This window comes from Rhizophagus irregularis, chromosome 22, assembly GCF_026210795.1.
Source record: "Rhizophagus irregularis chromosome 22, complete sequence".
Classification (NCBI taxonomy): Eukaryota; Fungi; Glomeromycota; class Glomeromycetes; order Glomerales; family Glomeraceae; genus Rhizophagus; species Rhizophagus irregularis.
Window position 1 is genome coordinate 2349026 of NC_089450.1, and position 72089 is coordinate 2421114.

At 26.6% G+C, this 72089-nt stretch overlaps 8 protein-coding genes across 8 annotated transcripts in view; 4 read left to right on the forward strand and 4 right to left on the reverse strand.

Moving 5' to 3' along the window:
* Nucleotides 1-1525: 1525 nt before the first annotated feature.
* On the reverse strand, nt 1526-2400 carry OCT59_014726 (uncharacterized protein; the record flags this gene model as incomplete). Its single annotated transcript, XM_066150203.1, has 7 exons — nt 1526-1569; nt 1647-1711; nt 1825-1850; nt 1936-1999; nt 2075-2085; nt 2243-2282; nt 2354-2400. 7 exons carry the CDS (start codon nt 2398-2400, stop codon nt 1526-1528), a joined length of 297 nt encoding a protein of 98 aa, XP_066002392.1.
* Nucleotides 2401-26017: 23617 nt separating this feature from the next.
* Nucleotides 26018-26694, forward strand: OCT59_014727 (uncharacterized protein; the record flags this gene model as incomplete). Its single annotated transcript, XM_066150204.1, has 2 exons — nt 26018-26460; nt 26643-26694. The coding sequence occupies 2 exons, from the start codon at nt 26018-26020 to the stop codon at nt 26692-26694; spliced, it is 495 nt and encodes a 164-aa protein (XP_066002393.1).
* A 3088-nt stretch (nt 26695-29782) lies between these two features.
* On the reverse strand, nt 29783-30151 carry OCT59_014728 (uncharacterized protein; the record flags this gene model as incomplete). The annotated part of the gene is made up of 1 exon (XM_025323704.2): nt 29783-30151. One exon carries the CDS (start codon nt 30149-30151, stop codon nt 29783-29785), a length of 369 nt encoding a protein of 122 aa, XP_025190019.2.
* A 1440-nt stretch (nt 30152-31591) lies between these two features.
* Nucleotides 31592-31951, reverse strand: OCT59_014729 (uncharacterized protein; the record flags this gene model as incomplete). Its single annotated transcript, XM_066150205.1, has 1 exon — nt 31592-31951. The coding sequence occupies one exon, from the start codon at nt 31949-31951 to the stop codon at nt 31592-31594; it is 360 nt and encodes a 119-aa protein (XP_066002394.1).
* A 5504-nt stretch (nt 31952-37455) lies between these two features.
* OCT59_014730 (uncharacterized protein) lies at nt 37456-38107 on the reverse strand (the record flags this gene model as incomplete). The annotated part of the gene is made up of 5 exons (XM_066150206.1): nt 37456-37479; nt 37567-37587; nt 37665-37696; nt 37812-37859; nt 38032-38107. The coding sequence occupies 5 exons, from the start codon at nt 38105-38107 to the stop codon at nt 37456-37458; spliced, it is 201 nt and encodes a 66-aa protein (XP_066002395.1).
* Nucleotides 38108-61881: 23774 nt separating this feature from the next.
* OCT59_014731 (uncharacterized protein) lies at nt 61882-62697 on the forward strand (the record flags this gene model as incomplete). The annotated part of the gene is made up of 1 exon (XM_025309720.1): nt 61882-62697. The coding sequence occupies one exon, from the start codon at nt 61882-61884 to the stop codon at nt 62695-62697; it is 816 nt and encodes a 271-aa protein (XP_025190018.1).
* A 4874-nt stretch (nt 62698-67571) lies between these two features.
* OCT59_014732 (uncharacterized protein) lies at nt 67572-68380 on the forward strand (the record flags this gene model as incomplete). Its single annotated transcript, XM_025323703.1, has 2 exons — nt 67572-68062; nt 68170-68380. 2 exons carry the CDS (start codon nt 67572-67574, stop codon nt 68378-68380), a joined length of 702 nt encoding a protein of 233 aa, XP_025190017.1.
* Nucleotides 68381-70593: 2213 nt separating this feature from the next.
* The window catches only part of OCT59_014733 (uncharacterized protein), a gene marked incomplete at both ends in the record, with an annotated part of 2109 nt that continues 613 nt past the window's right edge, over nt 70594-72089 (forward strand). Inside the window, one exon of the mRNA XM_066150208.1 lies at nt 70594-72089. This exon is cut by the window's right edge and continues 613 nt beyond it. Within this exon, the coding sequence (XP_066002396.1) occupies nt 70594-72089 (1496 nt within the window).

The following is a 72089-nucleotide window of genomic DNA, read 5'->3' on the forward strand; positions in this document are numbered from 1 at the left end:
GGACCCGTTGATCCCAAAATACATATAATGATATGTGGATGATAATTTTTGTTAAACAAAGATTTGTGACAAGCAATATTCAACGCCATAGTAATTTCGCCTTGAGGATTCGTATACATGACGTAAGGATCATTCGGGATGTCTAAAGACAGTCTTCTAAAAAAAATAAAATGTTAGTATACGTTACGTTAAAGAAATATATAGAAACATAAACATTGTCCGATTTCTCACCAAAATCCCACATGTTTGAAGGGTGAAACGAAAATAAAACCTAAAAAAGAAAGTTTAATAGTTTAGTACCAAACAAAAGACGACAAAAAAAACCAACAAACAATAGAAAAAACCCACCTTAATTCCCACAAAAGAGACATTGAAACATAAAAAAGGAAATACCAAAACCTAAAAAGAAAGATAACACTGAAGGGGTCACCAAAACCTAAAAAGAAACCAAATCTACAAAAAAAAGAAAATCAAAAGTTAATGACGAATACGAAGAAATAAAATGGCAAATCTAAAAGAGAAAAATGAACCTTTAATAGAGTTCGTTAAAATAAAGTAATTTATGAAAAAAAATTACCCACCAGAAGAATCCCAATGTTAGAAACTGTTCGTTAAAGGAAACGGTGGTGAATACTTCACTGAAGGAAGGTAGTTCAGAGCTGATATGGAAGGTGCGGAATTACAGAGACTAATAAAGAAATGCAGAGCAATTGTTAAAAAAAATCCCGAATGCCAGTTCCTAAAGGAAAAAAAAGGAACGTTAGTGACGTTCCTATAACAAAAGGACCATATGCTTAACTTACCCTTTCACGAATTCAAGTTTGGGTGACGGTTCCTAAAGTATTTCCGTAAAAAAATAATTTTTTTAATAATTAAAGACTGAACTTTAGTGGTCCAAAAAGAAACGTTAAAATGTTTCTTAATTAATAAACACATCCACACACACCACTCCTCATTTACCTCTATTCCTGATCATCACCGTTTCAAAAGCAGAGACGTTCCTAAAGAATAAGAATAAAGTGAGTAAAGAAAAAAATAAATAAAAAAAATGAAAGTAAACGAAAAATATACTAACCTCCCGTCTATTTTGCATTCTTAGAAATCCACTGAAACTGCCATTCCAAAAGAAGAGATCGTTCCTAAAGAAATAAAAATAAGGTGAGTAAAGAAAAAAATAAATAAAAAAAAAATGAAAATAAATGAAATAAACGAAAATATACTAACCTTCCATCTATCTTGCATTCTTAAAAATCCACTGAAACTGCCATTCCGAAAGAAGAGACCGTTCCTAAAGAAATAAAAATAAGGTGAGTAAAGAAAAAAATAAATAAAAAAAATGAAAGTAAACGAAAAATATACTAACCTTCCCGTCTATCTTGCATTCTTAGAAATCCACTGAAACTGGCGTTCCGAAAGAAGAGACCGTTCCTAAAGAAATAAAAATAAGGTGAGTAAAGAAAAAAAATAAATAAAAAAAATGAAAGTAAACGAAAAATATACTAACCTTCCCGTCTATCTTGCATTCTTAGAAATCCACTGAAACTGCCATTCCGAAAGAAGAGACTGTTCCTAAAGAAATAAAAATAAGGTGAGTAAAGAAAAAAATAAATAAAAAAAAAATGAAAGTAAACGAAAAATATACTAACCTTCCCGTCTATCTGTCATTCTTAGAAATCCACTGAAACTGCCATTCCGAAAGAAGAGACTGTTCCTAAAGAAATAAAAATAAGGTGAGTAAAGAAAAAATAAACAAAAAAAAATGAAAATAAACGAAAAATATACTAACCTCCCGTCTATCTTGCATTCTTAGAAATCCATCAAAACTGCCATTCCGAAAGAAGAGATCGTTCCTAAAGAAATAAAAATAAGGTGAGTAAAGAAAAAAATAAATAAAAAAAAAATGAAAATAAATGAAATAAACGAAAATATACTAACCTTCCATCTATCTTGCATTCTTAAAAATCCACTGAAACTGCCATTCCGAAAGAAGAGATCGTTCCTAAAGAAATAAAAATAAGGTGAGTAAAGAAAAAAATAAATAAAAAAAATGAAAATAAACGAAAAATATACTAACCTCCCGTCTATCTTGCATTCTTAGAAATCCACTGAAACTGCAGTTCTGAAAGAAGAGACCATTCCTAAAGAAATAAGAATAAAGTAAATAAAAGAAAGAAAAAACCGAAAATCATAAAATAAAAAAAAAGAAAAAATATATATATATATAACGAAAAAATATACTAACCTTCCCGTATCTCTTATATTCGTTCCAAAAGAGACAATTCCTAAAGAAATAAATAAAGTAAGCAAAAAAAAATGAAAAAAAAAATGAAAAGAAAAAATGAAATATACTAACCTTCCAGCTTCCGCACCTCTTGCATTCTTAGAAGTCCAAATCGCCATTCTGAAAGAACCCGTTCGGTCCGTTCTTGAAGAAACTGAAGAAAAAAAATTAATTAAAAAAAGATCAGATAATCAAATCTGATCATCCAATCATTTTTTTTCAAGGAAAAAATTTATTGAAGACCGAATGTTAAAGATAATGTGATCATCATGTGATTAGCCGCAATTACGTCAGGGTAATTTAATTAGACATTTTCAAAACTTGCAACCGTGAGAAGTATAAAAAAGTTTATTTATTAAAATATATATATAGAAGCTTATTTATTAACATATATGGGTTTTATATATTAAAGTTTTAAATTTAAATTATTCGCCTAAATAAACTTAAACATATAGACTTTTTCTTATATTAAGTTTAAAAATAAACTTTTATAAACTTTTGTTTCTTGATAATAAAATTAGTAATAAAAAAATAATTTTTTTAAATTTCGTAACTAGTACAGTACTTCCAATTTTATAAAAAAAACATTTTTAAATTATTATTTATTTTTTTTAAAATGACAAGAGTACGAAAAGAACAAAAAACTACCATGCAAAATGAAGCAGAAGTCACAAGTAAATATTTTTTATATAAAATTGCAATATAATATGATTATAATTTTTTATTTAGTACTTTTTAATTTAATTAGAAGGTCGTGGAAAAAATGGTGGTGGACGAGGTCGTGGTTGTGGTCGTGATCATAGTAGTGATATACATCAACCAATTGAATCTTCTGTAAGTTCAACCCAAGTGCTAAAGACTACTGCGGGTAATGTCTTCAGAGTTCAGACTTTTTTTTAAAAAAAATTAGTGATAATTTCTATTTTAGCAATTTTTTCTCAATTTCTGATTTGCATTTACTTTAATTCAGTGATCGTATCCGGGGTAATAAAAAACAAGTGATTAAATGTGATACTCCGATTCAAGAATATGAAGCTGAAGCCGGTAATTAATTTTGAAATTTACCATTATTTTATTTTTGTAAATTTCAAATATTGATTTAATGGATCTAAACCAGACCTTAATGTCATTTCTATTTCTGACGATGAATTAGGACCAGCATTTGATGATACACTCAATGATTTTAGCATTTCTGGGCCTTTCAAATTAGATTATAGTACAATTATGGATAATTCTGAAAAGATTTGTGATGATGATCATGAAATAGAAACAGAACGTGACATACACCCATTTTATATATATTCTTTAACCATGTACATTCTTAAAATTTGAAATAATTGTATTTTATTCTTGAATTCTTTATCGGGTTCCCACCTTGTTATGGTTGTATCACCAGGGGCGCTATGTCAACGGAAATTTAGTACGTAGATCGCTTAAAAATCCGCGGCAATCCAATTATAACAAGAGGAATTAATTTTTACATTAGATAATTTTACTGTATTTGATAATTAAATTTACAATATTTACAATTAAATTTTAGAATATATTTTACAGCAACTTACAATGTTAGAATTAGAAATCACAAAATTAATTTTCTTTTTCTTATAGTTTTAGATTAGAATACATCATATGGGGAGTTATAGGGGGTTACAAATTTTTTTTTGTTTCACTCTATGTATTTTCTTCATGTAGTCAATATATTTTATATATAAATATTACATAATAAAATGCGTTACTGTTTTTTTTAAAAAAAAAGTTATACTACAATTAAAGTCAATAGAAAACGTTAGGTTGTTAGAAAAGTAAATTGTTGTATTAATGTTCCTTATCGCCTCTATAAAGCAGATATGAAGTGAAATGATGGAATCTATAATTCCATGTTTTTTTTTAAAAAAAAATAATCGTATTTTCGTAAATTAAAAAATAATTAAGTTTCATATTACCTCCATGTAGAAAATATAAAGTAGTGAGGTAGAAACTGGACAGTTGAAACAAAAAAAATGCCACTAGCGATCGACCCTATAGTCACGTGATAGCCACATGCCAGCAGCGTTAAAGTTGCTAAATCAGAGGTTTCAGCAAAGTTTGAAGAAGTAGAGAAATATTTAAAACAATATTGTGAGCAGAAAGGTTTTGAATATCGTAAGAGAAGAGTTGAATATGATAATGATAATATTGTACGCAAACGTACTTATGAATGTACTAAAGCAGCTCAATACCAACCAAAAAAAGATAAAGATCCTGAAAAACATCGTCAACGAAGTTCTGGATCAATTGGTTGTCAGTGGCATTTAAATGTAACTTGTCCAAAATCAACAGAAGTTATTAAAATCTCCACAATAGTTGATGAACACAATCATCCTTTAAATCCAAATATTATGATTCATGGAGTTCAATTTCGTCGGTTTTCAGAAGAAATGAAATCTGATATATTAGAGTATCTCACTGCAGTTCCAACTATGGGTGCTCAAACTATATATAGATTATTAACTAAAAAATATCCAGACATTTATATTCATCGCAAAAACTTATATAATGCAATACAAGAAGTTAGAAGATGTAAGTGAATAGAAGAAAAAGATGATGCAGAAAATATGTTGCAAGATTTGTATAACCTTCAAAAGGAAGATCCAGGTTGGGTAATTGAAACACGTATAATTGGGAATGATTTTCATTTAGGAAGTGTTCTATGGATGTCGCCACAACAAGTCCAACTTTGGATGAGATTTCATGATGTGGTTATTACAGATGATACCTATAAAACAAATCGATATGATATGGCATTATCATTATTTATGATAATTGACAACTATAATCGAACTCGTGTTGTAGCGCAAGCTTTGATAGAAGATGAAACTTACTCAACTTTTCAATGGATTCTTGATTGTATATTACGTGCAACTAATTTTTCATTTCCAAGAGTCATTTTTACAGATGGAGATTTGGCAATGGCTGCAGCCATCAAAGCAAAATTGCCTGATACTCACCATTGTATCTGCCTTTTCCATATGAATCAAAATTTTATAAAGCAGTTAAAAGGAAAACTTCATGATGAATTTACTTCTTGCCATCAATTGTTTATTAAAACTCGAAATAGTTCATGTGTTGAAGATTTTGAAAGAAGGTGGCAACGGTTGATAACTAATTACCCTGCTGCTAAATCTTATCTGCAAAATAAGTTATATCCAATACGATTTTCCTGGGCGTATTGTTATACACAAACCCGATTTACAGCTGGTACTACAACGACTCAAAGGGCTGAATCTGAAAATAATACCATTAAATTAGAAGGACTTCATACAGCTTCATTAGTTTATCTTACTCAGCAAATCCATATGAGATTGGAAAAGGAACGACAGTATGCTGAATTTGAAGATCAAAAAACTCGAAATATTATGACTAGCATACCACATATTGATGAGAAATTCTTTGGATCTATTATTCAAATATTAAAAGAATTTCTTACACCAAATATACTAATAATTGCAAAAAAAGAAATTTCTGAAAGTATTTTATATGAAGCAATTCAAATTAGTTTGAATTTAAATTTAGATACTTTGGTAAGTTAAACTAAAAATAATAATAATGCGCAAAGTATGGTAAGGGAGTGTATTATTAGTAGTGAATTAGCGTTGAAAAAGGAGTTATTTAGGGTTAGGGTAAGGGAGTGCGGCATAGTGAATTTGCGTTGAAAAAGGAGTTATTTAGGGTTAGGGTAAGGGAGTGCGGCATAGTGAATTTGCGTTGGAAAAGGAGTTATTTATGGTTAGGGTAAGGGAGTGCATCATAGTGAATTAGCATTGAAAAAGGAGTTATTTAGGGTTAGGGTAAGGGAGTGTGGCATAGTGAATTAGCGTTGAAAAAATAGTTATTTAGGGTTTGGGTAAGGAGTGTGGCATAGTGAATTAGCGTTAAAAATGAGTTATTTAGGATTAGTGTAAGGGAATGCAGCGTAAAATTAACATACTTTGGCGCAGGATATAGATTTGAATGGGATATTTGAATGTTATTAAACTTTATTTATTATTTCTTTTTGTAGGATTTTGAATATACACCTCAAGATGATGCTATTGAAAACAAATATGATTACAAAAAGGCATTACTCAAAGACTTAATGAAAAATATACCAAATTCCTTTATTATTGAAGTATGGCGAGTACAACCATCAATTGGTGCACAACCATGGCTCACACAATACGTTATACTTTTACAAGATGGAAGTCACATATGCACATGCTTAATGTTGATCAATAAAGGAATTATTTGTCATCATTTTATCAGAATTCTTACAAAAAGTGCGTCAGCATTTTTTAATATTTCATTGATTCCGTCAAGGTGGTATAATGATCAAGCTGCACAATTATCTGAAAGTGAAATACGTGCTTCACCATCAATTCAATTATTTAATACTTCTCAAAGTGTACCAACTCATTCAAATCTTAATTTGGAATATTCTTATCCAGATATCGTATGTGGAGGAAATATTTTTACACCAGAACTAAAGGAAAACGTAACTGATCGTCAAAAATATGCAAAAGCTTGTGGATTACAAAAAAAAGCATATAATCTTTCTAAACAATTAGGTCAAGAATTGGAGTATATTAATCTACTTAATAATTTCATACTTTCTATGGAAGTTAATTTGAGTGAAATGAATGATAAGGAAAATACAGATGAGTTTCAAAGAAAAATTTCAAATCCAATCTATGTAAAACCTCGTGGAAGACCACTTCAAAAGAGATATAAAAGTTCTTTGGAACAGCAATGTATTAGTCATACAAATGCTGAACTTCGTACACCTTTAGGAAATGCATGTCAAAATGTTGATTATTCTTTATCTGATAAATTTTCTGAAAGTAGTGGGTCGAATAATTCTAGACAGATGAAAAAATGCGGAAGATGTAAGCAATATGCAATGCACAATAGGCGTACATGTAATGTAGATTTGTCAAATTTACAACAAAATTAATTTTATTCTTTATAGACAAATCATAATGTAAAATATGCTAATTTAATATTTCTTTCAAAAATGTAATAAATGACGCGTAATTTTAATAATACAATATTAAACAAATTTTATATGCATATTTAGTGAGGTTAATATTAACCGGAATTGTTATTTTTATGTATATTTAAATAAGGTTAATATATACCGGATGGGGGTGAGTTTTCACGGGGGGTGAGTTTTAGCAACGCCCTTAAATAATATAAATATACAAAATTCATATTTTTGAATAATATATTCGACCGATTGTTAGCTGGTGTAACATAAATGACGTAGTGCTTTGAAAATGATCAAAGCCACGTTTTTCATTGAATCTCTCTCATAAATGAAGTTATTCATGTGTAATTGTTTTTAAGGAATAATAATTAGCTCTGACGGACTTAAACGTTGATTTTTATCCGATATTTTTTGTTTTATATTATTATAATAACTGATTCTAATTCATTATGTTAATATATTATTATATAATTTATAAAAAAAAATCTCTATATGTTATCAACACAAATATATATTACACTTTTAAACAGACAAGAATAACTTTATAATTTTAAATTTTTTTTTTTGTTATAACCAAAATTCCTTTTAATAAAACTTTTTTGTCATCATGAAACGAACAATCGAAATTTAAACTAATCAATAGCAACGATCAATATGACTTTCTATGGATGACTCATACAGGATAAAATCTCAGAAAGTCACGTTATGTCATTACACAATTAAAATCATACGTTTTACTCTGTAAATATCCAATCTCGAGCCATTCTTTTTTTTTCAGATGTTGGAACCTTAAGACAATTAACCGGTTAAGGCATCATCTTAAAAATCGGTTAACCGGTATAATTTTTTTTTTATTATTACAGTTGGTATTAATTAAATCTTTTAAATCTTCAAAGAATAACACTATTTAATTTCGGCATTATTAATTTCTTTAGGAGGTGAAACGAGTGAAAAGAATATAGAAAATATGACCCTTTTTTTAAATTAAATGCGGAATAAAATTACATATCTGTAGAAATTTGAAAAATTATTTGCAATAAAATATTTAATACAAAGTTGGAACCTTTAGGAATAAACCTGAATAAAAACTTAATGTCATTTGTTTCATTTGAATTTATTAAATCTGAATCAAAGATCAAATGATTAATAATCTTTAGACCATATTATTCATATATTAATATTTGCGAAAATTAAAAATTGATAATCAGAATGATAATTATAGATGAGAAATTAAATATAAAAATTTTATTTTTAATTTATATTTAGGCAATTTCTATTTGTACACGGGGTGTTTAAACACGGGTCATATTAGTAGATTAAAAACAGCATTCAAAACCTCCTTTAATGCCTTAAGTAAACTTGCAGAGCAGGTGAAAATACATATATTTATCTGTAATATAATAAGAATAAAAAGTAAAAGAGTATAATGTCGGTAGCATTCAATTTCAAATTAAAAAACAAAAAATTAGTCTATTAAAAATTATATTTATATGACCCGTGTACAAACACCACGTGTAAACTTAGAAATTTTCTTATATTTATATATATATTTTTAATAAAAGTGAAAAAAATCGTTACTATTTGTCGCTAACTTAGCCAAGTCTTTTAAAAAAACTTGTTGTCCTAACATGATCACCAACGTTGAGGTGCAGCAACATTGATCAGAAAGGGAGAGAGTGAAGGGAAAAGAAAAGGGAGAGGGAGAGGGTAAGGAAAGGGGAAGAATGAGGGAATAAGGGAAAGGGGAAAGGTAAGGAAAAATGGAGAAAGGAAAAGGGAAGAATAAGGGAAAAGGCGAAGGAAGGGAAAAGGAAAGGGAAAGAGAAAAGGAAAAAGGAAAAGCGAGTGAAAGAGGAGAGAGGGAGAGAGGGAGAGGAAAGGGAAAAGGAAAGGAGTGAGAAAATACACAAAAATACACATACTACCCAACTCACACTCCCAACCCACATACCTAAAGGAGGACGAATGTAGGAAAAGGGAACTGAAGAGAAGACCTAATAAAGAAGACCTAAAGAAAAGAGAAGACCTATCAAGCGAAGATATTCTAAGATCATCTGATGAGTTACTTATCGAAGAATGCCATAAGAAATAGTTTATTTGCATGAGTGATTTTTTTCGCATGAGTAACTTTATTCATATGACTGATATGAGTAATTATATTTTAACTTATGACTAGGGGATAGAGGGGGACAACTTGTGGTTACACAAATATATGGATCACGGATTCCATATATAAATTACCATAAGTTTACTATAGATGTGCGAAAAATCTGAAAATCACAATGATCTTATTTAATAAAAAAGTGATAATTACGATATGATACAATCATACCATGACGGCACATTACGAAGCTAAACATGATGTGAATTTTATAGTCTTCGCGTTTCTAGTTCTTAAGATATTTAGTATCAGCTATTTAAAGTACCTCAGATTTATATAAAATTTTATTATATACTTGAAAATAATACACAATAAAGGAAGTAAACACTATTTTTAAATGTTTTAGATAAAAATATTTATAATTTTTTTTTATTGAGATCTTGTAAAAAAAAGTGTAATTATCTAACTTCTATTATCAAGCGGTAAAAATATAGAGCTAACACACACAACCTTAACTTTTAACAATTATGTATGTGTGCTGAGAAAAATAAAAAAACTAAAAATTTTGCGAAATTTAATGTATTTTTTTTGTGTAATCAATTTTATGTGACTTCATTTTGTCTTGTGATCATAAATATGTGTAACCCTGAGTTGTCCCCCCGTTTATTTATCTATCCCCTAACCTAAATATCACATGAGTAATTTTTAGATTTATATTTTTTTTTTTTTTTTTTAATTTTTAGATTTATATTCGCGATAGTATACTTTTAATGTGATAGTTATTGATGATCACTTTCCAAATAAATGTACTTTTTCGCTTAATTTGGTATTTGTTGTGTGATCTTCAAGTATTTTTTCAGAAATTTGGAAGTGTGCAACGCGAACTTTAGAGTTCAAATTTATATATATATAATATGCATATGCATATGCATATTCGCAATTTCAATAGTAATACATTATTTAATGCTAATATTTCAAAAAATATTGCTATATGCAAATATTGCTTCTTTTGACATCATTAGAATAAAATCATAAATTGGGCACTTCTGTGATACTCTTATTGCTTGTTAAGTTTAATTATCAAATAATAAACTTTTGTAAAAAAAAATTTTGTTGATCATCTTTTTTCTTTGATCATCGTCAAAGAGATAAATAAAAAAAAATTAAAAAAAAATTAAAAAATGAAAAAACAATTAAATTTAATTAACATTTAATTAAATAATGAAGTTTTTACTAAAATTTATTAAATAAAAATAATATATTGTATTGTTTTAATTATTTTATCCATTACAATATAATTTTTATATTAAAAATTAAACCAATAATACTAGTGCGTTGATCATTTCAATGATCAAAACATTGAATAATAAAAAAGCTCCGAACAGTTCCAATTTTCAATTCTTTTTTAATTGGTCAGAATCGTTTTCACGTAATAACTCACCATCCAGTGATCGTAGAAAGATGATTAAGAGCTCATTAGAATCCTCTTATTGAGAGCTTTCAAATGATGCCAAAATCATCATTTTAGCATCGATAGATGGCGAGTTATTTTGACACATTATCAAAAAAAATAAAAATTGAAACCATTTGGCCAGGAGCTTTAAACAATACGCAAAATAATATTATGTACTGATTATTGACATTTACTGAACATTATTCACTCAAGAATTGCTCATTGTATTGTTTAATGCTATATTATTTTTTGTAGAATTATTTTACTTTTTATTCAATACTTATCAATTTTTAAACTTTACAAAAAATTTAATACATATTTAATCAAAGGTCATCTGATTTAACTTCAAGAAACTTTCAGTTAGTAAAGTTAACCCAAAATTAAATTTTTCATAAAATTTTATCCATTTAACTTTTATAAACCTAAATTAAATATGTGTTATATGTTCAGATAATCCAAATTTATCAGAAAATAAAAAAATTTTTTTTATTATATTCAAAAACAAAGGTAATAACCAATTCTTTTTTTCAATCACTTTTCAATCACTTTTTTGTTTAAAATAACCACTTTATATATTTATTAATTTTTTTTAACAGTAAGTAAAAAAAAAAATTATTATTCATAAGAAAAAATTATTTTTTATTTGTTTAACTTCAGTTCCCTACTTTTTTTTATATAAAATATTAAAAATATAAGCTATAATATAAGATTTTTTATTTTTTTTAAGTTAATAAGATTCTAAAATTTTTTTTTTGATAAGAAATGATAACTTTATGTCAGTTTATGCAATTAACATTTTTTTTTTGATAAGAAATGATAACTTTATGTCAGTTTATGCAATTAACAAGTTCATTAATATCTTGGCATTCATATATGCTAATCAAATAATTTTAAACTCATTTGAAAGGTAAGAATGTACTTTATTTTAGCATTACTAGGCATGGTGATATCAACAATCAAAGATAAAAATTAAAAAAAATATATTGAATGCATTTGCTCGGCAACCAGTGAATCAATTCATTTGTTTTTGGATTCATTAGATAGGTCTTAATTTTCTCTTTTGGATGAATATAAATTCATCCATTTATCTTACATAGACATCAAGTTATTTGCAATTTTGTTCCAAGAATTTTATAATGATTATTTAAATTTTAATAATGGTGTATTAAAAAAAATATGATTAACAATTTTATTCATAGATTATTATTTTGTGCAACCAGTAATTTGGTAAAGTTTGTTTTTTAGAATCAAAAAGTGCTAATTCCAAAAATTGGCATATATGAACAAATGATATGCTTGGGGGACGAAGTCCCCCTTATTTAAGAAATAAATAAAGTTAAAAAAATTAAAAACGTATAGATGATCATGCAGATCTTGTGATAATCAATTAAAAAAGTGTTAGACGAAATTTTTTTTCAAAAATTTAAAATTTTTTCTTTTTTTATAAAAACATCATAAAATTTTTTTTACATTTTTTTCTATTTGTAAGATTAAATATTTGGATATTACATAATTACAAATTAAAATTATAAGTGTATTTCTTTTAAAAAATACTGTGATATTTCATAAAAAATATTTTTTTTTACTATTTTTATTTTTAAACTACTTGAATTTATAATTAATGAAAGAATTAATTTAAAATTCATGTTATTTCAAATTTTTGTCAACTCAGTTCTTAATTTTTATATTACATTTTTTTTTATATAAAATTTTTTTAAATTAAACTTCTTTTTCCAAACACACTATAATCTCCACTTTGAACAAATGAAATCAACTTCATTTATTAATTGAAAGTTGTTCAGGCGGGTTAAAAGCACTTGAATATTAATTTTCATGAATGTAGATGTAGTGCTTAGAGAAGATTGCATTTTTCTTGATGATATTAACTCTCTTTTCTGTTTTTTTTTTAATTTAGAGCGTAATATCTCCACTTTGGACAAATGAAATCAACTTCATTTATTAATTGAAAGTTGTTCAGGCGGGTTGATTCTACTTGAATATTAATTTTCATGAATATAGGTGTAGTGCTTAGAGAAGATTGCATTTTTCTTGATGATATTAACTCTCTTTTCTGTTTTTTTTAATTTAGAGCGTAATATCTCCACTTTGGACAAATGAAATCAACTTCATTTATTAATTGAAAGTTGTTCAGGTGGGTTGATTCTGCTTGAATATTAATTTTCATGAATATAGGTGTAGTACTTAGAGAAGATTGCATTTTTCTTGATGATATCTCTTTTTTCTGTTTTTTTTTTAATTAGAGCGTAATATCTCCACTTTGGACAAATGAAATCAACTTCATTTATTAATTGAAAGTTGTTCAGGTGGGTTGATTCTGCTTGAATATTAATTTTCACGAACATAGGTGTAGTGCTTAGAGAAGATTGCATTTTTCTTGATGATATTAACTCTCTTTTCTGTTTTTTTTTAATTTAGAGCGTAATATCTCCACTTTGGACAAATGAAATCAACTTCATTTATTAATTGAAAGTTGTTCGGGTGGGTTGATTCTACTTGAATATTAATTTTCATGAATATAGGTGTAGTGCTTAGAGAAGATTGCATTTTTCTTGATGATTAACTCTTTATCTTTTCTGTTTTTTTAATTTAGAGCGTAATATATCCACTTCGGACAAATGAAATCAACTTTATTTATTAATTGAATGTTGTTCAGGTGGGTTGATTCTACTTGAATATTAATTTTTATAAGATTTCATTTTTTTGTAGCTGTATTAACTTTAAAACACTTATTACAACTTGCATCATTATTTTAAATCATAAGAATTAATTTATATTATTGGCTAATTATAATCACATTGATACTAAGGATTTTTTTTATTTTTAATAATTTAATAAAATATTATTAAAATCAAATTCATATAAATGCAACTAATATTAATAATTGTAATTTAAGTAGTAAATTCATTAACCAAATCATGTAAATTCTATGCTTAAAGTATGTAATTTCTGTGATCAAATCAATATAAATTCAGCATAAATTATGGTCAAATCATGCAAATGATGCATTTTGTAATATGGAATTGTGCATTTTCTGTATTCCTATATAGATTAGAAATATTATTTTTAAGAAAAAATTGTATAAAACCTTATTAAAAACATGATTTTTTATAGGATCTAATTATAATAAATTTTATTATTCAGTAATATTTTAGTGATTTTACATACAATTCAATTTATTTATATCAAAGAATTTTTTTAATTATAAATGTTATATTTGGGGGACGAAGTCCCCCGGCAAATCGCATATTCTAGTTATATATATATATAGTATATATACAGATTTGCCATTTTAATAATAAAAAAATATATTATCATGTGATAAATATAAAAGAAAATACTTCCCACCTCGGCATATGGATATTTCCACTTCATATTTTCTATTATGATATTAATAAAAAGGATATAGAAATCATAATTAATTATTTACTTTAATTAGTGGTCAGTTTGGACAGTCCTTTAAAGTTTTGTCATACAATTGTTACAAATTGTCTGGATCATGACTTTTACAATGGCTTATAATAATTGATGAAAACGTCTTTTAGCCTTAATCAATTAAAGATAATTTTTTTTTATTGCAAAACTTAATAAAGTTTATTGTCCAGCGTTTTTTCATCGAATCTACTATTCAATTACATGTGTTAATAATATTATTTCTTGTATAAAAAAAATCGTTTTTTGTAAAAGATTTCTTTTTTTGTTATAGCTGAAATTTCTTCAATAAAAACTTTTTGAAGAGTACTCCTTATCATGGAATAAACAAACGTAATTTAAAACTAGCCAATAACGCCATATGATCTTCTATGAAAGTAAGGTAAAAATATAAGTTCGTTGCATTGTAACACAATGAAATTATAATGACTTCATAAGTACCATTGCATATTTCATAAGCTTCCAATCAGTAATATAAAAAATTCCTAATGAATCTAAGACAACAAATAGAACAAAGTTATAAGAAAATTACTAGTCAATCCTTTTTTGTGTACAAATCAAATCAAGAAATATACAAGTTTTCCATTTACTGTTTAGAGAGCTCTCAATCACTTTTATCTTGAATGGTAAAAGACGAGGCGTAAAACTTTTAATGAACTGAGAAAAATAAGCAAAAGTCTGTAAATGAAATTATTACTTTAGAACATAATAAGTCGTGTAACTTTCGCTGCACCAAAAATTTTTTTTTATTTGCACCAAAAATTTAATTTATCTTGATAAAATTAAAAATGTATTCATGAAAAATAACAATCTAATAATAATTTCGATAAAATTTTTCTCACCTCAGTCATATCATATATACCACGGTTATTTATTAACGAAATAACGAAGTTATCTCATCTTTTATTCTTGAATATGATTGATAGTAGTATTAATTATAAATTGTTTGGTCCTTCTATTGTTCTATTCATTTATTTTACGTAAAGCAGGAGAATTACAATGAGATCCTTCTATTGTTCCGTCTTATCAGTTCAACCTATTAATTTTTTATCATCAAACCACGTGATGTCGAAAACGTATTTACTATTTACGAGAATCCAGATGGTGGATTTTATAGTTAATATTTTAAGAAGGGTTTACTATTCTCGAACTTGATACTCGCAGTCCACAGATCGATTAATTATTTAACTAGAGAAACGGAAACCATTGTAAGTCTGGAGAGAAAAAAGATAAAACAAAATTTGCGATTTCATTGGATGACGTCACGTGAAGGACCAAATTTTCATTAGTAGTGCCATACTGTATATAGTCCTTCGCTTCGTTTCAGACAATAATGTTTTGGGCTGAATCAGAAAAGGAAATTCTTAATAAATAATGAAGTACTTATGATATAATAAAGTCTAACTTTTTTTTGAGATCAAAAAAATTTTATGAATGAAAGAAAAAAAAAATTATTCCCTTATATAAACTTTCATATCAAATACTCACTGAAACACTGAAACAAACTATAAATACTTTAGATATAACGATAAAAAGTAAAAAAAAAGTTTTTAAGATAATTTTAGAAATTCTTTGTATGCGCTTTTACTTTATTTTACGTGGACAACACTCATTAATGGACCTCAAAGTTGATCACCTCTTTATTTGGTTAGCTACGGTAACTTCTAGTATAAATTTAACGAACATGCAAAAAGTACATTTAAAATTTACATTTATATCACGGACGCGTCATAAAGTTTACCCGATCTAATAACAATAGAGCGATGGATTCGATTGTAATAATAAAATTTTTTTGCATTGTACAACAACACATGAATTAAAAATTCAGCGATACATTTAAAATATTCCTTAATATATTTAGTTTTCATCTTCAAATATTATTGGATTGAATATTAACGTCAACGGAACGAACTTATTTCTTCCGTAAAATCTGTATATTTTTTGTTTTTTGCTTTCTACTAATTTAATAAAAAATAGGGGTACAATTTTATTATAACGGAACGAAAACAATTTCATTAGTCATTTTTAATTTCTTGAATATTTCCTTTTTATAACTTCAGTAAATTATTAAATAAAAAGCTGCGTTTATGTAAAAATCTAAAAATAAAGTTCAAATAATGTAAATAGCATGTTTAGATATTTGATGTCATTTCCGGAGCACAAGTGTAACTAAATGAGTCTATCACACGTTGACTCAATTTTTGAGCGTGTGAACGGATGGACATTTTTTGTGAACCCTTTATGAAATCTATCTGTAGAATGAATACAGTCCTTCGTTACATTCTGACTAATTACTGAATCCATTAAAAACATTTACCATGAACAGGCAATAACTAAAATTCAAACATAAATATTAACTAGTAAATAATGACATTTCGAGATAACGATGATGAAAATATTAATATAGGCATTTCTTCAACATAATAACTATCAGCAACTTCCATGTCCAATAGCATCTCAGACAATAATAACATTAATTATCAAAAGTCAATCTACAATGACACTGACACTTCAAATAATAATGTTAATATTTTTCTTAATCGCAGTTATCAGCATTAACGAGAAAGCATACTATATTATGAGCCTGTAAAGTACTATATATTTAAACAAAGTAAATTGACAATATTCTAATAGTGTGCACGTTAAATTTTCTGTGATAAAATTTTTCTCCAAAAAAACACGTAAAGTCACTAAATATAGGAAACTTTTCTTTCAGGAACGTCATTATCAGATTTTAAAAGAATTTAATTTTCGCGAAGTATTAAAATACAAACGGTTAATAATTTTTTTTTTAAAAAAAAATTAAATTGAAATAATAAAAAATAAATATATTTTGAAACCATCTTTGTTGGACATTAATTCTGATCAGATTTATATTACTATATAAACCAATTTTTTTATTTTTAGTATCAATATTAATAAAATATAGTTATATAACCTCTTACAATTAAATATTTAAGTAAAATCAGTACACTTTTCAGCCAAACTTATTCCGCCTAAACTTGACCCTCAGATCGATTAATTTTTGAAGCACCATACATTTTATATAAAGGATTAATGTATAAAATCATTTATTAATTATTACTATGCAATTTATAATTAGAAATAAGTAAATATACACCCTATAATTTATTATTATACAAAGAAAAAATTTATTATTTATTAACGAGAATAAAAAACTGAACTATTTCAAATTGTTTATAGTAAATGAAAAGTTTGATCATAACTAATTTTAAACTAAATAAATGGTAATAGCCTATGTATGTTAGTTGGGATAAAAAAAAACGAATATTGAATTTTTTTTATGAAATAAGAAAAGGGAATTATTTTTCTCAAATCTAATAACGAATAAATTAATAAATTTAAATTACAGAAGTACGAATCATATTTAAAAAATGGAAAACAAAACAAATATAATAGAATAAGAAAAGTTTCTTACCTGTCAATTTGTTTTAGTTATAATCAACGGAAAGAAGAACCGTTAAAAAATTGATTCATCAACAAATCATTTGTATGTTGTCGAGGAAGGTTCGCGATACGCCTTAATGTGTCTTCATTGTTCTGAATGTTTCTTCTGTATATCACTATAGTTTTTTGACTTTTTCGTATTCTTTGAGAAGGCATTATACGGTATTTGTTTTTTGAAGGAGGAATAATTTCAACCGTATTTATATAAAATTTCAAATAAAATAATATAAACCATATTTAACCAATTCAAATCACGCGTAAAGACTAGTCGATAGGTAGTTCATAAGAAAGAATTTGGTTTGTACACATATTATGCAATCATTTGTTTAGTTACCAATCCAGCCAAGTAATAATAATGAACAAATCTTTTTTTTTCCAATAGTAATCATTTGTTCATTGTTTATATTTTCAGGTACTTTATTTACTCGCAAAGAAGCAATCCTATTCGTGGTTGGTTAATCAGTTCCTTTTACATAGTATATTTAAAAGTCCTTTTTGAAAAATAATTAATGACCACATATAGTTTCTTTCAATTAGTAATTATTTTTTTTAAATATACGCATTTTATTTCTTAATTATTTAAACAAGTCGTCGAATTAAATGGAACCATTTTGTTACCATGTGTGAAAGTTACAAAGCTACACTTTCATTATATGTGGCAAATGGCAATGCCCGCGATCGGTATATAAATAACCGGTAGACCGGTAGATGTTGGTAGTTTAATTGAGAAGAGTGGCTTATTATAGCGTAATACTTTTTAGAAATCAAATCATACTATATATTTTTCTTTTAACAATATACAGCATAATCGTTTTTAGTTGACATGACTTTATAACGTTACATTTTTAGTTATTAAGTTATTTATAATAATGTATAGGATAATTAATTACCCATATACTATATTACTAACTATACCCGAACTCAGAAAATTCCATAATAATATAATATCCGGTTTTTATTCTTTTTTCAGAATCAATTCATATTCTTTCCGAGAATTTCGGTGATTTCTTATAATAAATGTACTACTTTATGTTTCAAATATTTATTGAAAAGCAAAGTTAAAATTGACTATTCCTTTTTAAGTTTCCTTATCAGCTTACCCAAAACCTATGATGATTATTTTCTGATAGGTGAACTTTAAATTTTCTCCGTTTTTATTCTCCTTATACATAATTACTCACGAGGTGATAGTTTACAAACAATATAAATCTCCGATTGTAACGACTACGTTTCACGGAACACAGCCACACAATATAAGGTTCCCAATTCACATAATATATGACAAAGATTTAATTGAATACGCGTGAATGCATGATAATGTAAACCGATCAATAAAAAAGAATTATTTGTATACTCTAGAATCTTCCATGGAATGATGAGCCCGTCGTTTTATAATAATAATTTATTATTGCATAACAAAACTACAACAATTAAGTTTACATCTTTATTGTTCGACACCTTTCTTTCAGAAATATAACTTGTATGAGATTCCAAATTAGTCCATTTCACGGAGTGTTATTTATCTAACTTCCGTTATATATTTGCCGATCACATTCATAAACAAACGAGCATTGAATTGTGTGACAAATAAATTATATGTAATCAACACCTGACCTTTATATAATATTTCTGGGTCATCAAAGGAAAAAAAAAATAAATATTTATGTTTGCCATCTAGTAATACTAGATTGAGCCTATATCTTATACGCATGTGTAAACGCAAGATAAAGATGAATATGTAAGATTATCAAACTGAAATTTACAGTATATATCTGAATTAAAAAATTTTTTCCCATGTCATTTGCCCTAAACTTGCAACTTTAATCCGCATAAAAGCAATTATAATTCTTTTTAATGGATATTAATAATTTTTCGATCGTAATAAACTTTTTCTACTAGTGTATATACCGTATTTTGCGGTAAGTGAACACCCCGAAAGTAAGCACCCCTGGTCAGAATTATAGCGATTTTGGCCAAAATTATGAGGATCTTGGCCGGCATCAAGTGCAAAAATGGGGTGTTTATATACCGCAAAATACGGTATATATACTACATTATGAAACTGATACTTAATACCATAAAGTGATCGGCAAATAAAAAAAATATTTCCTGGTTTTTGATTGAATGTATCATGTATGGTAATGGGCTTAAGTAAATATTACGGAAAAAAGAAAATAAGATGAATCTCATCTAATAAAATAAATCAAAATATTTGAACAAATATTGCAGGATAATTTATGTCGAGATATAACCTTTATGACTTTATCATAATCATATCTAAACTTAACTTTTCGTGTAATTTAAGTCATGCACTTCCAAAATATTTATTTATAACAATTTTTGATTTAATTAAAATTTTATTTTTATCATAAAACATCAAAAATTGAATCTAGACTACATTTGATCAAATAAGTTAAACCTTTTTGGGAATCGCCAAATCTTCATTATCATCGGTCATTAAATTTTGTGTAACCCTTGAAAAATTTTCGTCTGAATAGATCTAACTTTTGGTAATGAAGAAATTGGATTTTTACCATTTTTACTCAATAAAAAATAAATGGTATAATTTTCGTGCTTTATTTATATGGCTAAAACAAAATATTTTTTTAAAAAATTAATATAATATCGCGAACATATTAATTGCGCATCATTTGTGCGACACCATTTTAATCTGTTGATCACTTTGTTCTTTTTTTTTGCGGAGATTGAACACCACAATTCATTTTAAACCATTGTTTCTAGTTAATAACCATCAGAATCGGTTGTTACATAAATACGACTATATAATTATTTAACATTTATATATACATGTAAGGCCACACAAATTCAATTTTTCGGTTCACGTAACATTGAAATTTAAAATCGACCCGGGGACCCGGGGTTTATTGTTTATTAGTAAAAAAAGTTTATATATAAAATTGTGACATTTGATTGGTTGACTTTTAAAAGGGAGGAATTTATTTTCGCTCTAGAAGTTCTCAGCCGCGTGATAAACTTACCCGCCAATAAAATTACGTTCTGATCACATGATAAATTTTTTATATATAAACTTTTTTTTATTGAAATTTGAAAAAGTGACCCGGCCGGGTGAAGTGAACCGAAAATTCGAATTTGTGTGGCCTAAGTAAAAAAAATAATTTATTTTGCCGGGCGAGAAGACAGAAGCGCTTTTGAAGGAACTAAAAGTCAAATTTTAATTATCCACTATTAACTATATAAGCATTGTAGTTCTGTATTAAACTAGTTTGCTGAACGTGAATAATTAAGAAATAACATCCAGAACAATCCGTTAGATTTATTAGAAAACCGATTTAACCGGGATACTGCAAATCAAGTATAATGAATATATGGTACCAGATATTCATAGTGATCCTTATGATTTACTTGTACTGTATTTTGTGATCTTTAACTAGTAGAAATGCGTTTATCATCAGGGACTTCTTCCATGGATCTCTAAAAATCACAAGTGGATTATAAATTATTAGATTATAAATTATTAGATAATTATTAACTTAACGTACTTAACGCACGTACAGTGGGGGTGTACAATATTAACGTACATACTGGCCCGAGTTTAGGAGTCATGCACTTACACGTGATAGCGTTGACATTAGTTCGTACGTACACCACTGAAGGAACCCCTAGCTTAATAATTGTTAATATTCAGATTTTATTAAATAAAATTATTTATAAATGAGAATCATTATATAAAAAATTAACAAGTAAATCAAGAAAAGCTCACATGAGTTTCCATAGACGAACGTTACTTTCAATTTAGGCTTTTAATTAGACTGTATCAAGTTTTGTCAACCCGGTGCTGATCTTTATCAGAGCCGGACATTTTGTCCATTGTCAGCACTGAGCTGATCTTTTGTCAGACCCGGACATCAGAACCTTTTTGACCAGCCATATATATCATGTTTTCTACAAAAATTCCGTGTGATAGCGTGATTGCGTGAAACTAATGTAATAAATTTGTTAAACACATTTTTCTTTATGTTTTGTTAAAAATTTAAACACACCATAGTGTCCAACACAATATTTTTTATTTTTATTTTAACGTGATGGTAAATGACTGATCACGTGCCATTTGTAGTCATATCTGATATAGTGTTACGATCCGGATGGATTCGTCATCCGTTTAATCCGGTCCGAATGATCTGGATGACCATCCGAATGAATTTCAATATAAAATCCGGATGACCAATCCGTAAATAACGGATGATCCGGATATCCATCCGAATGGATCCGTTACTAATCAAACGGATGGATAGCAGATGTGAATCATTCGTTGATCCAATCCGGATGGTTTCGAATCGGATAAATTCGCGGATTGGCGGATTGACGGATCAACGGATCGCAACACTAAATCGAAATTGTATAAATTATTTTGGCCAAAATTATTTATACAATTTCGATTCGTGAATAAATCATATCGCGTGATATTATAAATTTGTAATTCTAGCTGGTATCATAAACCTGACCTGAATTAAAATTGTACTCGAACCTGAATATTCAGGGGCCATCACTGGATCGAAATTACTAATTCACATGCTAACGTAGATTTTATAAATTAATAAATTTTATTTTTCTAAAATATAATATAACCATGAGTTCATAACAAAAATAATATTTTGGCAATTAAAGGGATTTTTATTAAATAAATTATTTATTACTTGACTATTAAAAAAATATATATATAAAAAGAATAAAAGTTAAAAATCGTTTATAAGGAAGGAACGTAACGGCATTAATTTCGAACCCAGTAAATGGATTTTAATACTATGAGCAAAACACCTATATTATTGACAGTTATGAGTAATAATTTGATTCGATTCAATAATTCAATATGTTTCCGTTAATAAATTACCTTCTATATGCCCTACTTATTATATTTCGTTGTCTTTATTTTCCATTCTCTCCCACGATCTTTGAAGTCCGCGTTTTCCACGTTATTAAAGAATAGATATACCCGAATCACATCCATTATCTTACGTCGATCTACTTAAACATAATCACTTGGCATGTCATTTGTGAAATGAATCTCTTACGACATACTACATACCTGATTGTCTTGTGTATCTAACAGATAATCATTAATTGGTACAATAACGCACTTATTATTTTCTATGAACATCCGTGTCACATCTCTAAAACGCCTGGAATATGTAAAACGAAATCATTGATTTTAGAGATTTAACAACTTGTTGCATAGTGGGTTGTTTATTTGGATCATCTTCTCAACACTCGACATTCTACCAAAAAAAAGAAGGAAATTAGATAGCCTAAATGATTAGAATGCACAGTAATTTTTCATGAGATCCGAAACTTTGACCGATATTCATCACATCCCTACCCAATAATTAATTATACTTACTGATATTATATTCGATAAGAGTATCTTTGACATCAAATTCCGTCTCTTCGTCCTTTTTTAATATCCGTAATTAATTTTTGTTATACTCTACATTTAATGTAAAGATTTTCAATGCCATCAACATAATACACAGTGAAATTCGATATACCGGAACCTCGATATAACGGATCATAAGTAAAATCTTGATATATTGTAATTGGGTCTGGAACGGATTATCATAACGTATAATTAATTTACCCTTGATATAACGGAATTCTTGATATAACGGATTTTTGACAAATTTTACTAATGGAACGGATGGTTCCATTATATCGAATTTCACTGTGTAATTCTGCCTTATATTATGACGATGAATAAAGTACATTGCGTGATCGCTAAATAAAATAATAATATTTGTTATTTTAGTAATCGTAGGCGGATTAAAGACAAAAAATACTAATATTACCAAGTCACAATAGATAATTACTTCTTTATGCATGTTACAGCATTTACAAGTTAAAAAGCTGATCGATACTTACAGTATTGCTCCACTCGATTTTATCCGCCATCGATATATTTAAACTTGTCTCTAATCTTAAGATTCCATAAAGTCGAACAATAATATTTCATGATAAAGTTCGAGTTTTAGCCGTAAAACTATTACAATTTAAACGAAATTAATTTTGAAGATATTAAAAAAAATTATATTTGATGATAATAATTATATACCTCGTTATCGAACTCTCCAATAGCCGAGTTACAGTATGTGAATATTTTAGAAACTTTTCCATTTTACACGATAAACACTTTCAAAAGAACCATGATGACGACTAATTATAACTCATAATATTCATAATATTTAGAGTATTTTTCAGCAGTTGTTTTTTGACTTAATGTGAGGAACGGAATTATTTTTATTTTTTATTTTTTGATAATAGTTTAGAATAATGAATAGCAACAAGTACAAAAATAACCTAGAAGGTCAAGGCACTTTTCTTTTACTAAACGTAAGCTATACCAAACATCGACACGAAGCCGATGCGAGGAACGGAACTGGGTATTGGCTTTATGATAGTAATATGCAGTACGAGGTCACATGCGTGATTATATGTAGAGAATTTCCCACCCTAAAAATTAATGTCACTGCACTTAATAAGCAAATAGAAAATATTTGTTAAAACAACAAATAATATGACAAAGCATTTTTGAAAACGATAAAAAATTCACGTTTGTTTTATGACTCACTAAAAGATGCACAAAAATGCACGCCTATTATGTGTATACATGTAGGGCGCAACTTTGCATTATGTGAAAATTACGTAAAAGGAATTCTTGTTGTAAACGATTACACGTGTTATCTATTTGATGTGATTTATTTTATTCCCATTTTAAAATTCCTTTAATGATCGTAGAAAATTTCGTTAAAGTTTCAAATTGTTCAAATCCACATTCCTTAATGTACAGATAATCATTTATTTTACTAATTATATATTTAGTATTAAATAATAAAGAATATATTACGTATGTTGTTTATTATAATAAATCAATTAATTTTTTTTTTTAGATTCACTAGATCAAGAGTTTAATTAAAAGAAATAAAAATTAATATTAATCTTAATTTTTCTTTTTTTTTTGTTAATTATAATTAAAATGAATATATTAATTATAAAAAAAAAACTCGCAAGAAAATTTTACTGAAAGAATCAATTTTTTGCAGTTACAGATTTTATTGTACCACAAACACTAATCTTGCGTTATCACACATGAAATACATGTGTATAATGAACAAACTAATTCTTTTTCCATTCAATTCCTTACAGACTAAATAATTTCACATGAAATTTTATTTTAAACATAGATATCATGATTGTACTCCTTGAACGCCGGTATCTGATTACACACCTTCTCTTGTACTACCTTTCAGAAATAACTATTGTTACTAGAATATCATGGTGCAGCTTTGACAGGTAAGTATTTTGTGAAGAACAAGCCCTCCATCTGTGGAATATCAATAAAAAAACCACGGACGAAGATTATGAACCATGTTATAATTATCGTTACAAATATGGGAATAGGATCCCTGTAAAGAAATTTTAACCGTAATTTCTGTAAAAATTCCGTTAATATGATACATTTCGTAATAACACGGAATAAAAAACACGGAATAAATTTTTTATAGGGCGTGTAGTAAAGTGATTTTATTTGAGATTTAACTTGATGGTATTTCATGACTTTAAAAAATATATAAAATCTAACACTAGTAATTATTAATTAGTTTTGCCGTGTGGGGTAATTAACTTTCCAAATGGAAAATAATTAATGAATGAATTTACATTAGTAAGACCGAAAATAATTTTAATAATACGATACTAAAAAAATCACGGAATAATAATTATGAAACATATAAATAATATATTATATTTAAAGTGATTTACTTGTTCATTTATTTGATACTTAGACTTATGATATTAAGTTTCATTCATGTATGACTTTAAAAGTAAATAGATAATATGGGGTATTAACAAAATAAGGCTTTCCAAACGGGGTATGACCGTAAATAATGAAAACTAAATGAATATTTGTTTTAGTATAACCGAAAAATAATTCAATGTGACATATGGACTAACGTTTAATAGACTTTTCCCCATACCATCAGTGAAAAGGACGAATGATATGAACCGATTAAACCTATATTACTATACTAGTGATTTTATTATAATTTGTGATTTCCCCGATTGCTGATTCGATACTTTTTAATTGAAATCTTAATTCATTCTTACATTTACAATATTGGTCGTGATAATTAATAAAATTAAATCAAAATGCATGTATAAAACTTATATAAAATGCCAGTTTTTCCTTGAATTTGGACCTTGTCCCTCAATTAGAATCAAAAAAAAAACAAAATGCTCAACTTAGCATTAACTCATCGAAGCCGGTCCATTATCGAAAAAAATTCTTATACTAAGATTGAATTGCTGCTAGTGTATACGGCGTTGATCAATTCAGGGACCATTCAAAAAGTTCTAAATTCAAGATATTTTAATCAAAATCTCTTGAAGCACTTTAGAAGACATGGTCAAGGTTTGATTTGTCAATTCGAAATTGACAGTTCTCAGAAAATTAAACTACTCACTACAGGTGATTTACCTTCAAAAGAGAATAATATAGAGTTGCTTTTTTATTTTCACTCTGTTAGTCTTCGCCATGTCCCTAGAAATATTGGATATTCGATAAATAAAATTGACATATCTATGCCTAGACAAAAGTTACTTCAATTAAATTTTAGTAGAGAACATCAACTCAAGGTTCGTCACAAAAAAAAATTGTATCAAGGAATTTCCTTAAGGTATGATCAGTTAACTTTGATGTTAAACCTTAATGTCATATTATATTATTTCATCCATTCTAATTTTTCTAAAATATGAAAATTTTAATTCTTTTTAAAACAATGCATGCCTGGTAAATAGACCTTTAATCGTTTTGAATAACTCCATTATTAATGTTGAAACATCACGACGGATTAAACAGAGAAGACGAAATCGATTTACAAGAAAACAATGTGAACACGCAAGATTTATAAATCGGATAATAAATCTTCCTAGACAAACCTCGAGTAATCCATTAAGGAATCAATTTTTTAACGGATTTACGTTTTAAATATTTTTCTTTGGCAGCTAATATTAAATAACCAACGAATTCAACGAATTGGCAAAATTCGACAGATCGAAAAATTAATATTATTTTTTAGATGAATCGTATAACTAAATTGTAATCGTGGCAATTTAGTTCTTTTCTTAACGTATTTTATTTTATAGTGACATTCGTTATTATATTACAAATTTTTATGATTATGCTAACACAAAAAACATGTTTTAAAACAATTTTGGCGTTTTAAAACATGTTTTAAACGTGTTTTAAAACATTAAGCATTTTACAAGTCTTTACTACGTAAAACATATTTGCAATAAAAATTTAAGCACTTTATTATATAATATATATTTACAGTATAGCCGGACTGACCTTGTTTGGAATTTTATTTTGTAATAGCTTAGTGATACTACTATTCGTTAAATAAAATGTGCGCTAACTCTTAAAAAAAAAATTATATAATATATCAATTTTAAATCTTCTAAACGATCAATTAAATCAATAACTAATGTCATTTCCACATTAATTACACACTTTTGACGAGGTGTTTTTCGTAACTTTTCAAAGGGCTTACGGACGTCTTCTGATGATAGTCTTCCACGAAAATAATTTTAAAAAAAGGTTGTTTAAAAATACAAAAAAGGTCATTAAAATAATTACGCAATAATCCGATCAATGTTTTAAAACAAAAAAAAAAAAGTTTTAAAACAATAAGAAACTGATTTAAATTGTTTTAAAACATCTTGTTTTAAATCACGTGCCATCCCTAATACCATGTTAATGAGTATTAAAATAATTTTGGTTAGACTGTTTATTTTTAATTAACTTTACGATATACTATGTATTAAGATTGCAAAATATATTTTACACAGTAATTATATGATTTGTTTATCAAATATTTAATGATCAAATATATCATAATGATTGGTGCTTCCTTTCATTTCTTATCAATTTATCTTTATACATTTTATTTCTACAGTAGATAATATAACGATTTGATATCAAACAAATATCTAATAATAGCAACTTCAATTTCTAATGTCACTGCTGTTGTCTGATATCCTTGAATAGATAGATATATTGAATTATGACGCGATATTTATAAACTAATATGTAATAAATTTTAAAAAGTACTGTTTACTTTATATGTTTCAGGAAATTGTCCATTCAGGATATTACTAATATTTCAAGTTACGCTAATTTTAATTCAATAAAATTTGGTCCGAGTTAACACAAAAGGTTCCATCGCAAAATACTAGTTATTATTTATATAGAATTTAATACTGAAGAGTGACTTTGAAGAACTAAATTTTTCTAGCTATCTGAAATTTGCATAACGCTAGAAATAATTGGATTTTTCCTGCATTATAATTCTCTGATAACCTTTATGTAACAATAATTTGATGCAACAACATGTAATTTTGACCATTTGACTATTTCAACCATTTTGACCATTTTAATTTTGATTTCATGTATAGTTCGGTTTTCTGTAACTTGATAAGAGGCTGTCCTGTTGTTACTGTAAATAAAGTTTATTTAAACTCGTCAGAGATCTACATCACAGTGTTCCATCATTCGCATGTATTGTTTTATTAGAAAAGTAATTCTTTCCATAAAATTTTGGTCAATGATCTAATAATTCTTATCATTTTTTATATTTTTTTATGTATCGCTCTCATTGATTTCCGATGAATGTAAAGTTCCTCTTTGTAAGAAGCGCCCTAAAAGCTTCCTTGCATTTTTAATAAGGCTTTCCCACCAGTAAGGTTTTTTCAATATGTTTATCTGCTTTAATCTGATAGTTCATTGGGTTGCGTCTAAATTCTCATTCCACTTATCAAACTCAAGAATTTTTTCATGGTAGAATATTCCATGCATAATGATGCCAACTGACTTTCTAAGATGGCGTAACCATTAGTGATACTGTAAATATCATCTAGGACTTCTCACTCAATCTAATATATCCGACTATCTTCTGGGATATCATTGAAAAAAAAAATATGCTGATCTTTAGTGAAATCAGATGCCTGAATCGTCTTAGCCGAGATTAATGATGATAAACATTTTTTGGTTGTTTCAGTTTTAGGTTTTTTTCGTTAGAACATTCTTCCCAATGAATAAAACAAATAAAACAAATAAAACAAATAAAATGAAAGAAACATTTTAATAAAAAAAGTAAGCGTGTAATAGATGATTGCGATAGAGTATAATTGTTATCATCCATGAGATGCACCAATCAGGAGCTCTTGTTATACTTATGATATTAAATATATCACGTGGATTACTTGTGTTACATATCAATATAAATTGTTATTGGATAAGTATTGTATCGTGACTTAGTTCACGTGGAATCTAAAAATAAAAAAGTAAGCATAAAAAAAATAATACGTGAGAATATAAAATTAACCAACCCAATCGAATTAATCCGATCGATTGTGTTCTTTATTGTGTTACTAGTGTTACATTTTTATGCATTTCTGCGCCTGCATTTCAATTAATTAAAAATATGATAATAAATAAACAAAAAACATTTTAATTTAGAATTAGCCTTTTTAAAAAAATCATAAGAAATTCAATCAATCATAACTGGAATACCAAATTTTAGGACAAAGTACATCGTATTGAAAAGCGTAAATCCAGGATTTTATTATTAATATATATATATATATATTTCTTTGAAAAAAAAAAGACATTACTGTTCGTACAGCACATAAATATAAGTGCTTTGCAACGCATTGAAAAAGAATTGAAATGTGGTATATAATATATTTAATAAAATAAACGAATAACTTTTCAAGAACAAATTTCTACTTATAAAGAGCATAAGTTAAAGTAGCATTTTATTTAAATATTTATATAACTTTCAGTAAATTTCTGTCTAAAAAAAAAAATAATAAAAACCAATAAAATATGCGAAATAAATTAAGAAATTAAAAAAAATTAATTCCCAAATTATTAAATCTTATGTAACAAGAAAAGTCATCTAAATGATTCATTTGAAAAGTGAGTTCGCAAATATTCTAGGGAGATTTATTCGAATAGGCATGATCTTGTTGAATCAGATTTCGAATATCTGAACTAGTGATAATAATAGTTGCACGAGGAGAATTTATAGTAATTCCAAGTGAATTAAGTAAAGGAAATGCATTACTAGAATTTTGATCACTAGTGATAATAATAGTTGTATGAGGAGAATTTATAGTAATTCCGAGTGAATTAAGTGCATTACTAGAATTTTGATCGTTGTATTGCGGATAAAAATGTGGGGAGGAAACGTTATTGGGCGTAGTTTGATGACCAACTTTATCGTTTGAAGCGTCACAGGAAATTTTTTGCTGATAATGCCCTATAAGAAATATGTATACGGAAAGGATACGTTTTGTATACATTTTATGTACGTTTCTATAGATTCCGTATACAAATTCCGTATATTTAATAAGCAATTCATTTTTGAACATTTTTTAAAAAAACTAATGTATAAGAAATGTATACGGAAAAAATTAATCATACGGAATGTATACGGAATTTTTAAACTTAATATTTTTAGAAAATAATTTTACAAAAATCTCGTATCATAACACGAGATCACGTGATTGTTTATTGTTTTGTTATGATACGTTTTTTGTTTTTATATAAACCCTTACTTTGATGAGTTTGATCTTCCGATCTTCCTTTCTGTCTTTCCTTTTCTTCTCTTTTCTCTTGTCTTATTTTTGTTATTTTTTCTAAATTTTTCTTCTTTTTTCGTCACCCCCCCCTTTTAAAAAAAAATTTTTTTTTTCGTACCTCACTTTAAAAATTTTTCTTTTTTTTCATTACTCTCCTTTAAAAAAAAAATTTTTTTTCGTCACACCCTTAAAAAAAAAAAATTTTTTTGATTTTATTCTTTTATTCCCACTCTTCTAAAAATTTTTCTTCTTTCTATTTCTATTTCCTATTTATAAAAAATTTTTTATTTTTCTAACTTTGACGTCCTCCCTTTAAAAAAAAAATTTTTCTTAACTCTCCTAACTTCGTTACCCTCTTTTTAAAAAAATATTTTTTTTTGATTTATTCTTTATTCCCCTTTCTTTTTTTATTTATATTTATCCCTTTTTTTATTTCATAGGCCAGCAGATTTTTTTTTGTGAGAAGATTCAGTTTTTTTGTAGATCAGTTTGGGAGTCCTTTCCTTTTTGTAGGATTGTTCAGGATTTTTTTCTTTTTTTAGGTCAGTTCAAATTTTCTTTTTTTTTTTTGTAAGTTGGGTTCAGATTCTTTTCTTTTTGTAGGTTGTTTCAGTTTTGTTGCTTCAGAGTCTTCTTTTTTTGTAGGTCAGTTTTGGATTTATTTTGTTGTTTTGGTTTCTTTTTCATCAGATGCTTCATAATTCTTTTCATTTATGTAGGTCAGACATTCTGGAGTTCTCTTTCTTTTTTTGTAGGAATACTGACCTTTGGTGACTTGGACGATTGCAGATACTATATGAAGGGGGGTTTTGTTTCCAATTAAGTTAGACGTTCTTTTTTGTTTTTTTTAGGTTGTTTGACTCCAAATGAACCTGAACTTATAGATAATTTTGGTTGCAATAGGTGGCCTTAATAAGGAGGGAATTTTCATAATGTATTTGTATTTTTATTTTTTTATTTAATTTAATAAAGTAAAATTAGATTTATATAAATATAATTATAGTAAACTGTAATACAAATAATAAATTCAGTGACCAAATCGTATAAATTTCGTGATAAAATCAGTGATCAAATCATGTAAATTCCATATGAATTCCGTGCAAATTCCGTATCCAAACCATATTTTTAGTGATACGGAATTGTGCATTTTTCCGTATCCTATTATGATACGTTATTTCTAAGGAAAAAAAATCGTATAAAAACTTTATAAAAAACGTATCCAATTTTTTTATAGGGATGATTATGGCCAGTAGAAATAATATCGGTATTTGAAGTGCTATGGGACATAGATTGCTGATAATCATTATGGTCAGTGATTATGTTTGTACGTGTAGGAGAAGTATCATTGTTCAACACGGAAATATCATTATTGCAGTTGCAAGAAGGAACATAACGGTTATTATTTGAAAAACGCCCCGCTTGAGTAGCATTTGTTGCAGTCGTTTGCGGAAAATTAGATCCACCGGTAATATTGAATTCGTGAACATTATTATTATTATGATTATTGTGTAAAGGATTCATGAAAAAAAATATATAATATAATAAAGTCTTTTAACTTTTTAAATATGACAACGAAATGTTGAGTTTAAATAAAAAAAATTGATGATCTGATTATCTAAATTACTTATTCTGACCCATTTACATTCATTGATCCGAAGAGGGAAATTTAAAAGTAAAACTAACAGTTAAATGACATCTAAATTTAGATATTTGTATTATCAAATTTGTTCAATTCCGAAGTATAACAAAGAAATATTAATTACTATGCAAAATGATAAAAAGTTACATTGTTGATACATTTTTTTATATTTTTTAGTGAAATATCAAAGTAGTTGGATACTATTTCGAAGCGCATACCGGTAAGCTAGACACGATTGTTTTCTCATACATTTTATAATAAATAATGAACATATAAAGTTTATTGAATGAAGAATTGTTAGAGAATTAAACATTATAATTTAGTACTAAGATAATACTAAAATAAATTTATTAGTTGAAAAAGCTTCAAATCATAACTTTATTTAGTCAATTTACTAAGAATGAGCTATCATGTACTCATTGTTATGTTTCACAATCCTATATGCATAAAAAAAATAGAAATCGATTGATTCAAATAAAAAAAAAAATATTTTTTTCGCTAATAATAATGACAACTGCTTGGTGTTATTGAAGCTATGATAATTATATTCATAAATGTTAAAATGCGTTAAATATTTTTTTTTTTTAGTAAATAATAATTAATTCGTAACTGAAATTCAGGACTCAAATTTGTGAGTACAAACCACAAATACATATGGTATGATAAGGGTCAACCTACTATCGATTACTTCATATTTTAAAACGACTGTTGGATCATAGAAAGATGATCGGCAAAATGCAAAATATTCAACGATCTCATGAGAGGCAAGTTGAACGATATGGAAAGCATGTCATATTTTAGTTACCGTATAAACAGTAATAAAAAAAGAATTTTAATGATTATTGATAATTGTTGTCGGTTAAGTTGCAGTCCTATGCATGTACAGTCGCGTCCGAAAGTGACGCCCGATTTGAAAATGAAGACAAAAGCAAAAATATCTGTATTTTTTCACTAGTGTATACATTAGTAAAATATTCATACCTAGTTTGTTTCTCATACTAAATCAAATTTTCATAATGCCAGGGTGGCAACCTTCTCAAAAACAGAACTATTTAAATTTTTATTTTTTCTTTAATATAGCTTTAAATTCGCCTACAGCTCTTGGGAGAGGGACACACTTCTGGATAATATATTGGTTCATTTTTAAATGTTCTCTACTTGGTTTAAACCAAATAAATTTGTTGGAAAATTAGTAGTTGCAATTTTATTTAATTTTAGCTTATTTTTGGCCTAAAGATAAAGGATATAATCATCTGGAAACCTGTGATTATCTTGGCATCCAGTGATCAGAATTCGATGAACAAAGGCTCATTGGATTCGTCTCGTCAAGATGAGTTGAATGGTGAATGTCTCATATCTCTAGGGTTAATAGATACTAAGGTGTACCTTAAAACATTTTTTTGATGGTTTGGCCTTTATCCTGAGATATAATGATGCTACATGTATGAACTGGCCACCATTCGACGTGTATCAATGAGACAAATCCAATGAGTCTTTGTTTGTCAGAATAGAATCACTGGATAGTGAGATATTCCCAATTTCGTGAAATTTAGAGTTTCGAAAAATTTTCAGGTAAAGAATGTTTTAAGTTATATCTTGGCATCTATTGATCCTAGAGATATAGGCCAACCACCATTCACTTCGTCTTGACGAGATGAATCCAATGAGCCTTTGTTTGTCGAATTCTGATCACTGGATGCCGAGATGATCATAGTGACTTAATAATTATGGCCTTCATCTGTAAGTAATCGGGCAACACTTTCGGACGCGACTGTACAATGTACACAGAATCACAATCATTCCAAACACATAAATCGGAATACGTTAGCATTTCTGACGTCACTATAGTAATAAATGATAAGTATTTGCATAAATTTTAACCAAATTCATACTTCATATATACGATTCTTTATTATGATCACCATAAACCATGCAATAGAATTTATTTAAATCGCTGATTCTTGTTTCATCTGAGATGTAAATATGCGCCAATAAATAATTGTTTTTCAGGTGGGAATTTTCATTAATAAAGAAGGTAATTTTTCAACATAAATGAATCGAATTTTATTGAAATTTTGACGCAAATATGGTACATAAATAAGGTTTAATAAGTGTTTTTTCTGATAATCCCATTTAGATTAACCTCTGTATAAATACGTAACATGGAAACGCAAGATTCTTATTTATTATGGCTAGAATAATTTGGTTGACTATCAAAGTCGTAACTCCGGCTAATGAAATTTTAATGGACACTTTTTTTGGCTAATAGATAGTGCTAACTAGACTTTTTAATCATATTAATCATATTTCATTTTTGGCCACTCCCATCGATGCAATCGGCGCAGCATATCACAATTGCCGCATTTCGGTTGCCTTTTTTTTTATTTTTTTTAAAAAAAATCCTTTTTTTACCGGTTCTTATAGACTGAAATTTTTTCTGAATTTTTTTTTAATATTTTTTTTTTTTTTTTTTCAGTTTAACCCGATAAAAATTTTTTAATCAATTTTTTTTTGGTTTTGATTTTAGTTCAATAATTTTTTTTATTATTATACATTTTGTTGAATTTTTGTTTATTAATAATTAATTAACGCCAATAAAAAAAGACTTTGCCATTATTTTTTTTATAGTTCGCTTTTTATTGTAATTTTTTTGGTTGTCAACATAAAAAATACTTAATTATATTCCATGATACTATCACGCTGTCATACTTCTATTGCAACGCAACATGCTACAGCTAGTATATAAACTAAATTAATACTATGAACGACTGATATTTGAATTATATTAGTTTAAATAAACAATGCAAATGCTTTCGTATTATTTATATTATATTTTATTTATATTTATTTATGTATATGCATTTTTTTTGAAATATTTAGATTTCAATTATGGGTTCTTGTTTGTAAGCAAGGATTTATGTCGAATTACATATGTACATTGCTAACACTTTACTAGAAATGAAAGAAATGAAAGTAAAAAAAAAAAATAATTTGTCCATTTACAAGCATTATTTTATTAAAATATTTCATGAACAATCACATTCAATAATCATTGTTTAAAATAAAATCAAGTATATTCTTTATTCGATTGTCTTTTTTTAGTGATAAAATTCCGGAAAAATCCGGAATTTTTGAAAATCTCGGTGTAAAATTTTTAAGACCGTCTCTAGCATTTGTACCACTACCACGAAATATATTAATATGATTAATAAATGAAGTCATGCACATGTAAACCAACAGATATAAAGAAAAATTTTAGTTTAACCTTTTTTCTTTCATCTTATTATTATGTTATATGTTGATCACGTTGATCTCAATAAGACTATAAAGCTAAAAAAGTGCATTTGTTTCAGTTGAAAGTTTTTTAAGGTAAAACAATACATAAGTATTATGATTCTTAAATTTGATTTTACAATAAGTTTTGATTTTAAAACTTTTAATATTGTACATAAAAATATATCAATTTTTTTTTCGTATAAGATTCAATTTTTATCTAACTTGATATTTTATTAAAATAATCACTTAAATAGATTTTCCTTTCTTCTTTATTGAATTTTTTTATTATGAAAAGCAATTTCATCTTTCTTTTAGTGTGATTTCACTGATATTTTTTTTATTTTTCTGATATATTTTGATATAATCGAGTTTTATCCAATCTAATTTTTCTAAACAAATGATTATCCTTGCTTTAATGATCACTTACCTTCTCATCATGCATGGGACAAACGATCGAAAACATGTGATTTATTGTCTCATGATTTGAATTAACAATTAAAAAATTTCCGAATACATACAGACCAATTGCGATGTTAAGAAAAAGTTATTAAAAATTTTGTAAACTACAATAGTCGATGATCATTGGATTTAAGTTCGGGGTTCTGAGCTGGCTGGCTACATCAAGAGTTGAGAATATTTATATATTTTGTTTAAAATAACACCCAGAGTTTCATATTCATTCTATACAGATAGTGGCATCGGTATCTAGTTTAATTAAAAGTGGGCACAAAATAACGACCAAGAACCCAAATTATCAAAATGCAAAATTTAATACTGGTCCATACTAACGACTCTAACAATGGCTCACCTAACATTGATATCATCATATACACAGGTTCTTAATGTACTATATCAATAATTTCTCAATAATTATCACCTTTAAACAAATAATAATTAAAATTAATATCCATGCTCATATCAACATTATGATCTGAAATTTAATTCAATAAAAAGTTAAAGCCCGCAAGAGAAACTTATACGATGAAACAGCAGACTTTCTCATATATTAGTTGAATCTGGAAGTGCTAACATTACTTTCAACATTAATATACATATAATACGCATGAGACCATAATTCAAGGATACTTGAAATAATTAAGAAAAATAGACAAAACATGATAAATTTCAATTTCTGGATCAAAAATTCCCAATCTTCGTCGGCACTTTCGAATTCAGAAATCGACCAGAACTTCACAAAAAATGGGTTCATACCAATCTAACGAATTCTACAATAAAATCCTGGAGTTACAAAATGAAAACCATGAATTTTTCATTTCTTAGTAATAACTTATTATTACTTTCATTACTTTCCTTTCCCGCAATATATTCTAATCCATCGGATGAGCTACCCTGGTTGTAAAGCCATCTGAGTTACTCCAGATACAATAATATATATATATATATATATATATAAAGGAAATTTCGTACACTTTGCCAGCTGGTGAGAAAGCCTATGATCTCTAACCTCAAACTTCTTTTCTACAAGATCCCTAAACATTTGATTCAGAGACCTAGACCATCTAAAAAAGAGAAAATTGAAATGTTAGTAAAAACATTTCATTGAAATGCATAATTAGAAACAAATCTCACCAAGTTTTCACGCGTTTAAAGAGTCAAAGAACCAACCATCTGAAAAAAGAAAGATGATGAATATTAGTGATCATTCTTTGTTAAAAGAAAAATTAAAGAAAAAAATTGAACTTACGAAATCCATGTTCAAAAATATCGTTGGATACCAAAGAGCAAGTCATCTATAAAAGAAAAAAAAGTCAGTAATCATTTTTTAATGTCAAAGAAAAAAAATATCTTACCGAAATCAGCCTCCAAAGAGCTGAAGACTTATCCAAATAAGAACGAAAATGAAGTTGTTAGGTTAATATTATATTAAAAAAAAAGTTTAAGAATATAAAAAAAAGTACACCATAACCTACGTGTCTAAAGATCCAAATGAAGCCGTCTAAAAAACTGAATTCATTAAAAATAATTTAAAAATCACTTTCCCTTTTTTTAAATTAAAAAAAAAAAGAACTTTAAAAAAAGAATTACCAGAAGTCCATGTGTCAAAAAAATTCACGTTAAAATAAGAGAAAAAACTTAACAAAATTCTGCTTCAAAGATCCAAAGTACCATAAGGCTAGAAAATAAAAAAAAGAAAAATTTCATTAATAAAATTCTTTTAAAATAGGTTTCTCAAAGTCAATTCTGAATTCAAATAGCTTACCAAAGTCTGGAAATACAGAACCTATAAAGATTAAAAAAAGAAGCGTCAGACATTTCTTACAGATAAATGACGAATTCCTCTCAAAAGAAATAACTCACCATCCAAAAGTCTTCCACAGATAAGTCATTACCTACAAAAAAATAAAAAAAAAGGAAATTTAATATGTTCCTCATAATTAATGGCGAAATTCTTTCCCAAAAATTTTACTTACTGTCCAAAAAGTCCCTCCAGAGAACATTACCTACCGAAAAATTGTAAAGTATAATTTTTACTTTTGTTTTCTTCAAGTCCAGCTATCATAGGCTTGGAAATAATTTTATGAAAAATAAAAAGAAAAAAAAAGAAAATTATAGTAAATAACGATAAAACAAAAAAAAAATCAAAAAATGATAAAAATAAAAAAGAAATCACCTAAGAGAGCACTACTTGCAAAAATGTTCAGTTCGTTCTCAGTTGAACCTCAACTTTGAGCCATTGGAGACATTTGTTCATTTCCTTTAATTTTTGTCAGTTGTTCATACCAATAGCTCATTGATGTCATTGTTGTGAAAAAAAAATTAATGAAGGAGAAAGAAGGAAAGGAATTATGGGAAAGAACAAACTTTTTTTTTAAAGAAAGATTATACGTCATTGAACTGCGCCTATCAGTTATTATATCATGTGATACACATGACATTAATTTTTATGTAGATTGTAAAATAGGACTTTAAGGATTGATATAACACATTAAACTATTTTAACTATTTTAACTATTTTTAATCACAAATAAACTATTTTTTTAATTTTCTTTACATTTTCTTTTATACTCTTCAAAGTAATAAACTGCAATTATGGTTTTTGATGCTTGGTACATGTTCAACTTAACCATCACAAAATGACACAAATAGCAAATATAATAATATAACATTAATTATATTTCTCACAAAAATTCTAGATTTTTTAATATAAATTGACTTGAGATTATTAGAGGTCATAAGCTTTCTCACCAGCTGGCAAAGTGTATGAAATTTCTTTTAATTTCACAAAGAAAGCCTTGCTAAAGTCATCTTTAGCAAAGGTCTAGTAATACATTGCCTTAATTGAGCGTGGCTACGAAGTTTATGATTATCTCTTTGCTTTTTTTTGTAATTTTGTAATGATATAAATTTTGTTTTAGTATAGCAAAATTTCAATAATAGTAAGTAAATGGCTTGTTGCAAATTTAATATCATATTTCAAGTAAATTTCAAGCTATTATATGCGTAATAAACATTGATATTAAATTTAATTAAAATTTATTTAGAATTTATACATTATAATTAGCGAATTAGTTTTAAAATCATAAAATTTACAATAAATTTTACCCGTTTCAATCTATAAATTAAATTTGAAGCGTAATTGAGATCAACAAATGTATAAGCTATTTATGGGCAATAAACTTCATGCAAATCATCCCACTTCGACCAGTGCTTGATGAACCAAATAGCCCAAATTCTAGCTTCAGTAAATAGGAAAAAGAAATCATTTAATTTTTTATTTAAGGAATGTTTAAACTGATATTCATTTTTCTTTTATTTTCAAAATACCCGATTCTATAGGTCCCTATAATTTAATGTTACGAAAATGTTTTAAAATGATTGTCTAAAATTTAAATAGATTTCGCGGCAATCTTTAAATAAATCAATATTAATTTTATCATTTAGAATAACACATGTAGCCGGAATTAATTGGTTTAAGTGCATTGTTCAATTAAAATTTATTAATAATTGCTAAAGCTATTAAATTATTACTTTTTAGGGTAAAAATATCGCTTTAAAATTCATATTGTAGATATTTTGCGCGATACTAGTGATGCTGACTTAACTGAAACCAAATGTTAAAATTGTTTCAACATTTATTATTTTTGTTTTAGCTAATTGTTGTAATTGTTAAAGGCTATAATAAAGTTTAAATGATTGTTTGCTAAAATTAACTTTTGTATACAATATGCATTTGATAACAATACTTTCCAGAATTATTTTTATTGTTAAAATTAAATTTTCTGAGCTCATTTTCCTAGAAAAAAAAATCAGACATGTGATCAAATTTCTAAAAAAATTTTTTTATCAGCAACGTTGGTTTTACTTTAATTAAACCACGAATTAAGTCAGAATCACTACACAGTACATTGGGGTATCTAATATCAAGCTAACCACAAACATATTAGTAGCTGCATAATGAAAATCACTATTCATCATGAAATTTCGAAATTTTTTTTACTAATAAATTACTGCTAAAAATTACTTTTGCGAAAAATTTTATTTCTCATGATCTGACAAGTTTTTATTATTTTTAACCTTATTGAATATAATTCTTCGAACGTGTCTTTATTTAATTAGAGAAGCAAATTTTAATAATTTAACTTCGTTAACAATCTGGATATATTTTTGTGTATTATTTAAACTTTAAAGTTTAAGCAAGCTTAAATAAACTTAATAATAAAAGCAATTTAACTTTCTCTTTTAAAAATTTAAAAATGGGTCGAAATAGAAAACGAAAAATACAATTAAAAATATGCGCCAAAGGAAAAACTTTCTAGGTTATTGTCACAAATCAAATTAACTAAGCAATTGAGTGATAACCTTGATAACCTAGACAATAATGACTTTGCTACTATTGCCGAATAAATTGAGGGAATATATGAAGAAAATGAAACAAAACGGAATGAACTTATTACTAAAATTCAAAAATTGCCCGCTAATCAAGTCTCCAGTGCATTTCATTTGTTTCAGACAATGATATACTCAAAAGGAGATCGAAAGGTGAAATTCTTTCACCACACCTTCAAATAAAAGCAGTAGAGTTTCTTAATTCGGGATTATATAAAAAGGAATCTTCAACGCAAGCAAGTGAGGATAAAATTAAAGAACTTGAAAAAGAAAATCTCCAATTGAAAAAGAATTTATAAAATATCGAATTTACAGCATTGTAATCCACCAACAACAACTCGAAGGTTTAAATAATTGCTATGATATTAAAATACACCCGAATATGGGTACAGAACTTCAACAAGCACGAATCCAATTTTCTGGTATTAACAATAGAATTGAGAAAGTAACTCAAGACGAACTTCATCATATTCGGAAAGAAATGAGAAATTCTAATAGAAGAGATAATTCTTTAGAAAGTTCATTTTCTTAGTTTGACGTAAAAAATAAATTTACAAATATTAAATATAACTAAAATTTGCTTCTCTAATTAAGTAAAAACACGTTCAAAGAATTATATTCGGTAAGGTTAAAAGTAACAAAAACTTGTCAGATCATGAGAAATAAAATTTTTCGCAAAAGTAATTTTTAGCAGTAATTTATTAGTAAAAAAAATTTCGAAATTTCATCGCGAAAAATCTTCACTAATAATTTTCATTATGCAACTACTAATATGTTTGTGGTTAGCTTGATATTAGATACCCCAACAGTACATGATTTTAAGCCGGATTGTGTCATACAGAATATTGTATATAATATATTTATCGAGATTTATTTATATTATACTTTTTTAAATACTAATAGTTATTAGATGGGGAACAGAGTGGTCGAAGACCGATATTAATGCTAATAATACTGATTTTAGTATTGGATGTTTAATAAAAATATCAGTCATTAAATTCCTGCATATTGTTACGCAGCAAAATGTCACGCAGCAATCACATGATATAACTGGACCCATGATGCCGATCAATATAGAAGATATCGAATATGTTCGACATGTTCGATATGTTACGTATGTCCGATATGTTCTATATATTGGTATATATAGAACATATAGTATATATAGCATAAATAGTATATATAACATATATAGCATATATAGCATATGTACTAACGTAAATTCAATATATTAGATATTTTTTTATATAGTAAAAATTGTTATAAAAAGGCAGTGTAAATGCGCATTAGAAAAGTAGTTTTAGAACAGTCCTCATAAATATCATTAATAAAATTAATTAATAAAACTCATATACACTTTATTTTTCGTGTTATTTCTTATACACTTTATTTTTTTTATTCATTGTTCATATTTGGTTAGTTTAATCCTTTTACTTGCGTCTGATCGTATAGGCTATTTTGGCTATACCATATTCGCATTTGATCGGATTTATGTTAGATTTACATTGAATTAATTAAATTAGTATAAGATTTACGCCGATCCTGTTAATTTCCGACCCTACCAATCCTTCTGCTTACACTAAATATACGGGTCTGGTTCACATTACCAACAATCATTTACCGACAAAATAATAATTATTTTTAAGTTACAAAAAAAGCAAATTATATAAACTAAATTAAAAAAATTATTAAGAACAATTCTAAGTACAATATATTATGAAGCTGAAATAAATTTTTTAAAAAATAAAATTGATAAAATTAAATATTAAATTCAAGTTATTTTATTAGTATATATAAATATCATAGTATTTTACATTTTGTTTAATTTGTTATATATTAATCAATTTTTTATTTTATATATTATGGTAAATTCTTTTATATTAAATATGTATTTTAATTTTCATGACTGAAGTGGGTAGTGAAATAGTAATAAATACTGTAAGTGTTGATGGTAATATGAGTGTCGGTAAAATGATTGCCGGTAATATGATTGTCGGTAATGTGAACGGGTCCCAAATATACCGCTTATTTTTAAGCACATAAGAACTGACCTATAACAATATTCCTAATCGACTATATAATAATTGATAATAATATTCTAACGTTAAAATTTATACCGAGCTATGATACAGATTATATCAAGTATCTACTATGGGACCACATAATAGGACCCTATTACTAAGATTTTAATACTTTGTAAATGGGATCACCCAAAAATCCTGAATCAAAATCCTGACAGTTACAGAACGCCGATGATCTAAAATCTTGACAGCCAAAATCCTGGCTGAGATTCGATCAGATTAATCAGATTAGTTAATGCAATTGTTTCTAATTTTAGAAGGTAAGGAATAGTTTAGTAATCTAGTAAGTAATATACAGTACCATAATCCTTTTAACCAAGATAGAATTTTTTTCTTTTAATTTTAATTAATTATATTAATTTGCATTTATATTAAACAATTTACATTGGTATTAATAAAATTTACAATAAATTAACCTGTTAAAAAAAAACGGATTTTGATTGTCAAGATTTTTAACTGTCGAAATTTGGGACTATCGGGATTTTATTTCAACGGGATTTGTTATAATAACATAAAAAAATCAATTATAAACTATTAAAAATTAGTACTTATTAATAACAATAATAATGAATTCTTATATATTATCTGGATTTGGGTTTGTCGGGATCTCGGTGTCGGGATTGTAGACTGTCGATTTTATGGTTGTCAGGATTTTGTGGCAAACCCATTTTAACAATTTTTAGAATATGTTTATTGTAACTTTGGTTCTCATATTCTAAACCATGTGTATGTTTTACCATTTTAGCAATTATAAAACAACATTTGTAACAACAAGAAAAGTCGATCAAATCATGGATCTTTCAACTTTCATGATAATATTCACTTGACACTTGAAACAATGTTCCGTTTTATAAATAGGTAACGAGTACTATTAGCTCTAAACGTCAGAGCCAGAGTTACATAATGCCGGCTGGCATTATTATCTAAAAAAGGAAGGATCTACACACTAGTTCAACCTATTTATATCATGGGATCTGCGAAATAACAATTGTAATAAAAAAAAATAGTTAATGACAAATCATTGTTTTATATATATTACATTATTATTATATATATATACATTTTCTTTGTAAAAGAAAAGTAACACAAAATTTACATTCTTGACTAACTAAAAAAAAACTATTTATAATTTTTACTATTTTTCATATCATGTATTAAAATTACTACCCACTTAACAAAATCGGTTAAACCCATTCTGATTGTAATCCTAATTTAATAATAAGAATTGTAGTAATTTGGAACATCCTATTTAGGTAGATTTACGTCTTTGAAAACTTTTCTGAAATGGTAAATAGAAAAAAAAACATAAAATGGAGTGGAAGGTGGTCTATTTACTTAGTATTACTTTTGATTGGCAGTTAAAACATAATAATTGCAATTGTATCAAATAATAACAATTTAAACTCGTAAAATTTAGGGATATTCTAAGAAAAGAATATCAAGATATCCCGATATAATCGGATTAGATTTTTAGTATTATTCTTGATTTTCGTTTGTTTTGAATCATTATAAATATGATTTCGATTTCGCTTTCAAATTTTCTATCAAATAAAAAAATCTCTCAAATAAAAAAAAATTACCTACTTAAACATATAAAAAACTTCACAAAGTCAACTAATTTAAAAACAGACCGAATCAAAATGAATCCAATCGCTAGCACTAAAACAGCTGTTATTGTCGTTTCTGCTGAAGTGACTGAAAAGCCGGCTCAACCTACCAACTCATGCTCTATCATGTAAACGAAAGTTTACTTTGAAAAAGTTTTACTCTACACTTGTTCTTTATAACTTCCGACGGATAACTGACGAACGGAATATTCCTCTTTTACTGGCCTGATGCTTATTATCTCTTAACGATCTACAAGAATGAATCAATATATTTTTCTTAATTTTAATTTATCTTATTATTTATACCAGTCCTAATTTTCTTTTTGAATTAAAGTATTTTCTTTAATATTTATATCACATTTTTCTTATATCTCAATTTTTGTATTTGTAACACGTGATTTACTATTACTATATTTACACAGATCGTTTACCTAGTTGTAAATATAATTTATTTTATTTTAATAATAAAAATTTTGAATCGTAATTTGTTAATTTGTTACAAAATTTAAATATATGTATCGTTTTAAAATGTTTATATTAATGAATTTTCTATGAAATTAAATCTTAGATTTATAATTTACTATATATCATGAAAGAAAGACTGATTATTGGCTTTGAAAAAAAATGAAATGAAAATTGTAATATAAAATCTACTAATTAACTAATTGTAATAATGACAGACTGGATGCGTAAAAGAAAATTTTTCGTACAGGTAATATTTTATTCATATAAAAATCAAACATAAAAAAAAAGAAATTTTTAAAGCCTTTTTAGACATTTCTTTAAAAATTGTCGAAAGAAAATTTATTTTCAAAAACTAATGAGAAAATACTGGATTAAAGAAGAATTTTAAATTATGGTTGATAGATAAAATCTTCAAACAAAATAAAACTTTTTCACAAAAATTAAATGAACATAAATAATAATGAATTTCATATACCTCTTCATAATACCGCTCTTATTATTATAGTGATGCCGACTTAACTGACAGAATTATAATTTTAAAAAGTAAAAAACCAACGTTGTTGATAAAAAATTTTAGAAAATCATGATCATATGTCTGAGTTTTTTTTAGAAAAATGAGCGTTTATCGGAGTTTTTTCAGAAAAATTTTTATAGGGTTTCATATCATGATAAAATTAATAACAAACAATTTAATTTTATTACAAAGAGACTTTTACTTAAAAATTTCTGTATTTTGTCATTAGAGGATTCGGATGTGCGGTGACTTTGACACCGTCAATTAATTGAATTGTTTAAATTGAAATGTATAATATATACAGTATATAATAACGTATATAATAACGTATATAATTACTTTTATTATAATATTTTTTTAATTTTAATATTAGTATAAACTCGTAAAAGAAATATTTAATTTTATTTCATGAGTCAATACGCATCATACGCGTCACACGATACAGTAAATAGTGATAAGATTGATTACAAATAGCGGTTATCGTTAATACCGATTCACTTAGAAGGATAAAAAAAAAAATGGCAAAATTAAATTGTGTTATAATTGGTAATAATATACTAACTACTAAGATTTTAATACTTGTAAATGATCATTTTATTCATTTATTACATGACTTGTTTAATGATTTTGATAGACTGAATTATTCAGGTAAATTTGACGGTGGCAAAATTTGTTCAATGTGATGAATAGTCCAAAAATTTTTTTAGAAACTAGTATTGTAATTCAGTTTGTTAATATTGTTTACAGTATAATTTATAATTACGTTAGACTAATACTCCTTTTTTCTTATTTATGATATTTTTAACAATTTCAGAATGGAACATTAGTTCCCAAATTCTAAATTCTAAACCATGTGTACTATAATTTGACCATTTTAGTAATGTTAGAACAACATTTGCAACAACAAGAAAGGACGATCTCATCATGAACACTTGATACAATATTCCGTTTTATAAATAGGTATATACAAGAGTACTATTAGCTCGCTTCTTCAGTGCCAGAGTTATATAATGCCGGCTGGTATTGTCCAAAAAAGGAAGGATCTACACGTTAGTTTAGATTCATGATAATGATAAATGATTACCATGGGATCTGCAAGAAACGATTATAATAAGTAATAATAGTATTTCACGTTAATTATTCTCATTGTTTTATATGTTTATTACATTATTATACATATATATTTTTTCTTTTTTAAAGAAAGTAACACAAAATTTACACTCTTGACTAAAAAAACTTTTTATAACTTTTTTACTATTTTTTCATATCATGTATTAAAATTACCCACGGCGTGATCCTTAACAAAATCGGTTAAATCCATTTCTGATTGTAATCCTAATTTAATAATAAGAATTGTTGTAATTTGGAATGATATCCTATTTAGGTAGATTTACATCTTTGAAAACTTTTCTGAAATGGTAAATAGAAAAAAAAACCATAAAGTGGAATAGAAAGGGGTCTATTTACTTGGTATTACTTTTGATTGGCAGCTAAAAACATAATAATTGCAATTGCATCAAATGATAACAATTTAAACTCGAAATATTTAGGGGATATTCTAAGAAAAGAATATCAAAATATTCCGATATAATCGGATTAGAATTTTTAGTATTATTCTTGATTTTCGTTTGTTTCGAATCATTATAAATATGACTTCGATTTCGCTTTCAAATTTTCTATCAAATAAAAAATCTCTCAAATAAAAAAAATTACCTATAAAAAAAATTACCTACTCAAACAAACAAAAAAAATCCACAAAGTCAAATAATTTAAAAACAGACCGAATCAAAATGAATCCAATCACTAGCACAGCTGTTATTGTCGTTTCTGCTGAAGTAACTGAAAAACCGGCTCAACCTACCAACTCATGCTCTATCATGTAAACGAAAGTTTACTTTGAAAAAGTTTTACTCTACAATTGTTCTTTTATTACTTCTGACGGATAACTGACGAACGGAATATTCCTCTTTTACTGGCCTGATGCTTATTATCTCTTAACGATCTACAAAAATGAATCAGTATATTTTTCTTAATTTTAATTTATCTTATTATTTATATCAGTCCTAATTTTCTTTTTGAATTAAAGTATTTTCTTTAATATTTATATCACATTTTTCTTATATCCAATTTTTTATATTTGTAACACGTGATTTACAATTACTATATTTACACAGATCGTTTACCTAGTTGTAAATATAATTTATTTTATTTCAATAATAAAAATTTTGAATCGTAATTTGTTAATTTGTTACAAAATTTAAATGTGTGTCGTTTTAAAATGTTTACATTAATGAATTTTCTATGAAATTAAATCTGGGATTTATAATTTACTATATATCATCATAAAAGAAAGATTGATTATTGGCTTTGAAAAAAAATGAATGAAAATTGTAATATAAAGTCTACTAACTAACTAATTGTAATAATAACAGACTGGATGCGTAAAAGAAAATTTTTCGTACAGGTAATATTTATAAAAAAAAAAAGAAATTTTTAAAGCCTTTTAACATTTCTTAAAAAATTGTCGAAAGAAAAATTTATTTTCAAAAATAATGAGAAAATACTGGATTAAAGTAGAATTTTAAATTATGGTTGTTAGATAAAATCTTCAAACAAAATAAAACTTTCACAAAAATCAAATGAACATAAATAATAATGAATTTCATATACCTCTTCATAATGATGCCAACTTAACTGACAGAATTATAATTTTAAAAAGTAAAAAACAGACGTTGTTGATAAAAAATTTTTTAGAGAAATCATGATCACATGTCTGAGTTTTTTTTAGAAAAAAGAGCGTTTATCGGAGTTTCTCAGAAAATTTTTTATGGGGTTTCATATGATAAATTTAATAACAAACAATTACAAAGAGATTTTTACTCTGTATTTTGTTATTATTCTATGACTAGTAGATGATTCGGATGTGCGGTGACTTTGACACCGTCAGTTACTAATTGATTTGTTTAAATTGAAATGTATAATATATACAGTATATAATAACGTATATAATAGCGTATATAATAACTTTTATTATAATATTTTTAATTATAATATTAATATAAACTCGTAAAAAAGAAATATTTGATTTTATTGCATGAATCATACGCATCATATATGCGTCATGCGATACAGTAAATAGTGATAAGATTGATTACAAATACTAGCGGTTATCGTCCACTTAAAAAAAAATGGCAAAACTAAATTGTGTTATAATTGTTAATAACATCATACTAACGTTAAAATTTATACCGAGTTACAGATTATATCGGAATCTTACTACTAAGATTTTAATATTATGTAAATGATCATTTTATTCATTTTATTACTTGACTCGTTTAATGATTTTGATAGTAGATTGGATTCAGGTAAATTTGACGGTGGCAAAATTTGTTCAATGTGATGAATAATCCAAAATTTTTTTTAGTAACTAGTACTGTAATTCAGTTCATTAATATTATTCACAGTAAAATTTATAATTACGTTAGACTAATACTCCTTTTTTCTTATTTACGATATTTTTAACAATTTCAGAATATGTTTATTGGAACATACGTTCTCAAATTCTCAAATTCTAAACCATGTGAATAATTTTACCATTTTAGTAGTGTTAGAACAACATTTGTAACGACAAAGAAAGGACGATCTCATCATGAACACTTGATACAATATTCCGTTTTATAAATAGGTATATACAAGAGTACTATTAGTTCGCCTCTTCAGGGCCAGAGTTGCTTGCATTGTTCAAAAAGGAAGGATCCACACACTAGTTTGGGTTCATTCAACCTATTTATGCAAATAACGATAAGTGATATCATGGGATCTGCGAAATAACAATTGTAATAAGTAATAATAGTTAATGGCAAATCATTGTTTTATATATATATATTACATTATTATATACTGTATATATATACATTTTCTTTGTAAATGAAAAGTAACACAAAATTTATATTCTTGACTAATTAAAAAACTATTTATAATTTTTTACTATTTTTCATATCATGTATTAAAATTACCCACGTAGTGATCCTTAACAAAATCGGTTAAACCAATTCTGATTGTAATCCTAATTTAATAATAAGAATTGTTGTAATTTGGAATGACGCCCCATTTAGGTAGATTTACGTCTTTAAAAACTTTCCTGAAATGGTAAATAGAAAATAAAAACATAAATTGGAGTGGAAGGACTGGAAGGTGGTCTATTTACTTAGTATTACTTTTGATTGGAAGCTAAAAACATAATAATCGCAATTGCATCAAATAATAACAATTTAAACTCGTAACATTTAGGGATTTTCTAAGAAAAAGAATATCAAGATATCCCGATATAATCAGATTAGAATTTCTAGTATTATTCTTGATTTTTGTTTGTCTCGAATTATTATAAATATGACTTCGATTTCTCTTTCAAATTTTCTATCAAATAAAAAAAAATCTCTCAAATAAAAAAAATTAACTACTCAAACAAACAAAAAAACTTCACAAAGTCAACTAATAATTTAAAAACAGACCGAATCAAAATGAATCCAATCGCTAGCACTAAAACAGCTGTTATTATCGTTTCTGCTGAAGTGACTGAAAAGCCGGCTCAACCTACCAACTCATGCTCTATCATGTAAACGCAAGTTTACTTTGGAAAAATTTTACTCTACAATTGTTCTTTTATTACTTCCGACGGATAACTGACGGTCCTCTTTTACTGCCTGATGCTTATTATCTCTTAACAATCTACAAAAATGAATCAATATATTTTCTTAATTTTAATTTATCTTATTATTTATATCAGTCCTAATTTTCTTTTTGAATTAAAGTATTTTCTTTAATATTTATATCACATTTTTCTTATATCACAATTTTTATATTTGTAACACGTGATTTACAATTACTATATTTACACAGATCGTTTACCTAGTTGTAAATATAATTCATTTTATTTTAATAATAAAAATTTTGATTCGTAAATTGTTAATTCGTTACAAAATTTAAATATGTGTATCGTTTTTAAAATGTTTATATTAATGAATTTCTATGAAATTAAATGTTGGATTTATAATTTATATCATGAGAAAGACTGATTATTGGCGTTGAAAAAAAATGAAATGAAAATTGTAATATTAAGTCTACTAACTAACTAATTGTAATAATAATAACAGACTGGATAGTACGCAAAAGAAAATTTTTCGTACAGGTAATATTTTATTCATACAAAAATCAAACTGACAATAATTATCTATAAAAAAAAGAAATTTTTAAAGCCTTTTCGAAAGAAAAATTTATTTCAAAAATAATGAGAAAATACTGGATTAAAGTAGAATTTTAAATTATGGTTGTTAGATAAAATCTTCAAACAAAATAAAACTTTTTCACAAAAATTAAATGAACATAAATAATAATGAATTTCATATACCTCTTCATAAATACCACTATTGATGCCAACTTAATTGACAGAATTATAATTTTAAAAGTAAAAAACAGACGTTGTTGATAGAAAATTTTTTAGAAAAATCATGATCATATACTAATTATCTGAGTATTTTTTTTAGAAAAATGAGCGTTTTTCTCAGAAAATATTTTATGGGTTCATATGATAAATTTAATAACAAACAATTTAATTTTATTACATAGAGATTTTTACTTAAAAATTTCTGTATTTTGTTATTATTCTATAGCTAGTAAGAGGAATCGGATGTGCGGTGACTTTGACACCGTCAGTCAATTGATTTATTTAAATGGAAATGCATAATATATAGTATATACAGTAAACAGTATAATAACGTACTATATAATAATGTATAATAACTTTTATTATTTAATGATAATATTAATATAAACTCGTAAAAAAAGTACTTAATTTTATTGCATGAATCATACGCATCATATGCGTCATATCAAACGATACAGTAAATAGTGATAAGATTGATTACAAATAGCGGTTATCGTTAATACCGATCCACTTAGAAGGACAAAAATAAAATGGCAAAATTAAATTGTGTTATAATTGATAATAATATACTAACGTTAAAATTTATACCGAGCTACAGATTATATCTGAATCCTACTAAGATTTTAATACTTTGTAAATGATCATTTTATTCATTTTATTACTTGACTCGTCAGGTAAATTTGACGGTGGAAAATTTGTTCAATGTGATAAATAGTCAAAATATTTTTTTAGAAACTAGTATTGTAATTCAGTTCATTAATATTGTTTACAGTATAATTTATAATTACGTTAGACTAATACTACTCCTTTTTTCTTATTTATGATATTTTTAACAATTTCAGAATGGAACATTGGTTCTCAAATTCTAAATCCTAAACCATGTGTATAATTTGACCATTTTAGTAACATTTGTAACAACAAGAAAGGACGATCTCATCATGAACACTTGATACAATATTCCGTTTTATAAATAGATATATAAGTATATACAAGTTATATACAAGAGTACTATTAGCTCGCCTCTTCAGGGCCAGAGTTATAATATAATGCCGGCTGGTATTGTCCAAAAAAGGAAGGATCTACACGTTAGTTTAGTTTCATGATAATGATAAATGATTATCATGGGATCTGCAAGAAACGATTATAATAAGTAATAATAGTATTTCACATTAATTATTTTCATTGTTTTGTATGTGTATTACATTATTATACATATATGTTTTTTCTTTTTAAAAGAAAAGTAACACAAAATTTACACCTTTGACTAAAAAAACTTTTTATAACTTTTTTACTATTTTTTCATATCATGCATTAACAGTACTAGTACCCACGGCGTGATCCTTAACGAAATCGGTTAAATTAATTTCTGATTGTAATCCTAATTTAATAATAAGAATTGTTGTAATTTGGAATGACATCCTATTTAGGTAAGTTTACGTCTTTGAAACCTTTCCTGAAATGGTAAATAAAAAATAAAATTATAAATTGGGATGGAAGGTGGTGGTATTACTTTTGATTGACAACTAAAAACACAAGAATTGCAATTTCATCAAATAATAACAATTTAAACTCGAAACATTTAAGGATATTCTAAGAAAAAGAATATCAAGATATTCCGATATAATCGGATTAGAATTTCTAATATTATTCTTAATTTTCGTTTGTTTCGAATTATTATAAATACGACTTCGATTTCGCTTTCAAATTTTCCATCAAATAAAAAATCTTTCAAATAAAAAAAAATTACCTACTCAAACAAAAAAAGAAACTCCACAAAGTCAAATTATTTAAAAACATATCGAATCAAAATGAACCCAATCACTAGCACAACTGTTATTGTCGTTTCTGCTGAAGTAACTGAAAAACCGGCTCAACCTACCAACTCATGCTCTATCATGTAAACGCAAGTTTATTTTGGAAAAGTTTTACTCTACAATTGTTCTTTTATTACTTTCGACGGATAACTGACGAACGGAAAATTCCTCTTTTACTGGCCTGATGCTTATTATCTCTTAACGATCTACAAAAATGAATCAATATATATATTTTTAATTTTAATTTATCTTATTATTTATATCAGTCCTAATTCTCTTTTTGAATTAAAGTATTTTTTTTAATTTTTGTATTTTCAATTTTTTATTTTTGTAACACGTGATTTGCATTTACTATATTTACACAAATCGTTTACCTAGTTGTAAATATATTTTGTTTTATTTTAATAATAAAAATTTTGATTCATAATTTAAATATGTGCATCGTTTTTAAAATGTTTATATTAATGAATTTTCTATGAAATTAAATCTTGGATTCATGATTTATATCATGAAAGAAAGATTAATTATTGACTTTGAAAAATAAAATTATAAAATTTTTTTATTCTATTAATTAAGATGTTTCCATTAATAAAATGTTATAATCCATATTGCAATACTTAATGCGAGTGACTTCTTTAATTTAAGCTATAGTTTTCATGAAAACACATACGAGCACCAGTGATAAAGCTCCTTGAAAAAAAAAGAAAATTGTAATATAAAGTCTAACTAATTGTAATAATAACAGACTGGATACATAAAAGAAAAATTTTCGTATGAAAATCAAACAATGATTGTATCTATAAAAAAAAATGAAAATTTTAAATCCTTTTTAAACATTTCTTTAAAATTGTCGAAAGAAAAATTTATTGTCAAAAAATGAGAAAATACTGGATTAAAGTAGAATTTTAAACTATGGTTGTTAGATAAAATCTTAACATTTTCTTTAAACAAAATAAAACTTTTCACAAAAATTAAACGAGCATAATTAATTACACCTCTTATTATTTATAGTGATGGCGACTTAACTGAGAGAATTATAATTTTGAAAAGTAAAAAAAAAACAAACGTTGTTAAAAAAAATTTTTAGAAAAATGATCACAGCTTTTTTTTAAAAAAATGAGCGTTTATCGGAGTTTGGATTTCATATGATAAATTTAATAATAAACAATTTAACTTTCTGTATTTTGTTATTATTCTATAACTAGAGGATTCTGATGTGACACCGTCAGTTACTTGATTTGTTTAAATTGAAATGTATAATATATACAGTTTATAATTAACGTATATGATAATTATTTTTTTTTAATTATAATAATATTAATATCATAAAACTCAATAAATGTATTTAATTTGACAAGATTGACTACAAATAGCGGTTAAAAATAATGGCAAAACTAAATTGTGTTATAATTGATAATATTATACTAACGTTAAAATTTATACCGAGCTACAGATTATATCAAATATTTTATGGGAATCCTATTACCAAGACTTTAGTACTTTGTAAATGATCATTTTATTCATTTTATTACTTGATGATTTTGATAGATTGAATTCAGATAAATTTGATGGCGGACATCTGTTCAATACGATGGGGGTGGGTAGTTCAGATTTTTTTTTTTGAGATCTACTGTAATTCGTTAATATTGTCTACGATATAATTTATATTACGTCAGACTAATCCTCCTTTTTTCTTATTTAAAATTTTTTATGTTACATTTTAACAATTTTCAAATAAGTTTATTCGAACTTTGGTTCTCGTATTCTAAACCATGTGTATAATTTTACCATTTTAGAAATTTTAGAATACTTGACACTTGAAACAATATTCCGTTTAATAAATAGGTAACAAGAGTATTTACTATTAGCTCTAAACGTCAGAGCCAGAGTTACATAATGCCGGCTGGCATTGTCTAAAAAAGGAAGGATCTACACATTAGTTTGGGGTTCATTCAACCTATTTATGCAAACAACGATAAATGATACTATCATGGGATCTACAAGACGATTGTAGTGTTTCACATTAATTATTTTGGTGGCAAATCATTGTTTTTAAAGAAAAGTAACACAAAATTACAATCCTGACTAACTAAAAAAACTTTTTATAACTTTTTTACTATTTTTTCACATCATGTATTAATAGTACCCTCGTGTGATCCTTAACAAAATCGGTTAAATTAATTACTGATTGTAATCCTAATTTAATAATAAGAATTGTTGTAATTTGGAATGACATCCTATTTGAGTAGGTTTACGATTTTAAAAAATGCCTGAAATGGTAAATAAAAAAAATAAAAAACATAAATTGTGATGGAAAGTATGGTATTACTTTTGATTGGCAACTAAAAACACAATAATTGCAATTTCATCAAATAATAACAATTTAAACTCGAAACATTTAAGGATATTCTAAGAAAAAGAAAAAGAATATCAAGATATTCCGATATAATCGGATTAGAACTTTTAGTATTATTCTTGATTTTCGTTTGTTTCGAATTATTATAAATATGATTTCGATTTCGCTTTCAAATTTTCTATCAAATAAAAAATCTCAAATAAAAAAAATTAATCAAATAAACAAAAAAAACTCCACAGTCTAATAATTGAAAAACAGAACAAATCAAAATGAATCCAATCACTAGTACTAAACCAGCTGTTATTGTCGTTTCTGCTGAAGTAACTGAAAAACCCGCTCAACCTACCAACTCATGCTCTATCATGTAAACGCAAGTTTACTTTGAAAAAGTTTTACTCTACAATTGTTCTTTTATTACTTCCGACGGATAACTGACGAACGGAATATTCCTCTTTTACTGGCCTGATGCTTATCTCTTAACGATCTACAAAAATGAATCAATATATATATTTTTTAATGTTAATTTATCTTATTTTATTTATATCAGTCCTAATTCTCTTTTTGAATTAAACTATTTTCTTTAATATTTGTATTTTCAATTTTTTATATTTGTAACACGTGATTTACATTTACTATATTTACACAAATCGTTTACCTAGTAAATATATTTAGTTTTATTTTAATAATAAAAATTTTTGAACCGTAATTTGTTAATAAAATTTAAATACTATATATATATATCGTTTCTAAAGTTTTTATATTAATGAATTTTCTATGAAATTATGAAATTAAATCTTGGATGGATTCATGATTTATGTCATGAAGAAAGATTGATTATTTATTGACTTTGAAAAAAAATGAAATGAAAATTGTAATCTAAAGCTTGACTAACTAATTGTAATAGTACTGGATACGTAAAAGGAGAAATTTTCGTACAGGTAATATTTTATTCATAAAAAAATCAAACAATGATTGTATCTATCAAAGAAAAAAGATATTTCTTAAGCCCTTTTAAACATTTCTTTAAATATTCTTGAGAGAAAATTTTATTGTCAAAAAATAATGAGAAAATACTGGTTAGATAGAATTTTAAATTATGGTTGTTAGATAAGAATCTTACATTTTCTTCAAACAAAATAAAAATTTTCATAAAATTAAACGAACATAAATAATGAATTTCATATACTTCTTCATAAATATTACACCTCTTGTTATTTATAGTAGTGATACCAACTTAACTAATGCCCATCAATCCGTTTTTTATATTCCATCTTATTTCCGTAAAAGGCTCATAATTTCAGAATTAATAACCTTGTATCACGGAACTTATCGAATAATTTAAATTTCCGTGAATGGATATGCGAAAAGCTCATCTTTACGTAATAAAATTTTTTTATAAGGCGGTCGACTGTTTCGACTGATCATTTTAATGATTACAAATAAATTGTTGTGCCACAATTAAAAAAAATATCTTCTTAAAAAAAATTTTCATTTATAAAAAAAAAGTATTTTAATTTACTTTTTTTTAATAATTTGGTCTAATCCTTTATAAATTATTTTGTCTTTCTGATCCTGCTTTTATCTTAGCTCAATATGAACCCGTTAATTAGAGTTAAAATTTATTAGTTAAAAAAAATGCACGCAATTTCTTTTAAAAAATTCATTTCGTAGAATGAATTGATGGCCACAAAATTATCCGTCAAAAGTACTGTCATTGCTTTACGGATCCAAGTTCGGTGAAACGTTGATATTAATGTAATACTCGAAAATTAAAATCACTTCGAATTATTATATTATATATAGTACCCATGTATGCAAAATTACCATTACTATAGTAGTAAATTACCTTACTTGATATATTAATTATTCAGTTAGTCAATTACTATTATTTTTACCAAATCATAAAAATTTGCCAATCTTTAATTTATTTGACCTTGAATGCGTTCAGAGTTAAAAGATTGAATAATGTTTAAAATGATTAATTATTTTTGCTTCAGAAGTTTGTTTTATATAGTAAGGAAAATAACAAAAATTAACTAGCAAACTGATAAAATAAATCGATTATATCGATTTCTGGAGTATAAATTAAGCTTTTGGCAGCCGTACTATAATTCTCTGAATTTGAAGTTTAATGATCACAAAATAATTTGTAAAAAAGATCGGCGTTTTTCTAACATGCTACTAATGTCACTAGGCGTGATTAGTGACGTTATATCTCGAGTTGCACCATGTTATCATGTTGCGTCGTTGACGTGACTAGACGTAAATTCATACGGTTTGACATATCAAAGTATAAATATTCTTTAACAAGTTCGAAATTATTGTTATTTTTATATACTATTAATATCCTTATTGCGCTTACTACTCTTTAATTAACAATGCTATTTATCTCCTTTGATTTACTTTTCTAATCTATTTAAAAACATTATTAATTGGATCCATATTTATGTTGTGCCTCAGATCGATTCAGCTGACAGCTGACGCACCTCAGATTAAAATCGTCACCTGACGCACCTCATTTGAATCGTATAAATTTAGTCTACTATAAATAAACTTTTTTTCTATTAATTAAATTGCCTTCATGTTATAAGTAAACCTATTTGTCACAATAATTTACACATATTCTGAAATTTTTATACAATTTTAATTCCTATTAAATATACAATGCGAATATTATTTGGAAAATTTGCATTATAAACACATTTTTAAATGAAGATTTCAAAAGCAAGCATGAATCCAATTGATCTAAAATTTTAGGATTGAATATTTGAAAATACAGCAAATAAGTTTTATTAATAATCAAATGTACATTAGATTAGAAATTTTAATACTTAATTATAATCAATTTTTTATTGTAAAGTGAGGCGCTTCAGGTGACGATTTTAATCTGGGGTGCGTCAGCTGTCAGCTGAGGCATGAGGCACAACATATACAAATAATAAGTATAAACTATAAATTCTATAAAATATCTAAATTAATTTAATTTATATCCTCCGAAATTTAACAGATCTCTCTTCATAGAAATTATATTAAGAGCAAGTCAAGATCATCTGGTTGAATTCGCTGAATCTAATACAGTATATGACCTCGGTCCGATAATTAAATTCTTAAATTCTTTAGTTGCCAAAATTGATAAGTACGCCGAAAGTTTATATAAACGAAATAATTTAAGTTTTTCAAAAAAATTACTAATTTTATTTATTTTATTTTATTTTTTTTTTAAGTATAAAAAATTTATTCTATAGGCAAGCTGGAAAACCTACTTATATATATTTAAAATATTTGCAACAAATCTCCAACTTTTAAATTCTAAATAAAAATACAAAGTCCTTTAAAAAACTTGTACTTGTTATTTTTGTTGTTACATTATAAATTTCTAGGATTGTATTATTCTTTGACTCATTTCCTTTATCATGGAGAATTAATTTCGTGTAAAATATTAATACAAATTTACCCTCGTTTAGAACTTTTTAATGATGTTACTTCAAATATAAATGTAAACAAATATTTATAATTTAGTAAAAAACAGAGGAACATATATTTCTTTATGGCTACGTAATGCAGCAAGAACCACTACCAGTAGCGTATGAGCGTGGGTTGATCTATTATTATAATTAAAGTAATTCTATTGTCACAAAAATTCAAAATTCTATTATATTATGACATCGCATCCCTATAAGAAATTTGTATATGGAAAGGATACGTTTTGTATATATTTTATGTACGTTTTAATAGATTACGTATACAAATTCCGTATATTTAATAAGCAATTCATTTTTTGAACATTTTTTAAAAAAACTAATGCATACGAAATGTATACGTTATACGGAATTTTTAAACTTAATATTTTTAGAAGATAATTTTACAAAAATCCCATCATAACACGAGATCACGTGATTGTTTATTGTTTTGTTATGATACGTTTTTTGTTTTTTATATAAACCCTTACTTTGATGAGTTTGATCTTCCGATCTTCCTTTCTGTCTTTCCTTTCCTTTCTCTTTTCACTTGTCTTATTTTTGTAAATTTTTCTTCTTTCTTCGTCACCACCCTTTTTAAAAAAAATTTTTTTGATTTTATTCTTTTATTCCCACTCTTCTTTTTTTTTAAAAAAAAAATTCTTCTTTCTATTTCTATTTCCTCTTTATAAAAAATTTTTTATTTTTCTAACTTTGACGTCCTCCCTTTAAAAAAAAATTTTTTTAACTTTCCTAACTTCGTTACCCCTCTTTAAAAAATTTTTTTTTTTGATTTATTCTTTATTCCCCTGTCTTTTTTTATTTATATTTATCCCTTTTTTTATTTCATAGGCCAGCAGATTTTTTTTTGTGAGAAGATTCAGTTTTCTTTTTTCTTTTTTGTAGATCAGTTTGGGAGTCCTTTCCTTTTTGTAGGATGGTTCAGGATTTTTTCTTTTTTTAGGTCAGTTCAAATTTTCTTTTTTTTTTTTGTAAGTTGGGTTCAGATTCTTTTCTTTTTGTAGTTTGTTTCAGTTTTGTTGCTTCAGAGTCTTCTTTTTTTGTAGGTTAGTTTTGGATTTATTTTGTTGTTTTGGTTTCTTTTTCATCAGACGCTTCATAATTCTTTTCTTTTATGTAAGTCAGACATTCTGGAGTTCTCTTTCTTTTTTTGTAGGAATGCTAACCTTTGGTGACTTGGACGATTGCAGATACTATATGAGTGGGGTTTTGTTTCCAATTAAGTTAGACGTTCTTATGTTTCTTTTTTTTTGTTTTTTTAGGTTGTTTGACTCCAAATGAACCTGAACTTATAGATAATTTTGGTTGCAATAGGTGGTTTTAATAAGGAGGGATTTTTCATAATGTATTTGTATTTTGTTTATTTTTTATTTTTTATTTTTTATTTAATTTAATAAAGTAAATTAGATTTATAAAATACAATTATAGTAAACTGTAATACAAATAGTAAATTCAGTAACCAAATCGTATAAATTTCGTGATAAAATCAGTGATCAAATCATGTAAATTCCATATGAATCCCGTGCAAATTCCGTATCCAAACCATATTTTTAGTAATACGGAATTGTGCATTTTTCCGTATCCTTTCAACGGACTATTATGATACGTTATTTCTAAGGAAGAAAATCGTAATAAAACTTTATAAAAAACGTATCCAATTTTTTTATAGGGTCAAACCAATTGTTTATTTACCCTTGTTTTGATGGAATAATTGTTTAACATAACAATTAAAGTCTTACAGTATTTTAAAGGGTTTTAAAAAAAATACAAATAAAAAATTTGTTCATTAGTTGCATAGCCGCTTTTGGTAAAAATATCAAAGATAAGAGATGAGACGCAAATAATTTACCAAAAATATTTGAGCGGTTTTTTTTGCGTCACTAGTTGTATGGCTGCTTTTGATAAAATATCAGAGAGATGAAACACAAAAAAATTAAAAAATATTTGAGCGGTTTTTTTTTGTGTCACGAAAGTTTCCGAACAAGTCAGGCAGTGTTACCATGGTGCATAGAAGTTAAATCGCGTGACTGAGGCTTAACAAAATTTATTCTTTTTTTGTAAATGTGCAGCAAGCTAAGCAAATTCAATATTTTATATTAGTACTATTAACGTTATTTGGGAAAATTTCTTTGTTTCCTTGCGCAAACAAATTAGTATTCTTCAGGCGATTATTTATTAAGGGAGGTAATATACGAGTCGAAATTTGGACGAAATACACCAAAAAGTAAGCTGTCATTTGATCCATCGTCACCGATACACAACATGTTCCTATTCATGTAAAATGTGAAATCCCAATATTTACATTGTTATATAAATTTTTAATTTAGCATTTTTACAATTATTTCATTCTGCAGGAACACACATATACCCCTGTATTTATATTAGCTTAAATAAATACTACAGTTCTTCTCGTCTTTTTTTTTTTTTGAAATAATCAGGAGACTTTATTTACGTGTTTCCGTTTGAAAGTAATTTATGACATACTGCATAGATTCATTATCGCGATTACATTTAAATACGAAATATGGTTATTTTAAAAAAAAATAATTTTCATGAACAATCAATTTTTTTTAAGTTATTATGATATGAAAAATCTGTTACTTGTTAACCTTAAAAAGAGTCATAAAAAACGCCAACGGATTCTATGATGTTCACGTTGAACATTACCGACATTTTCCAGAAGCATCATCACCATTGCTAATGATGCACAGATAAGTACAACCTTTCATAATTTATTCAAGGAGATTATCTTTTTTGCTAAGTTTTATTACCACATGTGTAAAGCGACTTTCGGAACTGAACGGGATTTATGCATATAATTCGAAATAGTAAAGTGACTAAAGTCTTTTACTTTAGTGGTTTCATTCGAAATGTCTTAATATTGTTGTCAAAGGATATAAAGGCGCCATATGTCTGAATGTGAAATCTCAAGTTACCATAATTGCAACTTAAACTCAAAGAGCTCCTTTTTGGAATCAACATCACTTATAATAACTGAAATTATCCATGATTACTATTTCCGGAATCTTAATTCCTCGAGGCCATGAGATATTTTGGTTAGAATTTCTTACTAAAAACTACAAGTTCCGGGTTTATGCTCTAATTTGAAAGGACCCGGATCAGATACGGATTCGGGCTGTCCAGGTTTCCATTGCAGGACTTTAGTATATGATGTACTTTGAACGAATAGCTTGAAATAATCTTTATATCAAAATCGGTTAAGTATGTGAACATATTATTTATTCAAATAAATATTCGCCAAGTTTAGCGAGAAACACAAAAAGTTAACGAAACTGGTAAAAGATAATTCGCTGCTTTTACCAAATACTACTTATGTTTAACTTTCATTATATAGTGATCGTCTATTTACTTTGATGTGCATAGATTAAATCGGATGATGAGGCTTAGCATCATTTGATATACATATATATTCTTTCATCTGGGAATGCAAATATTATCACGCCTACTCTTTCCAGATACGAGAGGAAATGAAAGTAAAAAAAAAATCTATTTACACGGCATTACTTTACATCTTAATACTATATATACAATTATAACTATTCCAAATTTTTTTTTTAAAAAAAGAACGTGAAACACTTCATGAACAATCAAATTTTTTAATTATTGTCGGTGATGTTAAAAAGAATCAACTATAAAAGCATCAATGAAAACGCCAACGGAGAAGTTATTAAGTAAAAAGCTTTTTAATATCAACCTTTTTTAACATGATTAAGTACATATAATACAATCATTTCTTTTGTGAATATTTGAAAAAAACCACATTCATTGATTCACAACTTATCTTTATATACAAATTACAAATATATATATAACGTCAAAATTCTTTTTCTCCTTTCTGAAAACAAACCCGATTTTTTTATACTAAATTCTTTATACACGTAAATATTCATTTATATATCTTATTAAATATGAATCCAACACAATCACATATGCAAAAGATTACTGAGCCAACTATTTCGTATGGTGCACAACTTGATAATGCCCTCAACATTTCATCAAATGTAAATATTGTACAAGGTATTCCGGTTGTTCTTGATAATATGTCTCAAATATCAACTATAAATGTAAATCGACCGTTACAAGAAACATACCCTAATCTCAGCATGGATCCAAGTCTACAACATGCAACCTACTCAACTCAAAACCCTATTCTAAGTAAATATTCGTTCTTTTATGCACCATTCAATGACTTTCAAATGTATTATATCATCTGTGAAGAAATACCGCTAACTTTTGAAAATGTATCACAATTAATAATCAGTGGTGATCATAACAACTCCATCCATAATTATAATAAGTCTAACAGTATTTTTATGTTTTATCATGAACAACCTGAAATTAAGAAAATTTATCAAGTAACATGTGAGATGGTTTCACATACATTCATATTTCAGTTCCTAAACAAGGCTTTTTTTGGTATTCAATACGTTCAGAACGAATATCAACAACAAGAATTTTCCAAGAGACATCAGGAAAATATTAAGTTTCATTTGAAAAAAGACTTGATTCATTATTTGAATCCAAAACAGACGAATGAACAGAATTTTGATTTATTTAAGGGATTTATTCAAGACTATCATTGTATTTTTGAAAGTACAAATAGTGATATTGATATATTTAATCATTCTCAACAGCATGGCGCAAATGTTCTTCCTATTAACTCTCAACAAGATTATGATTATTATAATCTAGGTTATTATGATAATAATTTATATCAATCTTAGAATTAATTTTACTGTTACATAAATAAGATTGTTTAATTTTATTAATGAGTTTTTAGATTTGTTTTTTCTGTTTATCATTTGAATTAATTTTTTTCCTAATAAAACTGGAATTATTTTTTCTTAATTTACCTAATTATGAATTTTTTTTATATCGAGAAACCCGTAGCTACTGTATTAATAAGACCAAATATCTAACTACAGTCTAACCTCGATATACCGATATTCGATATACCGATATACTATTAAAAACGATCATATATACAGATAAAATTTTATTTTCCCACTATATGTGAGGACATATAAATATCGGTATAACTTTGATATAACGATATTTCCTAAAATTTCATATATGTCCCGACATATCGTTATTTAAAGGTTTGACTGTACTGTACATATTACGAATGGAAAGCCATAAAATTAAAATTAATATACGAAATAATAATGTCTTCTAAAAATTATTTTTAGTGAAATAATTTGTTATTGTTTTTATAAAATGAGTAATTGAAGCATTCACATTCAAACCTATATTATTAATAAATTCGTTTCCCTTTTGGAAATTTGTATGACATCACGTGGTATTGAACTCAGGGCACTTCTTATAGCAGGTACATGCCATAGTAAACAATGGGTACCCGAACAGCCAAAGTAAACCATTAATTTTTTTTGAAGTAATTTTGACTTATATGGAAAAATTATAATTAATTTAAGCCAAAGCAGACAAATCTGCGCCTATTGTCTACAAAATTTACCTCTAATTTAACATTTATTATGTAACATTTAGCATTTAATAAACTTATAATTTAGTTCACAAAATATTTACTATTTAAGAAATCTGGACTATTACACAACACAAGAAATAAGTAAATTTCTTGTTTGGTAATACAGAAAAAGGTAATAAATAATTATATGCTTATTAAATGCTAAAAGTCGCATTCCCTGAAATTGATGACAGATCAGGGGTAAATGATCGGCAATCATGTGATACTTGACCAATAAAAATGCATGATTTTTATATATAGAATCAAACACGTTAGGATTTTATTAAAAATTTTGAAAAATTGAACATAGCCCGCATAAACAAAGTAAAATTGAATTAAATTCAGTGAACTTTAACTTTAATTATAATTGTTCAAATATATTAGCCCTATAAAAATTTTCTGGGGAAAATTCCTTATAGGGTAATTAAAAAAAATCCAATAAAATAATTTCTTAACGTTAATTACCAACATAATTTGCTTAACCAATAAATATTTAATAATTTATGTGTAATAATTATTTCACAAATATCAATGATTTTCACGGCTACGCCGTGAAAATCAAGATATTCCAGTGACTCCGTGAAATAACTGATTTATCCCACGATATCCGTACCATAATAATGATAGACCTTTTACTTATCTTTTTTAAATAAACATCACCCGTGAGAATATTAAGAAAAAAAATCGCGAATTTTAACTAGGAACCGTGGGATAACATACGATATCTAACGCTAATAGAAAATGTAATTATTATGCAGACTTCATTAGAGAAAGCATAAATAACAAATAAACAAACTTACAATTATTAACAATTACTTATAATTATTTTTCGTCACTATTATTGAAAACACAAAATATTACAATTATTATTTTACATAATATAACTTACTCTAATTTGTTAAATTTTTAGAGAAATATGCAATAAATATTTTCAAATACCCAGAGAAATATGCAATAATACCCAGAGATATGCAATCAAGCAGCGGAAATAAATCATCGGCCACGTGATTGCCGATTATTTATTTGTTTACCTTTAAAACCTGTTATGTCGATCATTTTATTATCAATTACCCCTAGTTTTTTGCCACGTATTGCCAAGACTCTCCTAGTTGATAAAAAAAAACTTTCTATTTTTGAACGTGGAGAAGTTGTTGGAGCCTGGAAATGTGGTTTTAGCAAGAGAAGATTTAGACAATCCTCGAACTACTGTTCATGACGTTATTTCTGGTTACAGAAAGCACGGGTATGAAGTTCCACCTCCTAGACACCAATTATGACTGAAAGGGACGTTCGGCATTTAACAAACATTCTTAAAAAAGATAGAAAAGTAAACCTTAGGGAACCACGCGAAGATTTTGTCAGTTCAATTACAAAAAATGTATGTAAAAAACTTTAAGTATCTTTATGAACAAGGTTTCTATAGTCGAGTTGGTATTAGAAAACCGTTTGTAAGTGAGAAAATAGGATAAAAAGGCTTACCTGGGCCAGAGAACGAAAAGAATGGACAAATGAATGGGTAATTGTGATTTGGAGTGATGAATCCAAGTTTGGATTGTTCAGAGGAAATAAAAGATTGGCTTGGAGGCGGCCTCATGAAAAGTATGATGTGGATTGTTTAATTCCCACTGTAAAGTCAGGTCAACAAGGGGTGATTGTGGGGATCACGAAATATAACCTTGGTCCATTAGTAAAATTAGATGGAAAAGTAGCAGCTGCGGTGTATGTAAATATATTAAAAAAATTACTTGTTACCATTTCTAGATGACTTGGATGACCGGGAAAACTATTTAATTCAAGAAGACAACGCGCCTATGCACACTGCAAGAATGGTTAAAAGTTGAAAAGAAGAAAATGAGGTTGATAGCCTGCACAGAGCCCGGATCTGAACGCAATTGAAAATTTATGAGATAAACTAGAGAGGCGGGTTTGGGCACCTCCCATTACCAAAAAATAGGGAGGATTTATAGGAAATACTTCAAGATGAATGGTTAAATATAGATATTGGTAAATATCAAAATCTTGTTAATAGTATTCCCCGTCGAGTTGCTGCTGTTATAAAAAAAAATCTATTAAATTTGGTACAGTAATTATCGCGTTATTTAAATTTACAACTTTGCATTAAAATAGATTGGTAAAGAGTATAATACCGGGATTTTTATTATATAAACTTTAATATTATTTAATAATATATTTAATAAATTTCTATTAGCCTGAATAAAAGAAAATTGGTAAAAAAGTATTAAAATTAAAGGTTTTATTATAAGAAACGAACGGACAATTATCTTTACCTCAAAAATTCTGTAATAAAAAACTAGCTAAATAAAACTTTGTTTAACGTTGCTCAAAGTAAAGTTCACAAAGAGCGATTACCAATTTTACGCGATGAAGATCCATGGAAAGGCCCGATACTTGTAACTTAAGTATTTGTTTTGCTTACTATGTTGTGGATTAATAATAAAGTTTGACGTCTGATAATCTAGAATCGTCATAGAATTTAAGAATTAAAAGTATTGGACTAAAATTTCTAAATTAGATTATCAGTGAAAGGATTCATTCGCAGCATCCAGCATCCACCTGTTTCAGTACCTTCTTTTTGGAAGTAGTTATGAAAATAATTAAAACAATAAATAACCATACAGATTTAATTGCTCACGTGTCGCTTTCGGGATTTGATTATATCTTTGCTTTAATTCTTAATACCTATTTATTAGGGTTGTCGTACAAATAATGCAAGTATATTATTTGAAAGTAAATAAATATATTTTGATGTAATAAAAAAAAATTTCGACTTATCTTAATAAAATCTGTGCCGATTAATATGGATTGACATTGACAAATAATCACCCGTTTTATAAATGGTTATATTTGATTATCAGATAATTATATTAAATTATATAATTTTATTCTATTGTTCATATTATTACATAATCAATATAATCATACGTCAATTAATTTTTTTTTGTTTTGTTTAAATATAATATATATAATATATAAATTTATATAAAAATTATTTCGATGATTATGCATGATTATCAGATTACTAATACTTTCAAAGAATACTAAAAATGTAACAAAATAAGTGAATATCCATCGGTTTAAAAAGACCCGATATAATTGAATGATGGGAAGAAAACTCCGGACACAGTAAAATTAAGTGAGGATCATCCCGTCTATCCATTGATAATAATTATCTACGAAATCATTTAATGAATTAAATTTGAAATTTATAAATTTGCAAATTGGCCTGAAACTCTGGAGATATTATCATAATCTATCAGAACGTTCATCTTAACATTCAGCATAGTGAGGGGTAAAAAAATTTTATTTATTTTATTTTTATTTTTTATTTTTATTATATAGACATCGGATCCGGGACTACAAGCAACTGCTAATAGAACGAAATACAAAGATAACGAAACAAAACTAAAAAATATTATCTAAAAGGGGTAAATAAAATATTATCTAAAAAAGGATGATCATGTGATTACATAGTCATTAAAAAATACAACTTAAAAGAAATTAATTAATCGTAAACACATAATGTCGTACACCCATAAGCAAACAAATATTGAAATAAATTATTAAATCTTTTAGATTAATCTCATGTTATTGGATAATTATTATTTTTTTTTTTTGACGATAAAAATAATTTATAGCTAAACCTAAAAAAGTAGAATAAAGATTTTGAGTACTAAACTTTTATAAATTTAATTATTAATATCTTAAAATAAAGCTTTTTCAGATGAATTTTGTTTTGACATAAAATTGAGAATAATACTAACATTGTGTGAATTATATAAATTATTTTAAATCTAAATAAACAAATCTATTATATTTTAATCTTCATTGAATAAAACGTCCGATTCGTCATTTTTTTTTCCAAAAATGCCTTTCAAATTTATTCATCTAATTGGTTATGCAAATATTAATGTTAATTATATAATATATTTTAAAATATATTAAACGGACGCACTTTAAGATTGGCCCGGAAATATTGTACTTTAATCAATCATATAAAAGTTTTGTCCCGCAAAAATTCTCGTCCTAATTGGCTAAATTTCACAATTAATGATGATGCAATAAATTAATTGTCATATCATAATAACTGAATATAAAATGTCAGTCTCCTCAATTAAAATAATCTCCTTGTTCAACTCGGTAAAATTAATTGATATGGATACATTTCAACTTTTAATTGCAAGAAATGCTCCAGCATCGAAATATTTTATCCAACTACTGTTTAAGTGTTTTCTAAAACATAATCAATATTACTTTGACGTTGATAGAAATAATTGTGCTTTTCAAAAAGTTATTTTACTCCGTACAAGTAATTTACCTATGTTAGTTTATAAATTAATTGAAGGATTAGCTAATGCTAACGAAGATTTATCTTCAAAAGGGAACAATTTGGAGTTATTTCATTTCCTTTCTGTTAATCTTCACGTAATAAATCAAGTTCCCAGGATGCTCACAAAGATCGAAAATTCAATATATAATCCTGTCAAATCCCCTCCTAGATCAAAGTCACTTCAATTAATACCGATTCCTAAATATCTTTCGTTCAAGGGTGACTATAAGAAGCAGTTGCGTCAAAGGAATTCCTTAAGGTATAATGTTATTCAAAATTAAACATAAAATATTTCATTTGTTTTTAATTTTCTAAAAAAATGAAAATATTTTATATCTTTTCTTTAAAAACAATACTTATATACAGGATAATGTCTTCTAACAGACCTTTAAAATTCCTTACTCACTTCACTAATAATGTGGAAACATATGGATCACGAAAGATTAAACAAAGAAGGCGAAATCGATATGTAAGACAACGAAATACAAGTATCTATAATTTGAGGTTAATAAATCTTCCTCAACAATCTGTAAATGATCCATTTATTAATATGTTATTCAATGGGATTCCGTTTTAAAAAAAAAATTTCATTAAAAAACGAATTGACAGATCTGGCATATTATATATCGGTAGCTATTCTTTACGTATCAATATTGCGATACGTAAATACAGTATATGAATTAAATATTTTAAGGATACAATAAAAATTAAGCATATTCAATTTAAGATCTTAATAAGTACAATTTATGAATTAGATATTTTAAGGATACAATTTCGATTTTTTTTATATAGAAATGCATATTTACATATTATATCGTAATATTAGTACCTTTATGTTCAGTTCTTCTTAAACGAAACAATAAACGATGTTTATAGACGTTATCCTATACTCATCATGTATATATAAGTCTGGATCCTGATCTTTTTCTGTTATTGAATCATAATATATGCAACGTTCGAATTATTTGATTGAAAAATTTTCTTTAATTAGAAATATTTTTTACATCGACATTATATGTATTATCTTTGAAATAATCAATTAAAAAAATCAATTGACTAAATAGCAATGTCAAATGACCAGATAATTATATTAATTGTACTCAAAAATGGGTTATTTCACTTATTTGTTATTATTCACTCTTGATTCTCGAGTCGACTTCAAAATACACCTCGTTGTTTTCAATTAATGATTGCTATGATATTTTGTTCTAATTTTATTTTATTTTATTGACCACGTCAGGTGATAAATAATAGTTATTGGGTGGAGGGTTGAAATATCACCGAACTGCGAAGCAGTTCAAATGATATACCTAATAACTGTGTTATTATGCAGACGTCCAAGAACATGTTCCATATGAAAAGCATAGTAAACATAGCATAGCGGACATCCCTATTTTATCACAATTTTGCTGATCATTTGCCGATCATTTATCGATCATTTATTCAATTATATCACATAATAAATGCCGTTATTAAAAATTTTACATAATAATATATGCTCAAAATTTACAAAAAACTTAAGTTTGGTTATAATTTGTTGCATATTAAATTTTATTTGAATTGGATTGTTATTGAGTGACTTTTATTAGTAGCAACTTTTTAACTTTTATTATTGTTTTAAATTTTAATAAAAATAATTAGTTAGTAGCATATGTTTTATGGTATTATTTATTAAATTTTGTGATTTATTTAGTTTCATGGCATCAATTTACTTAATTTTGTGACATTAATTTATGTAATTTCATGGTATTTACTTAATTTTGTGACACTGATTTATTTGATATTTATTTATTCATTTTGCAAAATTATTTGTTAAATACCTTACTAATAAAAAATCTGTTTAATGGATCGTATCACTGTTTTATTTTTACTATATATTATATATAAGATAAAGAATATTTGTGCAAAGTTTCAAGTTTCGCCCATGCATATTCACCTTCGTCCATCAATTTTTGTCTGATGATCCGCAAAAATGACTGAATTATCACATACGAAAAATGTGTTATTGTAATATAAAAAATTATACTAATAATTACATAATTAAAATTATATAATAATTTAGTACTTATCTTGGATTTCCATTATTTTTTTGCCATATTATTTTAAAATTATTTATGGCTTTTCAACAAGTTTTTAAAATCCGGAATTATGTGATCGGCAAATGATCGGCAAGGTGATATAAGCATGTCCGCTATGCTAGTAAACATGTGACAATTAATCTATATGACGTAATGCGTCAAAAATATCAAAGATATTTAATTTATCTAAAAAATATCAGTATGATGTTAAAAACAACATGATCCTATTCGGCTGCATAATAACTATATCATATAAGGTAAACGTATCATCAAGAATCTCTGTTATTTCTGACACCATGAATAAATAATACAAACTTTTATTTAAGTCCGTTGAGTAATTTTAACTGGTAGTGCTGGCCGGAATTGCGCATAATTTCAGCCGACACTATTAATCATGTGATTAATTTCTTTACAATTTTTGGTATGCAGTGATTTTTGAATATATAAAATTAGAAACTCTTTCTGACGATCGTAAAATACCAAAAATTCACAGAAGAAATTTTCGTTAAAAAACATATTTCTTTATAGACAAGTACCACTTTTTTCACCAGTTTTGGCCTCTACGTTCTCCTCAGAACATTATCATATGAGTTTTAATATCGGAAAAAAATTTTCAAAAAAATTCCTTAAAAATATAGAAAAATCTTATCGTTCGGTAACTAACGAAGAAGACATATACTTTACATATTCTTCACCAAATACAGTTAAAAATATGTCTAACAGTAAACCTAATAATAATACTGTAACCAATATCGATAAAGTATCTACGAACTGTCCTATGGAAGAAGTAATAGCTACCTCTTCAATTCACGACCTTTCTCACAACGAAATTGAACTCACATCACATGACTCATTAAAAAATGATACTCACACGCAAACACCAATCAACGAAAACTTGACTAATGTGGAGGAAGATCCCTCAAAACCTAATCCAGATAAAGGAAAATCATCAGAATCACAAACAGCCACACAAACAAACTTGCCAAATGCGATTCCAATGACCGTGCTAACTGATATTTTTACACAAACATCACAAGCTTCTAACAAAGCACACAAAGGATTTATTCCCAGAGATAGTTTTAAACCTGCCCTCTCTAACAATGAAATCATTAACTTACTAAAAACGGCATTTATCCGTGACAGTAACGCCTTCAAATTTGAATCTAATACAACTTCCACATACAAATATTTCACTATATACTTTAGAACACGTGACTCACTTAACCACTACATAGAAAAGAGTCCCGATGACCTTAAACAGGTTAAAATATACGAATTAACCAATGAAGCTATCAACACATTACTGGATAAAAAATTCGCTAATTTGGACTCAGCAGTTATAAAAATTATGGACATACCTTATAATTACGACACAATAATGCTTATCAAACACCTCGCTATTAAAACCAACAGCAACATCATAGACCAAAAAGAGCTCAAAAAGCCACCAAGAAAATTACCTAACCGCAATAATCGCGGACGCCCAATTTTCATCAAACCTGCATATAAACAACTAATCGTACGCTTCGATAAACAATCTGCCTACGATTATTTCATGAAAGAAAATTATTGGAGCCTAGAAATAGAAAATTTCGTAGTAAGAATTTTACCGGGCAATCAAAATGACCCTGAGTTTCAAAAGCGCACCAGTAAATATTTTAAAATTACTGGACTACCACTTAACACAACAGCTATGGATCTTGATCCACTTATCAAACACATTTATGGACGTACTTGTACGTTCACACAAACTACTCGATATTCAACCATGAAAAACGCCTATATATACGTTTCACCAGAAAATTATCCTGATAACGCAACGGGAGGCACGTCGTCACAATTCGAAAACCACACCATCTATATCATCCCAGGGCACATATCAGCCAAAACATGCAACACTTGTGGATCACCATTACACATTTCTCAAAACTGTGACAATAAGAACTTCAAAACAACAAGAGACAACCGTAAAATCTATAACAAAAGATTCATTGATAGAAAAGAAGAAAAAATCACAATTCACGAAAACCACAGAAATAGATACAACCACGTGATTTCCCTTAACGCCAACAAAAATTCAAATTCATCACAAACAAACAACAAACGTTCATCACCACAAACAGATAACTGCAATAAAAAACCACAACCTAATAATTTACAATACTCCCGTCAAACAAGACAACCATACAACAAAACACATAATATAAA